Source organism: Bos javanicus, chromosome X (genome assembly GCF_032452875.1).
Source record: "Bos javanicus breed banteng chromosome X, ARS-OSU_banteng_1.0, whole genome shotgun sequence".
Taxonomy (NCBI): domain Eukaryota; kingdom Metazoa; phylum Chordata; class Mammalia; order Artiodactyla; family Bovidae; genus Bos; species Bos javanicus.
In genome coordinates, this window is record NC_083897.1 from 44229978 (window position 1) to 44302066 (window position 72089).

A 72089-nucleotide genomic window follows, 5' to 3' on the forward strand; every position below is an offset into this window, starting at 1 on the left:
TTAAATATCATTGTCAGGAGTTTGGATGTGATGTTGTATGCATGGAGGAACTACTGTTTTTGTTTTTGTTTTTGCTTTTTTAGAAGCAAGCAAAATGTTCAAAGGCATTATAGCAAGGATTGACAAACTATGTCTTATGTGCTAAATCCAGCCCACTGGTTTTTTAAAATAAACTTTTATTGGAGTACAGCTGTGGTCATATGTTTTGTATCATCTATCGCTGCTTTGGTACCTCAACAGCAGAAGTAATTAGTTGTAACTGAGGCTGTGACCCTCAAAGTCTAAAAAAATCTATCTTCTGGCCCTTTACAGGAAAAAAAATTGTCAACTTCTGGTTTGTAGATCATCCTTTACAAAACAAATAATTGGCAAGACAGGCACATATACTGAAGTATTGATCTTGCAACTTGATCTTAAAGTGAAATCTACTGGTCTTTAATATTTTTAAAAAATTATGTAAAGTTAAGCTATTGCAATCTGTAATTTCAATGATAGATATACCTGTCCGCTGATATTCAATATTCTAGAGTTTCCTCCAGTTCTTTTTTTATACTTCACTTTGGCTAAGTTCATATTTATATGCTGTGGGGTCCTGTTTGAGATTGTGATCTTTTATTTTCTATTGAACTTCCCTTTGTTTCTGGAAAGAAAACAGAAAGTTAAGGATTTTTGTACAGGAGTCATGTATCTGGCAAAAATGCTGAACTCTCTTATTAATTATAATAGATGTTAACGTTCTTGAACTTTTTAGGTAAATGATCAGATTGTCTACAAATAGTGACAGTTTAGTCCTTTCCTTCCCTATCTTTATACCTAGCTTCTATTTGTTCATGTATAGCCTTAAATTTATGATGAGAAGAAATGGTAAAAGTGAATTCTTGCAGTACAATAAGCTAGAAAATGTTAACAAATAATTAAAAAGCAACTATTAATAAGAATATTAAAAATTTAACTGTGACCTTTAAGTTTAGATATGATTTTTCATTCACTTTCAACTATATTGTTATTTCCTTCAAGATTTATTAACTCTTTAATTCTTTAGATGTGTATGTGTGTGCATATGCATACGTGTGTGTAATTTATCGATGAATAGCATTTTTACTAAAGTTTTGCTTTTGATATCCAAGTCTGTTTCATTATCATCAACAACTGTTATCATGTTTAACAGTGAAGTTCATTTTAAAAGTATGTATAGGTATGGGATTGATTTTAAATCTCAGTAATGCCTCCAATAAAGCATAGTTCTCAAAAAAATAAATATATGCAAATATTCTCAGTTAAATTCTGGAAACCCCTGGAAAATCATTGACCATTATTTCTTCAATGGTGAGTCATTTCCATTCTTGGTATTCTCCCCTCCTATTGCTGTTCAGTCACAGTCGTGTCTGACTCTTTGCCACCCCATGGACTGCAGCACACCAGGCTTCCCTATACTTCACTGTCTCCCTGAGTTTGCTCAAACTCATGTCCATTGAGTTGATGATGCTATCCAACCATCTCTTTCCCTCCCATTTTTCCTTTTATATAAATATTAAAACTTATGGAGTTGGTCTTCATGTCTCTTTGTTTTTATTACATATTTTCAATCTCTCCATTTCTTTCTGCCAAATTACAACAGAATTCTTCAATATGATATTGCTCCTAAATTTTATTTTTTTGTCCTTTAGATATTTCATGTTCATTTAGGGCATCTGGTGATGTTTTAATTCAATTTTACAAGTTCTTTAATTGTTTGTGTTTCATATCCATTTGTTTTTATATCGAATATTTACTCCAATTTTTGAGGATATTAAATTTACTAATATTAAGTTCATTATATATATATATGTATACATACACACACACACAAACATATATATCCTCAGGTTTAGTTTTCCATTTGTTGAGTTTAGTGAGTCCATTTCAAATAATCAGTTTTGCTTAGATCTTTGTTGTTAAATTCTGGATTCCTTTTTCTGTAACATAATCCTCTTGTACATGTTCTAGGTTACATTTGTCTTTTAGCAACTATGTTTGTTTCCCATATTAATTGTAGTGATGATACATATACATTATAGCACCCTTTATTTTTTCTTCTGTTAGGGAGGACATACAATGTCTACTCCACAGAAACTTTACTTTTTGTTTCAAAGTGTGGAAAGTTTTTTAATTTAATTTTTATGATACCTTATATTTTATTTGATTTTCAAGTGGGAGAGAGACAACAGATTTTAGTATGCCCCAATTTGTCATCCTGAAACTGGATGTCTCCAACTGTCCATTTGCTTTTTGATAATACCTCATATTCAACATAGATATTTTTTCTTTGTACAGACAATATTAATCACTGTCTTCAAACTCATGTGAGAAACATACCTTTATTTTTCTGTGATTAAACATACTGCATTTTTAAAGTTCTGTATTTCTGGATGATCATAATATAATGTCAATTTTTAAAATTCTCTGCACTTTTTTTTCCAGTTATGTGCAAGTTCTATGGGGCTTATATTTTGACAATATATGTGGAGAAAAGTCTTTGGCATCATCTTTATATGTTGGCATATGTTGAGACATTCAGTATCACTATCAGAACATGTAGATCACAGCTGCATTGTCTAAACTACCTCCCCACAAGGATTCTTCACATTTGTTAGCTCTCTGTACCATGTCTGTGCCGTTTTCAGGGTTGTTTCTTGTCACATATTGCTACCAGATATTTTAAGACCAATTTGTGCTATTATTCCTGAAATAGAGTGGATTATGAGTCACATCTCACCCATGGATATATTTGTTTGGCTTACATTGTGTTTTAAAAATTGAGATATTTGACATAAGAAATCAGATTTGTCTTCTTTTACAAAATTGCAACAGCAGGCAACACTGAGTATATATTTTTATCTGACAACAGCTGACTGAATTTGGGTAGCTACTTCTACTTTATATAGAACATATGCTTTAAATTTAGCATAGCTTTAACACACTTTAGTGTCTTAGACAAGCTCACCTTACATATTTTTGTTATCTAGCATATCACTGTATACATCTGATTTTGTGAACACAGGTCCAAACTCATAGTGCTGATGTACATTACTATTGTCATACAGTGTAAATGATATAAAACCTTGGGGTCTTGTTTCCTTTTCAAAATTTAACTGAATAGAGTTGCATATATTGCTTCTGCTCTTGATCACCACAAATCTACATTGATCACTTACTTCCCATCCTGATCCAAAATTAGTCTGGGAAATAACAAAAACAAAGCTTCATTCCCAGAACCACCTAGTGTTTTTCCCCTCTGATCTTTACCCGATTTCCCAATGTCTTTTCTGATATGGAAAGAAAAATAATAGATTAGCAACCAAACTTCTGTGACTCGAGTTTTATAAGAGTCCAAGATTTTCTAATTCTAAAAAATTGAATATTTCTTCTTTCTCTCTTTCTTCATTCTTGCTGTAACTCTCCCTTCCCAGAGGCAATGACAATAACATTCCCCACCTAAGAAGCAGCAGAATTAGAGAGAGGAAAACAATTATACAGTATTGCTACTTCAAGAATACTAGCATAACACAATTACACAAGGAACGAACAGACCTTCAAGACAATGATCATTTATTACCATAAAAACCTGATCTGCAGCATCTGAATAAAATGCAGAGGCAGCAAACAGATATAATCAAATCTAAATTGAATTCAACCACTAATATTGGACTTAGTACAAGCAATAAATCAAGTTATATGAACTCAAAGTGCACAAATGCAACTTGTTTTAAAGTCTTTTGACTTTATGTGATAAAGACTATTAGAGGACTACTTGGATTTCAAGAGGCAAGAAAATGATTATGTGTTCTGTGTTAGAAGAGTGATTTAAATAGGTACTAAACTTAGCTATCAATCTTTCACTTAGAAAGATTCTTGAACAATTGATTTAAAAAATCAATGTACAAACACCTAGAGGATTTCAAGTTGTTAAGCAGCAAACAAAATGGATTTATTTCCAAAGTCAAACCATTGTAAAGAGGATTGTTATTATTTGATCTTTATATAGGAAAACGCTGCAATTTTATTTCTGAAGTGCTTTCAACATACATGCATACAAGATGGTAGCAACAAGAATAGTTACCATGCTGAACACCTATAAGATAATTTCTTTGAAAGAATGCACATACAACTTTTTGATAAAAGGGAGAGAGGACTATTAACTCATTTCAGATAAATCAACAATGGTTAAGCTTTATAATACTTCATTCTTGTGTCATATTAAAGTAATGATGCACAAAAAAAAGTAATTTCCAGCAATGAGGGCTGTAAAATTATATGAAGTTCAAAATCAGACTACAATCAATCTATCAGATGACATTTCTATAGTGGGATTCTGATTTTTTTTTTTAATTGGGGAGTAGAATATAGAAGTGAATTTATTTAGTTTTAGTTTCACCCCTATTAGTCTCAAAAAGCAACAAGAGAAGTGTCATAATAAAGGTATAAGAAAAGAAAGATGAAAATGTGTAGGGTCTTTCACTGCTGGCATTAGGCAAATATTAAGACTAATAGTGCAGAGTAACCCCCTTCTCTCTTTAGCTTTCCCACACGGCCCTACTTGACTCCAAAAGGAACCAAATTATTTGTAGAAGGCTAATGAAGAGGGTCAATCTTGGTAAAATGTATAAAGTAAATAGTTTGCCTGACAGCCTCCCTGGGTCACTCTTTCTTCTGTTTCCATTTTTCCTACCCAAGTTGAAAAGGTATTCCAGGTTAATCTGTCTTGGAGAAAATCATATGCTTAAATTATTTGTGTGAAAATTTAGTGACTCAGTATATAAGGGCATATGTGTTTTTAAAAGGACCTTAAAAAGATGAAATCTGATTGGAGAGAAATTTATGGGCTAGGTTTCCTTTTATGTCTTATTATATGAGAAAACATATGACTGTTAATGGAAAAGAGTTTTGACATCATTCTCTTACATTTCTGTCATATCTCAAAATGCATATTAATCATTTTTAGTTATAATCTAAAGAAAAATAAAAGGCAGTTTAGGTTTCAAGACACATTTAACAAAACCACCTAAATATTTAAATTCAGTGATATAAATTCTATGCAGTCATGATAAATTAATCATTTTTCAGATATTTCAAGTCATGGGAAAATAATAATATTGTATATATAAATTTCTCCCAACCCAGGGATTGAACCTGGGTTTCCTGCATTGCAGGCAGATTCTTTACCATTTGAGCTAAAGGAAAGACCTATATATAAATTCAGTCTACAAAAGTATATTGAGTAACATTCTAATTTTGATAAAATTATAAAATTAGATACAATTAAATAAAATTAGAAAAATTAGTTTTGTATCAAAATTCCTTAAAATTAATTTGCATTTGAAAATATAAAGGCTGGAATGAAATATAGCAATATGCTAGTGATGTTTAACAGTAAAACTCTTGTGATTGCACCTAAAAAAGAGAGTGGAAAGCCGTAAGAGATACTACTCTTAATCATACTTCCTTTATTCATAGAGATGGCATTATGGGTTTTCTTTTATTCCATTTATTGATGAATTGTATCTTTTCTAGACACCAAGCTTATGTCATTTTACCAGAAACAGACTATTCTTTTGACTTCAAATAGTTGAATCCAAGAAATTACCAGTTTGCAATTGTTATTTTTCTTTAAAATTTTTCTAGCATATTTTTCTCATTTGAGAAATTTTGGAGAAAACAGAAAAGTACACAGAATATCACCTGTAAGTCTACCATCAGGGGATGACATTGTTAGTACTTACCACATCTGTATCCAGTCTAATCTATGCATAAGATGTATATTTGCATATATGTGTATATGTTTATATGTATATACTAAAAAGTGTATACTGTTTTGTATCCTGCTGTTTATCACTAAATATTGTATGTTGGGTCTTTTCAGGGATTAATACATGATTAATGGCTATAGTTTTCCAGAATATGGCTATATCAAATGGCTCCTATGGCTGACCAACTAGATTCTATACAGCTTTTCAATATTTTCCAAGTTTCCTTAATGAATATCCTTGTAAACAAATATTTTCATTTCTGATTAATTCTTTAGGCTTAATAAGTGAAATTGCTAGGAATATGGATATATTCATGTATAACACTTGTAAGACTGTTGTTGTTGTTCAGTCACTATGTTGTGTCTGTCTCTTTGTGACCTCATGAACTGCAGCATGACTGCTTTCTCTTTCCTTCACTATCTCCCAGAGTTTGCTCAAACTCATGTCAGTTGAGTTGGTGGTGCCATCCAACCATCACATCCTCTGTTGCCTTCTTCTCCTCCTGCACTCAATCTTTCCCAGCATCAGGGAAAGATGCTTTTGTGAAATTGCACTCTAATAGTACTATCACTATATTCCACTTAGCAGTTTATAAAAGGCCTACTTCATCAAATTCTTACTAAGTTTAAGCATTATCAATGTTTTCATCATCATGTATCTAATTGGAAAATAAGATTTTCTAATTATAATTTTATTTTGTATTTCTTTGGACAGTTTGTCATTTTTAGTAACCATTTGATTTATTTCTTTTAGAAATTTACTGTTTATTGCTGAGAAAATAATTTAATAGCACTCAGCTCTCCCTTCCATTTCTCATACATAAGAAAAAGATAATAACAGTAACTACCTCATAGTATTTTGTGAAGATTAAACATTTTATGTGAAACACCAAAACCAGTGAGTATTAAATAGTTTGTTGAATATTAGAATTTTTATTATTGTTAATGTTATTAGGTTATTTATCTTTTCCTTATTTGAAACAAGTTTTTTATATATTAAGAATACTCACATTTTATCTGAGTATTTGGTGTAAGTGTATTTTTCAATTTGTTTAATTTGGTTTTGTTATTTCTTTCCCGCTTCTATTAAATCCATAGAACTTTTAAATTTGATATATTCCATGTTAGTGGCTCAGTCGTGTCCGACTCTTTGCCACCCCATGGACTGTAGCCTGCCAGGCTCCTCTGTCCATGGAATTCTCCAGGCAAGAATACTGGAGTGGGTGGCAATTTCCTTCTCCAGGCAAAATTAGATGAATGCTTTTTAAATCTGATACTGCCCTCTTCTGGAGAAGATGTGAAAGTGACAGTCGCTCAGTCCTGTCTGACTCTCTGCGACTCCATGAACTATACAGTCCATGGAATTCTCCCGGCCAGAATACTAGGGTGGGTAACCTTTCCCTTCTCCAGGGGATCTTCCCCACCCAGGGATTGAACCTAGGTTTCCCCTCACTGCAGGCGGATTCTTTACCAACTGAGACACAAGAGAAACCCAAGAATACTGGAGTGGGTAGCCTATCCCTTTTCCAGAGGATCTTCCCGACCCAGAAATCTAACCAGAGTCTCCTGCATTGCAGGCAGATTCTTTACCAACTTAGGTATCAGGGAAGCCAAGTTTAAGCACCTCTTTGGAGATGGAAATGAACCAGTGGCCCAAGGATATGTATCTTAATCTATTGCCAATCAATTGCCAAATCTGTTACTCTATGTTTTCTTTTCTTTCATGTAGATATTCCATAAATGATTAACCATGGACAAAGGGAAATTTGTACAAAAGGAGGTTTGCACAAAGAGAGGTTTGGACTTTGCTCTTGAAAGTACTGGCTAAGTCTTTAGAATGTCCTGCCTGATAAGAGTGTCCTTGCTTATCTGAGAGCCTTAGGCCATACCAGATAGTTTATGCTAGTAATATGATTTTGGGGGTTGTAGGTGCTCAAGCCATGTGCTATCAACTCAACCTCTGGAAGGTATGAAGACTAAGGTCATCCATGCAAGCAGTCAACAATGTCAACCAGGGTCCTACTAAATTGAATATCAAGGCTTAGGTGAGCTTCCTTGATTGACAATACTCAATATATATTGCCACACGTCAATGCTAGGAGAATTTAGCAGTGCCCACAGGACTCCACTGGAGAGGACAAAGGGAAATCCATCCCTGGAATTCTCCTGTACCTTGTCCTATGTGTCTTTACTTATTGTTGATTTTAATCAATAATTTTTCACTATAATAGACTACATATAACCATGATCATATTAACTTTTCCAAGTTGTATGAGTCATTCTAGAGGGAGACTTGGGTTCGATCCCTGGGTTGGGAAGATCCCCTGGAGAAGGGAAAGTCTACCCACTCCAGTATTCTGGCCTGGAAAAATTCCATGGACTGTATAGTCCATGGGGTCTCAGAGTCAGACACAAATGAGCAATTTTCACTTTCACTTTCACTTTTTCTAGGGAATAATTGAATTGAGGGTAGTCATGACAATCCCCAAACTTTCAGTTGGTGCCAGAAGTAAGGATGGTCTTGAGGACTCCTGAATATTGGAGAAATACCTTGTGATATATAAAGAATTCCTCTAGGCATGTGAAAATACCATGAAAACGAAATAAAATCAAAATGCTGTTGTCCAGAATGTGCAGAAACATATAATTAGTCCCCTTTTCTCTCTCCCCTACTTAGAAAATGTTGACTGGACACACTTCTCATTAAACTAAAAACACCTAATACATGTCACAAGTGTAGGTGCCCTTTTGTGAGGCATAAGGTCCTTGGCTTGTGCTCCTTCATCAATAAATATTCCTATTTTTTTTTTTAATTTGACAGGCATTCATTCTATGGGATCTTTGCTTTAAGTTACATATCCAATTTTATTCCTCTTAAAATGGTCATTGATCTTTATCCTCTTGTGAAAATTTTGCATTTCGCAATGAAGTTAATGCCCTTGGTAACCTTCCTCTGTACGGGGTCTGTGTTTCCACTGGTACTAAATAACAATTTTGGCAAACTTTCTACAGAAATAGCCATTTTAATTAGCCCCTACTACAAACTAAAAGTTCATGAGACTACAGTAAATAGACTTAGAAATGGTTTCTAAATATTCCTTTATTTCTTCAAATCAATTTTCCATGTTTGCAGCCACAGTAATTTTTTTTTGGGGTTATTTTATGGTGGCTTCCCTTGTGGCTCACCTGGTAAAGAATCTGCCTGCAATGCAGGAGACCTGGGTTCAATCCCTGGGTTGAGAAGATCCCCTGGAGAAGGGAAAGGTTACACACTCCAGTATTCTAGCCTAGAGTATTTCATGGACTGTATAGTCCACGGGGTCTCAAAGAGTCAGACATGAATGAGCAACTTCCACTTTCACTTTACTGTGGTAAAATATACATAATACAAAAAATTACCATTTTAACGATTTTTAAGTATATGGTTTGTTGGCCTTAAGTGCATTCACCTTGTTGCATAACCACCATCCGTTACCAGAAATTTTTCATCTTCCTGAAACTGAAACTCTATACCTATAATTCCCAGCCCATGACAGTTACTATTCCACTTTGTGCCTCTATTAATTGCCTGTCCTAGGGAGCTCTAGAAAAGAGCCTCTTGATAAAAGTGAAACATGAGAGTGAAAAAATTGGCTTAAAACTCAACATTCAGAAAACTAACATCATGGCATCTCGTCCTACCACTTGATGGAAAATAGATAGGGAAACAATGTAAATAGTGAAAGACTTTATTTTTCAGGCTCCAAAGTCACTGCAGATGGTGCCTATAGCCATGAAATTAAAAGACACTTGCTTCTTGGAAGAAAAGCTATGATCAACCTAGACAGCATATTAAAAAGCAGAGACATTACTCTGCCAACAAAAGTCCATCTAATCAAAGCTATGGTTTTTCCAGTAGTTATGTATGGATGTGAGAATTGGACTATAATGAAATCTGAGCACAGAAGAATTGATGCTTTTGAACTGCAGTATTGAAGAAGACTCTTGATGGACTGCAAGGAGATCAAAACAAGTCAATCCTAAAGGAAATTAGTTTTGAATACTCATTGGAAGGACTGTTGCTGAAGCTGAAACTCCAATACTTTGGCCACCTGATGCAAAGTATTGACTCATTGGGAAAAACCCTGATGCTGGAAAAGATTGAAGGTGGGAGGAGAAGGGGACGACAGAGGATGAGATGGTTAGATGGCATCACTGACTCTATGAACATGAGTTTGAGAAAGCTCCAGGAATTAGTGATGGACAGGGAAGCCTGGCATGCTGCAGTCCATGGGGTTGAAAAGAGTTGGACATGACTGAGCGAGTGAACTGAACTGAACTGAACTGAGGGAGCTCATATAATTGGAATTGTGCAATATTTGTCCTTGTGTATCTGGCTTATTTCCTAAAGATTTATCCATGTTGTAGCAAGTGTCAAAATTTCATTATTTTCTTAGGTTTAAAATTATTGCATTGTATGTATATACCACATTTTGTTCATTTTTTTCTTTCACTGATGGACATTTGGGTTGACTCCATCTTTTTGCTATTATAATATTGCTATGAACATTGGTGTACAAATGTGTTTTCAACTCTCTGCTTTCAATTATGTTGAATATATACCTAGAAGTAGAATTGCTGGATCATATGATAATACTGCATTTAATTTTCAAAGAAATGTCATACTGTTTCAACAGAGAGTGTATGATTTTAAATTCCCATTAAAAATGCAGAAGGGTTTCAGTTTCTTGACATCAACACTAACACTTATTTTCTTCTTAATTTTTTCCTATGATAATTATCCTAAAATGTGTGAAGTGATATCTCATTGTCATTTTTTTATTTGCGTCTCATTAATCATTAGTGACTTTGAGCATCTTTTCATGTGCTTACTGGAAATTTGTATATTTTCTTTGGTGAAATGTCTATTAAAAATCTTTACCCATTTTAAAATTTGGTTGTATACTTGTTGTTGAGATGTGGAGATTCTTGGTATATTCTGGAAAGTAAACTATTATTGAATATACAATTTTCACATAGTTTTCCTCTATTTCATGAGTGACTTTGTACTCTGTTAATAATGTCCTTTGTTGTTCAAATCTAATTTCAATGAAGTCCAATATATCTATTTTTTGAATTTTTTGCCTGTATTTTGTTCTTACATCAAAGCTATCATTGATATATTTAATGTCATAAAGTTTCCCCTTATTTTTTCTTTTAAGAGTTTTTTAACTTTAACTCATATTTAATCTTTTCTCTATGTTCAGTTTAGATTAAATATGAATTAAAGTTAAAAAACACTTAAAAGAAAAAATTAGGGGAAACTTTATGACATTAAATATATCAATGATAGCTTCAATGTTGAGTTAATTTTTGTATAAAGTAAGAGTCCTTTTCAGTGGGTAGCCACTTTTCCCAAAACAGTTTTTTGAAAGGATTGTTCTTTCTGTTTTTAATGGTCTTGGCACTTTTGTTGAAAATCATTTGAACATGTATGTTGGGGGATTATTTCTGGGTCTATATTCTATTCCACTGGTTTATATGTCTCTCTTTATGCCAATACCACACTGTATTTTTGTAGAAAAGTTGAAATTAGAAATGTGAGAGCTCCAACCTTACTTTCACTTTCAAGATTATTTTGATTTGGAAGATCTTTTGAAATTCCATATAAAACTTAGGATAAAATTTTCTATTTCTGCTGATAACATTGATGGGATTTTGATAGGTATTGTAATGAATCTGTAGATTGCTGTGAGTGATATTGATATCTTCCCAAGTCTTCCAATTTATAAATTTGAGATATCTTTCCATTTATTTATCTGGTTTAATAATTTTCAGTACATATTCTAGTTTTTAGTTTTCAAGTCTTTTGCCTCCTTACTTAAGTTTATTCTTAAGTATTTCACTCCTTTTAATGCTATTGTAAATAGAATTGTTTTTTTAATTCCTTATTCAGAATACTCATTGTCATTACATAGACACAAAACTAATTTTTGCATTTGATTTTCTGTCCTGCAACTTCACTGTATTTGTTAGTCTTAATAGTTTTATGTATGGAAACTTTAAGGGTTTCTATATAAAAGCTTATGCCATCTGAAAACAAAGATATTCCCTTCAACAATAATTTCCTTGAAACCATATTTTTTTACGGTCTCTCATAAATTTTGGTACTTTATGTTTTCATTGTAATTTGTCTCAAAATATTTTATAACTTCCCCTGTAAAATTTACAAGGGAAATAGGGTATATATGTTGTTTCATTTTCACGTGTTTGTGGATTTTCCTCTTTCCTTTCTGTTACTGATTTCTAGATTAATTCTACTGTGATCAGAAAAGATAGGTGGTATCATTTCAATTTTCTAAAATTCATCAAGACTTGTTCTGTGGACTAACATATGATCTATCCTGGACAATGTTTTATGTGTTGTGCTTTTAAAAAAAATACATATTATGCTATCCTATACTCTCCAAGTCCTCTGGTTCCTTATGAGCCTGTTTTTATGCTCTACCAGCTGTTGAAAGTGGGGTATGGAAGTTGCTATGTTATGAATATTTGTGTGCTCCCTACGTTCAAATTTATATGCTGAAGTTCTAGTATCCAATCTGATGATATTAGAAGATGAAAACTTTAGAAGATGATTAGGTCATTGAGGCTGAGCCTTTAGGAATCAGTTTCTTGCCCTTATGAAAGAGACCTGAGAACTTCACTCCTTCCACCATGTGAGGTCACAGCAAAAGGTACAGATGTCTATAGACCTATCAACTTGCTACAGGTTCCATTTGTAATGGTTGCTGCTTCCTGCAGTTTTTACTAGCATGAGATTCAAGCTTTAAAGCCCATCCTTTTGTGAGATCTGAGTTATGTAAAATAGAGTTCTATCCATGAGGAAGCCTTCCAGACAGAAAAGAATATCATGAATAAGTTCAAACATACTCCTCGTGATTCAGTGGAGGGAACTGGAAACTAGACTGTCACTTCCCTGAGACTACACTGTACTATGCTGGGGACATGATGTGGCAAGGGTAAATAAAAGTACCATGAAGTTTTCTACTATTTTCATTTTGGCTTTTTCTTTACTGAGTGTTTATTTGAGGTGCTGTACACCTTTCATCACTTTCGACAATTGCTATCAAGCTATTTTTTAGCCAGTCTTTTTATTTTCTTCCTTCCTTTCTTCTCTTCTTCTTCCTCTTCCTCTTCTTTCTCTTCCTCCTCTTCCTCTTCTTCTTCTTCCTCTTCCTCCTCTTCTTCCTCTTCCTCTTCTTCTTCCTCTTCTTCCTCCTCTTCCTCTTCCTCTCCTTCTCCTTCCTCTTCCTCTTCCTCTCCTTCTTCTTCTCCTCCTTCTCCTCCTTCTCCTTCTCCTTCTCCTTCTCCTTCTTCTTCTTCTTCTTCTTCTTCTTCTTCTTCCTCTGTTTCCATGGGGAAGTTAAGGCCTGGAAGCTCCTAGTGTGCCATCTTTTAGAGATTCAAACTCTACAGTAACTTTTAAAACAAAAATCTGGTTGTGTATTTCCCCTTCTTTTTAATGCCTTCTGTTTTCACATGTAAAAAGTATATTTCTTATATATAAACTGTCTTTACCATATGTATCTAGGCCTGTAAAGATCTATGGAATCTGGCTGTTAAATATATCATCATCTCTAACACTCTCACTGAAAGTGATCTGATTCTATTCAAGCTGTTAAGTCCTTCTTGTAGTTCCACTATGGTACATCTCATATCACTTCATTCTAGTGTATTCTCTTTTTCTGGAACATTTCACCTCATCCATTAACTAACCAATTCATTCTACAATTTACCTTTCCAATACCAATTTAAATGTCATTTCTTTAACAAAGCATTTGAACCCTCTTTTCAGTCTAGGTCAGATACCCTCTCATGATGCTCTGTTTGCATTCTTCACTTGTCATTCAAAACATCCATAACAATTGTCATTAGTGTAATTAATTATTGAATATATTTCTTGCTTTAAAAAGCAAAGGCAAGAACCATGAATTCCTTACTACTGTATTTTTAGTGTTTAGTCCAGTGCCTGGCACATAGTAGGCATTCCATATGTTTTGGTTAAATGAAGGAATGAAATTCCTATTCTGTAATATGAGAACATCAATATTGATGCCAATCACAGAAGATGTCATTTTCTGTGAAACATCTCTTTTTGTGAAATTAGGCTATTTTTTCAAAGCTCCATTTTGGAATAATATTTCCACTAATGAGACAGCTTAGCAGCTTTTGAAACACATATGATTATTCTCTCCAGGTTTCATGTAAAAAGAAAAATAAGGTTTTTAAGATACAGAAACATAGCTATCAGTGTCAAACACTTAACCCTCCTTATTCCATAATTCTATCTTATAAATATGCATGTAAATAACATTTCAAATTGTTATATTATAAAGAATTACAATATGATGAATTATAGAAAGTAAACAAAACAATGTAAAACCCAATAACATTTGTCTCTCTGAATGATATTTCTGTTAGTAGGATGATTTAACTGAATGTCTATGTCAATGTGTTCACCAGTAACAAATAGCTATGTGATTGTTACTTAGCAATTACGTGGAACGAGTTGTTATTGCTGAAAGATGATAAATAACTTTATGGAGACATTACCCCATGTATATGACAGTTGATTTCATATAATAACCTCAGCATTTATTTACTGGGAATTTTAGATTAATTTGTATTTGTATTTAATTTGGTCACAACCTGAATACTTTAAAAACATAAATTAGAATACCTTTCTTTCAAAGTGTATTTGCAACAAATGAATTAAGCAATATCACATAAGTATAATTTTTAAAACCATTCTTGTTTTACTTCAATTTAGCAAAGCTATATGAGTGTTATGGAAGACTAAACTTTTTTTCATCTAAATACTTTTTGAGTATATTTATGTTACAAAATGCCTTCCTTTTAAAGTATCTATTTAAAATGATAAGACAATGCTCATTTCATTAAATTAAAAATCCTAGTATTCAGGAAAAAATATTTCATTAATTTTGAAAAGCAAGATAATAATGTGCCATTTCTGGAAAAATAGAATCTTTTCTTCTTTCCACATATTACTTTAAAAAATACTTTAATCTCTCTCCTGTTACATGGAAAATACTAATGACCACCTCCCTTTAGTCTTGCTTAGTGAAAAATCAATTGGTCATCTATGACTTCACTTCATTATTATTTATTTCAGAGAAAGTCAAGGGTAAAATAAATAAGGTTAAAAAATAATTGATTTTGTGTCCCAAATAATTCCAGACTCAAAGTCATACTCCCTGTTAAGAGCTCCTATCCACACTCTGTGTTCATATTTCAGGTACAGTCATCACTTTGTATCCATAGTGATTTTGGACAGAGACAACAGTAAGCGGCAGCTTGCAGCAAACAGCAATAAGCAGTAGTTGGAAGCATGATTTTAGTTCCTGGACTGGGAGTCCTAGCCAGCAGGGGCCACCTGTTAGGTCCTAAGTCCCAAGCTCTTGTCTGTCTTGTCAAGAAAGAATTCAGGGGAGGAGGTAGAAAGTAAAGAGAAAAATAAAAATTTTATTGGAAAAGAAAAGTTACATGTGGAAAAACACACGGGCATACTCATAGAAAGAGTTATGGCTTTGGGAAGTTTAAATCCTTTATAATGGGGGCCGTCTTCTGGGTCTTTGTCTTCTTTTTGACCAATCATATTGTTTTGACTCCATGGCTATTTTGACTCTGGACACTCCCCTGGGTGTGCAAACACTGCTCAGTTAAGATGGATCCCACAGGAAAGGTTTATGGGAGGGAGTGGCAAAGTACTATGGTCCTGGCATTTCCTGCCTTTTGGGGCCCATGTAGGCTTTTGTGCATGTGCAATCACATGTATAGTCACATACTCCCAAGGATGTGGAGTGAGTGACCTAATCTTTTAACAGGTTAACCCCACTCTGTCCCTGCCATAAAAATTTAGCCCAAAGTCCAGTTATTTACCCTTTTCCTGTAGATGGTTTTGATATGGAAGTGTAGATATCAAAATATAGATAGGAGTTCAGCCATAAATATGCAGTCTTGGAGCCCATTTTCCTCTTGCTTCAAGAAATGTAAATATGGAGCTGGTGATGAATGTCCAGCCTGGAGTGCATCTTCTTCTCCTCCCAGAAGGTATGAACACGAGGCCAGTTGTAAATGCCTAGCCTGGAGCCCAGCTATCTCTTTCCTCAATAGGGATTTGGTTCTAGGACATCACCACTCCACCACTGCCCTTGAATACAAAAATTTCTGGATGCTCACGTGACTTATAAATAATATTGTAGTATTTGCATATAACCTAAACATACCCTCTATATACTTTTAAACATCTCCAGATTACTTATATAATAAAATGTAAACACTGTATAAATAGCTCCTGGCCTGCAGCAAATTCCAAGTTTGTTTTCTGGAACTTTCTGGATTGAAAAATAAAATATATTTTTAATCAGTGGTAAGCTAAATCCTTGTATGCAGAAACCTTAGATACAGAGGGCTGACTATACTATTAAATTGAAGGGCAGGTTGGGTCATCTTTCTGCTTGAGTAGAAGGTAAGCGTGATGCAAATCAGGCAGAAAGTTCTAGAAAAGGAAATTTGTTAGGCCTTTTCAGCTTTTCTTTTCCCATCTTTTCATTCTGTTTTCTCCTTTTTACCATTATTATCTCACTATTTCTTTCCTTTTATCTGCATTTGAATGTTCTGTCTTAAAGATTGTTTGCATAGAATCTTTAGCTTTCAAAAATAATTTATTCATTATTTTTATATAGTCATAATAGCTTTGTTCTAATTTCTAGTTTGATTGACCTGCCTTCATTTGAAGTTCTTTTTAGTTTTCATTCCATGGATAAATACTAACAGAACTGTTTATATTCTCCCCCTAAATATGCATTTAATGCCAGTTGCAGCTAGTAATTGTTGCACACTTTTCTACCATTAATAAATATAGATTTGTTTATGACCAAACTCAAAGCAGAGTAAAAGAAAAATATGGAGTGGCACTGTTCAGAGAAAAATATGTTTACATATTAATATTGACAGAGGCTTGTCATGTATTAGTCTTTTTAAAGCTGTGGAAGAGATTTTAAAATCACTATTTTACATTGTTGAATGATAGTCAACATATTGAACAATTCCATTCCTTGAAGAGATATTTTACTCATTAGTATTTCTATTGGCTTAGCTAATGAAACTCTAAACTCTCTAATCCTCACATCAACAACAACAAAACCATTATTTAAAAACATGGATTACTTTTTTTTTATCAATTTGCATTATATCTACTATTTTTATTTTGTTTTAGAGGGAAGAAAATTAGTCAGTGATTTCCATGACATAAAGATTTTAAAAACCAAGTGTCTATTAAACTTTAGGGTTAATATATAATTTTTTTGGTTTTGAATTCAGAAATTGGGGCCCCAAGGAAATAGTCCATCTCTGCTATAAAAAACCTTGTATTCTGAAAGCCTTAGGCATATGGTTTATTATATAGGCTCCTGTACTAGGGTAAACAGTAGAAGGACTGCCTTCCAGTCTGTCAACCCTACAGGCAATGACCTCTCTGTTGCCCATAAGATAGCTGTTGTCAAGCTTCCCTGCAAAGAACACTGGACAACAAATGCAGTTACTGTCCCCCTGCCTTCTTTCTGACCCTGCTATACTTTTAAACCTTTTCTTTAAAAAAATATGTGCAAATAACTGGTTTATTATTGAATTAACACCTCCTGAGGTAGACTGAAATATCACCAACTAGAGGGTTTTGGGGGTCATTGACCTGAAAGACGCTACTTGTGTTACAATGAAATAGGAATGTCAATATCCTTCAAGGTCATTAAGAAAAAACTAGCTAAAATATTGCTAACACTGGTGTCTGTTGGCTTATATGTCACAGGCAGTTGTAATTGGTTTCATGTGTAATTTAATCAGTTATTTTAATATAGATTACCCTATCACTTTTACACGATGAAACAGAATTCTTTGTCATTCACATCACATTTATGTCATTTTAAAAATGATGAATCCTGTTTAAACCAATGTGGTTTACATTAATTGCTTGGCTAAATACTCTCTATTAACTTTCAGAAATTATTTTAGTGGAAAAAAAGAGTCACATGCTGAAACTATAAAGCTCAGAAATATTCTCAAGAAAAATTGTATTTCTAAGTGTTACAATATCTCCCCCATGAGATGAGAAAATCTGAAGATAGTGCCTGTCTGAGTATGAAAATGCTTTCATTATCTATAGGCTAAAATCTGATTTACTTAGTCTATAAGGCTTCCTTGATAGCTCAGTTTGTAAAGAATCCACCTGCAATGTAGGAGACCCCGGTTCAATTCCTGGGTAATGAAAATCTGCTGAAGAAGGGATAAGCTACGCACTCCAGTATTCTTGGGCTTTCCTTGTGGCTCAGCTGGTAAAAAAAAAAAAAAAAATCCACCTGAAATGCAAAAGACCAAGGTTGGGAAGACCCCCTGGAGAAGGGAAAGTCTACCGTCTCCAGTATTCTAGCCTGGAGAATTCCATGGACTACAGTCCATGGGGTCGCAAACAGTCAGACATGACTGATCAACTTTCACTTTAAGCATCAGAATACTTCACCACTTAATTCCTGCTATTATCTATCAGAACTCTATATTTATTTAGCTTTAAAAATGTTTATCAAACATACACTGTTTTACATTTGTGTTTTTTTGTCATGCTGTTCCCTCTGCATGGAATAACTTTGCCAAATCTGATTCACCTGGTGAAATCCCATCCAGTTAACAAAACTCTATTCAAACATAAAATTTCTATCATAGCTTCAAGTAGAATGTCTTAGTTTCAGTTCTTCCAAAAGAAGACCTGAGACAAGGATTCAAGGGCAAGTAGTTTATTTTGTTGGTGATCTTCATAAATTCTGGTAAGGAAGCAAACAAATGAGACAGAGAAAATAAAATGAATGAAAGAAGTCATTAAGATGTTGCATTTTCAAGCAAGTTATTTTGGATGGAAAAATATTACATGTCTCAATAAACACAGAATGTTGCACCCATCAAACCATTGCATTACAGCCATCCTTTTGGTGAGCCCTGAGGGAACTCAGGATGGAGGATCTCACCCTTCCTCATCTAGCAGTCAGCTGCTGCAGCCAACCCACTGGTTCTCCCTGAGGGGATTCAGGATGAGAAGAGATGGGTTACTGCCACCAGATAGCTGAAGTGATATCAAAGGAATGATTTCAATTATCAAGACTATTGCATCTTCCCATACATAGAAAAATGCTAAATTCCTTAACTTGAGATATCTAATTTTCTTTAATTAACAGTAATCTTTTGATGTTCTAGACTACCTGGTCTTTGTTGCAAAAATTCTTGAGTATCCTGGCTCCTTCTCTTGCCTCTTTGGAACACTGTGTCCCAAGCTTACCCCTCATTTTTGTCCCCTGAATAAAATACAACTCTCAACTTTTAGGTTGTGCTTTTTAAAATTTTCATTCAACATGATCAATGATCACAATTAGATCTCTGAGAGTCAGTGTAGAATTTCAGGATTACTCTATCCAAAGAGAGAGCAAGGTAGGGTTTTATTCATAAGCCAGTCATTGGTTGAGAACTACATGTGGGGGCTTTTATTGATAACTCTTTCAAATTTATTTCTTACTCTACATTTTCAGAAAGTGATTTGGAGAAGCCAGAGAAAACCCTCAGCAGTGAGTCACAGTTTCTAGTTGTTAGAAATCTGCCTGGTGTGCACATTAATGATAAGTATGTGATTGGGCATTGAGAGGGTATGCAGCAGTTTTTAGGGGTGCTTCTTTGGAATCAAAAATAATTATCAATTGATCTCTTTTAACTATTACATTACAGGAACCATCTGTGATGCTTATGTGGACGAAGAATGTCACCTGCCATGTCAGTAAACAAATGATATTGTAGCCACCAAGCCCTCAGTCACCACAGCTCACCCCATGGGGCAACCTTATGGATTCTAACTGGTCCCAGATAGCTGAGGTGGCTGTCAAAGGAATGATTTCAATGAGCCCAGACTCTTGAATCTTCACATATTTAGAAAAGTGTTAAATCCATTAGCTTGAGATGTCCAGCTCCCTTTAATTAACAGTAATCTTTCATGTTCCAACTACCTGATTTTTGTTGTAAAACTCTTATGTATCGGCTCCTCTCCTACCTCTTTGGAAGAGTCCCTCAGAGCTGAGAGGCTGCCTTCTGGGCTTAAGTCCTCAGAAACTCCATCAGATAAAATATACTTCTCAACTTACAGGTTGTGCATTTCTTTTTCCAGTTGACACTTATGAGGATATGTTTTTGTAGATTTTGAGAAAATATAATTTCCATGTGTATAAAGCATATTCTATGTTCTCCTCTATAGAAATCTGGGTCCTTTAAGTAATATCTCTGCCTTCTACATTACTGTTGTATGCTCTGTGAATTAACTGATACTTCCTTCTTTGCTAATACTCTCTTCTTTCTTCTCAATTCTTCTTAGTCTTTATTTTCTATTTAATGACTTACCAGAATTCAGAGTTCTTATGAGATAGGCAATGGACTAATTTTTCTAAAAACAGCAAGTATTTCCCAAGTAGTCATATATACCAAAAAAAATTCAAACCAAAGGGTTTATACATACAGATAAACACATTATTCCTGCTCTTAAGAAACATACTTTGGTCATGCTTTAGGATAGTTAAAATTTCTATAAACATTTCTTTGATTCATACATTCAATAAATATTTTCAAATGCTTATTAAGGGTCAGACTACACTAGTTGGTAAAGATATAATGATATGTAAAATACAATTCTTGCTTTCATAGAATGCATATTCCACAAAGGACACTAATTAAATATTCATACAAATGTTCTTGGAGAATTGTATTAGAAACCAAGATGTGGCATTAGGTGTTACTATGATAGTACTACTACTTCCTGGCTGTCTCACTTGACAGAGCAAGGAAATTTGTGTGTACATACTAATATATATATATACTTTTGTATCTAACCATACATAGCTATATTAAACTTATGAGTTCATAACTTATGCTTCAAAATCTAATTCATTACCACATAGAAAATTCTAGCCTTTTCCTTTCTTTTGCTTATTTGTAAACTTTCACTCCAATAGTGAGAAAAATGACTCCTGGCATTTGCATTGCAATTATGTACTTGTTCAATTCCAGTACACAGGTATATCAATATCAGAATTGATAACCCATTCTTTAGTGGGAAACAACATTATCTACATGCTAATGCTAATGCTAAGTCACTTCAGTCTTGTGCGACCCCATAGACGGCAGCCCACCAGGCTCCCCCATCCCTGGGATTCTCCAGGCAAGAACACTGGAGTGGGTTGTCATTGCCTTCTCCAATGCATGAAAGTGAAAAGTGAAAGTGACGTTGCTCAGTCGTGTCCAACTCTTAGCCTACCAGGCTCCTCTGTCCATGGGATTTTCCAGACAAGAGTACTGGAGTGGGGTGCCATTGCCTTCATGGTGCTAATATTCAGTTCTTTTATCTTTAGTTTTTCAGAATCCACTCATTCCCAAAGTTAGGTTAAAACTACCCCCCCCCCATACACACACACACTTGCTTCAATGAGGTTATTTCATGTTTTTGTTGGCAAAATGTTTTTGTTTTTTAATATTTTCTGTTTATTGATGTATAATTAATTTACAATGCTGTGTTAGTTTCCTTCTGAACAGCAAAGTGATTCTAGTATATATATGTTGTATATATATATATATATAATTTTTAAAATATTCTGTTCCATTATGTATTATCACAGAATATTGAATATAGCTCCCTGTGCTATACAGTAGGATTTTGCTATTTATCCATTCTATATATAGCAATTTTCATTTGCTAGTCCTAAACTCTCAGACCATCATTCCTCCACACCCTCTCCCCCATGGCAACCACAGGTCTGTTCTGTATGTCTATGAGTCTCTTTTAATTTTGCATAATATATATGTTTATTTGTGTCATATTTTAGATTCCACACATAAGTGATATCATATAGTATTTATCTTTTACTACACTTAGTATAATGATATCTGCTGCTGCTGCTAAGACACTTCAGTCGTGTCCAGCTGTGTGTGACCACATAGACAGCAGCCCACTAGGTTCCACCGTCCATGGGATTCTTCAGGCAAGAACACTGGAGTGGGTTGTCATTTTCCTTCTCCAATGCATGAAAGTGAAAAGTGAATGTGAAGTCGCTCAGTCATGTCCGACTCTTAGTGACCCCATGGACTGCAACCTACCATGCTCCTCCATCCATGGGATTTTCCAGGCAAGAGTACTGGAGTGGGTTGCCATTGCCTTCTCAGATAATGATCTCTAAGTCCATCCATATTGCTGCAAACAGCATTATTTCATTCTTCTTTATGGCTGAATAATATTCCATTGTATATATATATATACCATATTTTTAAAAATATTTATTGATTTATTTTTAATTGATGATTGGTTTACAATATTGATTTGATTTCTGTCACACATCAACTTGAATTAAGCGTTGGTGTACATATGTCCCCTCCCTCTTGATCTCCATTCCATCTCCCACCCATCATCACCCCTCTAGGTTATTACAGAGCCCCAGTACGATTTCCCTGAGTCATACATCAAATTCCTGTTTCCCATCTATTTACATTTGTTGGTGTGTATGCATCCATGCTACCCTCTTCATTTATCTCACCCTCACCTTCTTCTCCCCAACCCTTGTTCATAAGTCTGTTCTCTATGGGTCTTCATTGCTGCTCTGCAAACAATATATATGTATAATGTATATACTATATATTATTTCATTGTATATATTTATACACACACACACACACACACACACATATATATATATATCTCACATATTTTTTATCCATTCATCTTTTGATGAATATTTAGGATGTTCCATGGATGGAGAAGCCTGGTAGGCTGCAGTCCATGGGGTCGCTAGAGTCAGACACGAATGAGCGACTTCACTTTCACATTTCACTTTCATGCTTTGGAGAAGGCAATGGCAGCCCACTCCAGTGTTCTTGCCTGGAGAATCCCAGGGACGGGGTGCCGGGAGCCGGCATATTGCATATTGAGTGCATATTGCATATTGAGTGCAGCACTTTTCAGGATCTGGAATAGCTCAACTGGAATTCTATCACTGCCGGTAGCCAGCGTGAGGAACTCCGCCCATGACAAAGGTCATGAGGAAGGAGGCTTGGCATACGCAAAGGCGGGATCAAGCCTCAGGAGTCTCCCTGGAAATTCTCGAGCAATCTACCCCCAAAACCAGAGTCTGCCTACTTTCTGCTTTGTGCTTTCACCTACACCTCTGACTTTACGGGGGGCTGTCCCCCACTACCTCTCTGAAAAAGTTAGCTTACAGCTCCAGTTAATAATTCCTGGGTGTGACAGTGTTTAACCTACAAACTCCTTTGGAAATCCTCTAGCCTGCCTGAATAGGTTTTTCCGGCCTCGTGTGATTGTTCGGAGCCTCCCAACTGTGAGAGGCAGGAGATGTCCTAAACTGTCTAAACACAGATTCTTTTGAGTAGTTAAAAGATTGATTAGAAATTGTATTGGTGAAGGGATTTTCACTTGTTGGGCCAATGTTTGCTGCTAAGTTTCCATATCCCTTACCTGCTGTGTCCCTGGCAGTGTATTGGTTAATATAATTGGTGTAAATAGTAGCTTTAATGTTTGTAACCTGGGACCCTTGAGTTAATTCTTTTTCTTGTTGTAGCCCACCACACCTTTGCGCTGTAGGAATGCAACTTTATCTAATGCTTTTGGAGGGTGGCTCCTGACCAATCACCTTTAGAGAAAAATAAGTTTTCTGAAGAAAAGGTCTTAAAATGTTAACAGGCCTCTGGGCCAGAAGATGATGCAAATCACCTAAGCTTTTGCATATGATAAGTTTGCAGGAAGAAAGCCTGGCTTGCTGCCTGACTCTACCCCTTCCCCCATTATCCTCTATGCATAACTTAAGGTATAAAAACTACTTTGGAAAATAAAGTGCGGGCCTTGTTCACCGAAACTTGGTCTCACCATGTCGTTCTTTCTCTTACCTTCTGGCTGAATTATTTAGCCTCTTTTCTGCACTAAATTTCCTCACTGAGCTATCCTTTTTTCAGCCTCTTTTCTTCACTGAATTTTCCTACTGAGCTATCCTCATTCTATTACTCTTTATATCCTTAATTAACGTTTAATTAAGCAATTGTTTCCTGATCTTCGCCTACGCCGTCTCTCCTTCGAATACCCTGGTTCAGCCGGGGCTGGTCCCCGGCAGGTGGCGCCCGAAACAGGGACTTCCGAAGGTAAGCTCCCCAAAGCAATCAGAGCCATCAGCCCTATTGCTCCCCGTTCTCGGAACAACTGGGTGACCAGCCCTCTTGTTCCCCCACGGAGCAGTTTGGGTGACCAGCCCTACTGCTCCTCCCTTGGAACAGTTTGGGTCACCAGCCTACTGTTCCTCCCCCGGAACAATCTGGGTCACCAGCCCTATTGTTCTTCCAGTGTTCGGGACGGCTAGGACCCCACTCAAGGGTGCCGCGGACCCCCTGTAGGATAGACAGGGCGAGAGGAGTGGGAAGTGTTGAAAGTGTTAAAGAGTTAGACTTAGAGAAAGAAAACGGTTTCTAGAGTTAAAAGGCCAAAGAAAAGCCTGATCTTTTAAAAGCTAAAAGCTTTATCTTCTAGTACACTTAATTTTCTGACATGGGTAACACGAAACTAAGAATGGCAACTCTTTATACAAGTAATCTTGAAACTGTTAAAGAGGCTACTGTTAATTTAGATACTTGGGTGAAGGTAAAAAACAACTAAAAACGTATCCTATAAATATGATTAAAAATGTTCTGGACCCTCGTCATGAGGCTGTGGGATAGCCTATGGGAGAGGCTATAGCGGTGGATGGTAGTGCGTCTCCTCCTTCTGCGCAGATCATATTTTCTGCCATTGACGAAGAAAAGGAGGGAGACTGTGCTCTACCTCCGGAGGAAGGAGAGGGCTTACAGGACGCTGCGGCCGGGCGCCCTGACGAGCCCCCTCCCCCTCTACACAAACCTTTAAAAATTTATCCAACAATTTCTGATTTAAGGTGACTACTCCACCTCCACTTGCACCTCCCAGGGCCTAAGAATTCCCCAGTTTACATCCAAAGTCTCCCAGAGCATTGCCTAAAGCTGAAAAAGATAAAAAAGACTTCTTTTAAACAAAGGAGCTTTTAAAAAATACACAATATACAGAGCCTGCTCCTTGAAGAAAACCCCCTCAGGGGGGCCTCACCCAAGCAAAAATAAATAAATAAATAAAAATAGTAAAAAAAAAAAAATTAAAAAAAAAAAAAAAAGAAAAAATAGAGAAAGATCTAAAGATAGAGAAAAAGCTAAAGAGTGAAAAGGAGAGAGGAACAGAGAAGGAAGGAATCAGGGAATGCAGCAAGATTGAGAAAGGAAGAAAGGAAGTTAGAAAAAGAGATACAGAGAGAAAGAGAGGGAGGAGGGAAGAAAAAGAGAGAAAGAGGGTAAAGGGAAAGAAACGAAGGAAAGAGAAGGGTAGCGAAAAATGAAGGGGGAGAAAAAAGTGAGAAAAGCAGGAAGAGAGGAAGAGAGAGACTGTAAGAGACGCTGTGACCAGGTGCCCTGGCGAGCTCCCCCTGCGCAAACCTTAAAAAAAAAAAAAAAAAAAAACTTAACGACCACTTTCTGATTTAAGGCCATTGCTGCCGCCTCCGTTTGCGCCTTCCAGGGCCCAAGAGTTCCCCACTTTGCCCCCAAAGTTTCTCAAAGTGTTGCCTAAGCTTGAGGAAGATAAAAAGTTTTTTTAACAGTGGAGATTTTAAAACAGACTGCGTGCACAATATGCAGTGCTCCTTGGAGAAAACCCCTCAGGGGGGTCTCACCCAGGCTAAGAAAAAAGCGGACCGGTAAGGGGATTTAGCAACAATATTAACCCCTGATACGCCGGTTGCTCCAATTCCAATGGGAGTGGCTGGCCCCCTGCCTGAGGGCATTGTAGGACTTGTGCTAGGGTGTAGCTCGCTTTCTTTTCAAGAAATTTCAGTGGTGTATGGTGTGGTAGATTCTGATTATATTGGAGAAATTATAGTTTTGATCTCGCCGCTTACCAAAACTGTGCAAATTTATAAAGGTCAAAGAATAACACAGTGTTTGCTTTTACCTTATCAGGCAGGAAAAAACTTGACTTCTCAAGCTAAGAGCCACAGAGCGTTTAGATCTAGTGATCTAGCTTTTTGGGTGCAGGAAATTACAGCTCCAAGGCCTTTAAAAGATCTTTTAATTCAAGAAAGTAAAATGTCAGGGCTATTAGACACAGGAACAGACGTCTCTTAACATTGCTGGGAAAGACTGACCCAGCTCCTGGCCAACACATACTACTGAAAATGAGTTGAGATTAGAGAAACTGGTATGCGGGGTGGGAATGCTGTAGAGAAAAAGGTGAGGGAGAGTTTAAAACCTTGAAGAGTAGTGAGTTCCCCGTTGCTGGAAGTATTCAAGCAAATATTAGATGGTTGCTTGTCATCTAAAAAGCTATAGATCAGATTTAGGTTACAAAACGATAACTGAAGAAGCTTATAAACATGTTGTGCAACACCTCTTTACTTGCTTCTCATATTTAAGTCTGCCAAAAGTTTTAAAAACTGATAATGCCCCTTTGAAGCTGCGGAGAGATTGTTTACTAACTTTAAATGATTTCCAAAAATTATTAGGGGACATTAATTGGATATGCCCACATTTAAAACTGACTACTGCAGATTTAAAGCCTTTGTTTAATTGCTTAAAAAGCGACCCTAATTCCAGTTCTAAGTTGACTAGTGAGACAGAGTTGGCTCTTGTTAAAGTAGATGAGACTTTAAATGATCAGTTAATTAGGATTAATACTACCAAAAGATGAGATTAAATTATTCTTGCCATAAAACATACACCTACAGGGTGATTGTGACAAAAAGGCCCATTGGTTCCATCTACCAGTGACCCCAAGAAAAATAGTTTTATCTTATCCTAGCTCAGTGGCACAATTAATTATAAAAGGAGGAAAAAAGAAGTGTGAAACTTTTTAGAAAAAAAAAAAAAAAGAGTAGCAAATATAGTAATTCCATTCAATAAGGATCAACTGCAAGTCTTCTACAAAATAGTGATGATTGGCAAGTTGCCCTGATAGATTTCAGGGGTCAAATTTTGTTTCATTTGCCCTCAAGCCCCCACAGTAGTTAAAAGTTCAAAAATGTTAGATTGGCAGTTTGAGGATACCTGTGGAACTTTCTAACCCTATGTAGTTCCTACGCTCCCCTTTACCCTATGGGGGAGGGACGTGCTGTCTCAAATAAGAGATACTCAGAGAAGGGTTTTCTCAATTTCTTAGTTATCAACAGGCGGTACAATTAACAATACTTTATATATTGTTATAAATACGTAATATAAATATATTTGCCTAACTACAGTTTGCCTAATTAGGTATGGGTATAAATAAAACATAATAAAGGTATGCCTAATTATAGATCTATACTTACTTAATTTGTATATAAATCAATATATGTATTATATATATACTGTATAATTAAATGTATATTGCAGTAATATAATGTGTGTGGCTGATATTAATTGGTATGGATTGATGTGCTGTGATGATATATGTTCTGTATGCTGTATAATTATATATGTGTGACATGTATTATTGCAGTACATTGGTTTGTGTTGGTTGGTGCTGGCTGTGTGCGTGTTGTATTGCTGTAATATATATGAATTAATATATTAATTATAAGATTAATTCAAGTATATTGATTTATATATATTGTATGTCAATAAGTTTATACTTGTTGCCATATATAAATACATTTTGCATTTAGGTATATCTGTATACTAAAATGAGATAAGGAGGTTATACATTTATTATTTAAATTTATAGAGACCTAAACTAAACATTAGACCTAAATTAACATATCTCTAAATTTATGTTGTTAAAATGTAAATTTTAAAAAAATTTTAAAAATTAAATTGACAACTGCTTGACAATTCCTTTGCCATAAAACCCCCATAGGTGTAACTGGGGTGGCCAGACAAAAAATTGTGGTTTTATAGCAAAACGGCCCCCTAGAGTGGGTCCATCTTTCCGCTCAAACTAAAAAAGTAGTGGCTTCTTATCCAGGATTGATAGCTACTTTGATATTAAAGGAAAAAAGTGGAACATTGAATTATTTGGTAAAGAGCCATCAGAAATTGTAATTCCATATAATAAGGAACAACTTGATGCTCTTCTAATGTTTGAAAATTGGCAGATTGCTATAGGAAACTATTTTGGTCAAAATTTTTGCATCATTTACCCTCGCATGTTTTGCTGAATTTTATATCCAGACATCCAGTTATTTTTTCTGTCAGATGTAAACAATCTCCTATTCCAAATGCTCAAATAGTTTTTACTGATGGGTCAGCAAACGGTAAAGCCTCCATAGTTACTAAAAATCACCAAAAGGTTTTAAAAACACGGGAAACTTCATCTCAAAGAGCTGAAATAACAGCAGTCATAGAGGCTTTTGCTATGTTTGCAGATGAGGAATTTAACCTTTATTCTGATTCTCAGTATATTGTCAGGTTGTTTCCACACATTGAAACTGCGGTTTTGCCTGAAAATAAAACTACCATATTTAATTTGTTAACTAAATTACAGCAACAAATTTGGAAAAGAAATAAAATATTTTTCATTGGACACATTCGGGCTCATTCCGGATTGCCCGGCCCTTAAAATGCCTTTAATGATTTGGCTGACTTGTTAACCTGAAATACAGTGGCTACTGTGATTGAGGAGGCCAGAGCCTCTCACTTACTTTATCATCAATATGCTACTGCCTTAAGATATCAATTCCAAATTCCCAGAGAGGCTGCTCGAGAGATTGTGTGTTCTTGCTTATATTGCCCCACTGTTTATAATAGTCTACCTATGGGAGTTAATCCTCGCGGTCTCGAACCTAACGTACTCTGACAAATGGATGTAACTCATGTCTCTTCATTTGGAAAACTGTCCTTTGTTCTTTAACTGTAGACACCTTTTCTCATGTTATTATTGCAACTGCTCATACAGGGGAAGCAATTAAAGATGTAATACAACATCTCTTTACTTGTTTTTCATATTTGAGCCTGCTAAAAGCTCTGAAAACTGACAATGCTCCTGCGTCTAAGTCTTTTCAGGAATTTTGTATAAAGTTTCAAATTAAACATAATACAGGCATCCCTTATAATCCCCAGGGACAAGCCATTGTTGAAAGAGCGCATCAAACATTAAAAATCCAAATTCAAAAACTAAAAGAAGGGGAGTTTAAGTATAGTTCTCCCCATCAAATCTTGCAACATGCTCTTTTCGTAATAAATATTCTAAATACTGATCTGGCTGGAACTACTGCAATGCTTCGCCATTGATGCCTGGAGCAATTAAATGCAAAACCATTAGTTAAAGGGAAGGACCTCCTCTCAGGACAATGGAAGGGTCCTGACCCATTATTAACTAGCGGTCGAGGATGTGCTTGTATTTTTCCACAGGATGCAGATTCTCCAATTTAGATCCAGGACAGGTTGATTCGCCATGTTGCAGACCCCCAGACATCCAGTTCCCCCATTGCTTCGATCACAAAAGAGAAGCCCGCCAGAAGGGGAGGCAAGATAAACATTGAGATCCTGGCACGACCGATGGGGCTGCTGCAGCGCGAACTCCAACCAGAAAATAATTCTACTTACTCTGTTTTGGCTTGTCTACCCTCTCCTTATGTTTTTCTCTTTACCAATGATTCTGGAAAACTTAATGTACATGTGACTTTCACTGGTGGACCCAATGTAGTGACTTGTAAACAATGCATGCTCTCATCTTGTTTAAACCCTCAATATAATGTTTGCTCCTTTATAGTGTTACAATGTCCACCTTATCTTATGATGTAACCACTTATTGATATGTTAACTATAGTCTTGCTATGTTACAACAACTACAAGATTTAATGTGATCACGACGATTTGTGGGCTTTACTTATTTTAGGAATATCAGCTTTAATAGCAGCAATTACTTCTGTTACTGTGGCAGCAATATCATTGACTCAACAAGTGCATACTGCCCAATATGTTGATACCATGTCTAAAAATGTTTCTTTAACTCTAGCAACACAGAAAGTTATAGATAGAAAATTGGAGATGAGAGTAGAGGCCTTAGAAGAGGCAATAATGCATATTGGGACTGAGTTACAGGCTTTAAAAGTGAAAATGGCTCTGTCTTGCCACGCTGATTACCGGTGGATATGCGTGACATCTTTAAAGGTAAACGAGACAGATTATGAATGGGAAAAAATCAAAAATCATATCTCAGGTGTTTGGAACAGCTCTGACATTGGCCTGGACTTAGGGAAACTTCATAATCAAATACAGACCCTGGAACACTCTCGACTGGATTTTACCACCGCTGGAGCAGCTAATGACTTTTTTCTCACCTTCTCTAACTTTATTTCTGGAAAAAACATTCTGTCTAATATCTTTAGTTCTAGTTTTGCTTCTCATAATCATTCTTCCTTGTATTGTCAGGATTCTTCGGCAGAACATTCAAAAGCTCGCGACTGAGCTGCATCTGGCTGTTTTAAGAAATAAAAAGGGGGAGATGCCGGGAGCCGGCATATTGCATATTGAGTGCATATTGCATATTGAGTGCAGCACTTTTCAGGATCTGGAATAGCTCAACTGGAATTCTATCACTGCCGGTAGCCAGCGTGAGGAACTCCGCCCATGACAAAGGTCATGAGGAAGGAGGCTTGGCATACGCAAAGGCGGGATCAAGCCTCAGGAGTCTCCCTGGAAATTCTCGAGCAATCTACCCCCAAAACCAGAGTCTGCCTACTTTCTGCTTTGTGCTTTCACCTACACCTCTGACTTTACGGGGGGCTGTCCCCCACTACCTCTCTGAAAAAGTTAGCTTACAGCTCCAGTTAATAATTCCTGGGTGTGACAGTGTTTAACCTACAAACTCCTTTGGAAATCCTCTAGCCTGCCTGAATAGGTTTTTCCGGCCTCGTGTGATTGTTCGGAGCCTCCCAACTGTGAGAGGCAGGAGATGTCCTAAACTGTCTAAACACAGATTCTTTTGAGTAGTTAAAAGATTGATTAGAAATTGTATTGGTGAAGGGATTTTCACTTGTTGGGCCAATGTTTGCTGCTAAGTTTCCATATCCCTTACCTGCTGTGTCCCTGGCAGTGTATTGGTTAATATAATTGGTGTAAATAGTAGCTTTAATGTTTGTAACCTGGGACCCTTGAGTTAATTCTTTTTCTTGTTGTAGCCCACCACACCTTTGCGCTGTAGGAATGCAACTTTATCTAATGCTTTTGGAGGGTGGCTCCTGACCAATCACCTTTAGAGAAAAATAAGTTTTCTGAAGAAAAGGTCTTAAAATGTTAACAGGCCTCTGGGCCAGAAGATGATGCAAATCACCTAAGCTTTTGCATATGATAAGTTTGCAGGAAGAAAGCCTGGCTTGCTGCCTGACTCTACCCCTTCCCCCATTATCCTCTATGCATAACTTAAGGTATAAAAACTACTTTGGAAAATAAAGTGCGGGCCTTGTTCACCGAAACTTGGTCTCACCATGTCGTTCTTTCTCTTACCTTCTGGCTGAATTATTTAGCCTCTTTTCTGCACTAAATTTCCTCACTGAGCTATCCTTTTTTCAGCCTCTTTTCTTCACTGAATTTTCCTACTGAGCTATCCTCATTCTATTACTCTTTATATCCTTAATTAACGTTTAATTAAGCAATTGTTTCCTGATCTTCGCCTACGCCGTCTCTCCTTCGAATACCCTGGTTCAGCCGGGGCTGGTCCCCGGCAACGGGGGAGCCTGGTGAGCTGCCATCTATGGGGTCGCAAGCAGTCAGAAACAACTGCAGCGACTTAGCAGCAGCAGTAGCAGCATGTCTTGGGTATTGTGAATAGTGTTGCTATTAATATAGTGGTGCATGTACCTTTTTAAATTATATTTTTGTCCAGATATATGCCCACGAGTGGGGTTGCTGGATCATGTGTTAAGTCTATTTTTAGTTTCCTGAGGAACCCCCATATTGGTTTCCCTTGAAGCTGCACCAACTTGCATCTCCACCAATAGCATAGCAGGGTTCTCTTTTCTACAAACCCTCTCCAGTATTTTACTTTTTAATGATGGCTATTCTGATAGGTGTGAGCTGGTACCTCATTGCAGTTTTTATTTGCATTTTTCTAATAGTGATGTTAAGCATCATTCCATTTGAGTGCTGACCATCTCTTTGGAGAAATGTCTGTGTAGGTTTTCTGTGCATTCTTTTATTGCTGTTGTTGTTGCTGAGTTGTATAAGTTTGTTCATATATTTTGGAAATTAAGCCTTTGTCAGTTGCATCATTTACAAATATTTTCTTCCAGTCTGTAGCTTGTCTTTTTGTAGTTTTTATGGTTTTCTTTTCTATACAGACTTCTTACAGAAGTCTGTAAATTTGATTAGGTCACATTTGCTTATTTTCTCTCTTTCTCTCTCTCTCTTTTTGCCTCAGGACACTGACCTAAAAAACAATGTCATGATTTATGTCAGATAATGTTTTATCTGTTCTTTATTCTAGGTGTTTTGTGGTGTCATGTCTTATATTTAAGTCTTTAAGCCATTTTGAGTTTATTTTTGTGTGTGATGTGAGGGTGTGTTCTAATTTCATTAGTTTATATACAGCTGTCCAACCTTCCCACATCACTTGTTAAAGAGACTGACCTTTTGTCTATTTTATATTCCTGCCAAAATTATTTGATTGTAGGGTGTGTGTGTGTGTATGTGTTTGTGTGTTTTGTCTGTGTCACACAACTTGCAAGGTCTTATTTCCCTGACCAGGAATTGAACCCAGGCCTCTAGTAGTGGAAACATGGAGTCGTAACAACTGGGTGGCCAAGGAATTCCATGTGTGTGGGTATAGATTGTTTTATAAAACACTACATTCCACACTGGAATTCCCTGATCTCCTAAATTATTTTTAATTTTCAATTATTATTTTACTGTTTGTACTGTTGAATATCTAATTTTATTAAATTATGTTTCTTCAACTATTGAACTGATCATGTGATCTTTTCCCTTTTGCTTGATAATATGGTTAATTATATTATTTTTGAATATATTAAAGCTTGAATTCTGGGGTTAAGCTATAATGATATATTCGCTTTTTTATGGACTATAGAATTCATACACACACACACACACATATTTTTATTTTTGTTCACACAATGCAGCTTGGAGGATCTTAGTTCCCTGACCAGGGATAGAACCCAGGTTATGGCAGTGAAATTTCTGAATCCTAACCACTGGACCACTAGAGAATTCCTGTGTATGATTTTTCCATAACATTTTCTGTTTTCATAAGTGAGATTGGACAATAGTTTCTTAATACTGTCATTTTCATGTTTTTTATCTATGTAATTCTAGCTTTATAAAATGAGTTGGAGATTGTTCCTTCTGTTCCTACACCTTGCCAGAACTTGCAAAACACTGCATTCATTTGTTCTTCAATGTTTTACAGATTTCATTAGTGAAACAAAATGAGCTTCATGTTTTATTAGTCGGAAAATTAAACATATTTCAGATTCAAAAGTTTACTTCATGCTTGCAATTCTCTTTTTTTCTTGATTGAAACATAATCTATGTATTCTAAAATTTCATTTCAAAGTATGCAATAAAGTGATTTCAGTAGTATATTCACAAAATTATGTAACCATCACACAATAGAATAAAACTATTCTCTAATTTTGGTGCATATACATAATGGAGTATTACTCAGCCATTAAAAAGACTACATTTGAATCAGTTCTAATGAGGTGGATGAAACTGGAGCCTATTATACAGAGTGAAGTAAGCCAGAAAGACAAACACCAATACAGTATACTAACGCATATATATGGAATTTAGAAAGATGCTAACAATAACCCAGTGTACGAGACAGCAAAAGAGACACTGATGTATAGAACCGTCTTTTGGACTCTGTGGGAGAGGGCGAGGGTGGGATGATTTGGGAGAATGGCATTGAAACATGTATAATATCATATGTGAAACGAATCACCAGTCCAGGTGTGATGCATGACACAGGGTGCTTGTGGCTGGTGCACTGGGATGACCCAGAGGCATGGTATGGGGAGGGAGGGGGGGGGTTCAGGATACGGAACACGTGTACACCCGTGGTGGATTCATGTTGATGTGTGGCAAAACCCATACAATATTGTAAAGTAATTAGCCTCTAATTAAAACCAATAAATTTAAATTAAAAAAATAAAAATAAAATAAAGGCATCACTCCCCACAAAAAAATCTCATACACATTAGCAGTCATTCCAAATTCCTCTGCCCCTTGAAACCACTATAAACAGATTCTGCATCTATAAATTTGCTTAACCTAATCTGGATATTTCATATGAATAGAATTATTCATTAACTTGTGTCCAGCTTCTTTAACTTATTATGATTTGTAACATGTATCAGAATTTTATTTATTTTGAAGGCTGAAAAATATCCTATTGTATGTATATACCATATTTTGGTTACCCTTTCAGCAGCTGATGGCCATTCGGTTTGTTTCCACTGTGGGGGTGGTTATTTTGAATAATGTTATAATGGTCATCCATTTATGTTTCGTGTCATCATGTGTTTTCAATTTTGTTGGGTATATATCTAGGAGTGGAATTGTTGAGTTATAAGGTAATGTGTGTGTGTGTATACACATATATATGTTATAAGGTAATATATTATAAGGTTATACAAACACGCACACATATGTATATATATACATATAATATCTGCTTTCCAAAGCAGCTGCATCATTTTACATTACTACAAGAAGGATATGTTGTTTCAAAATTCTCCACATACTTGTTGACAATTGTTATTGTCTGCCTTCTTAGTTTAGGTATCCTATTTCACAGAACCTCTTGATGAAAGTGAGAGGAGAGTGAAAAAGCTGGCTTAAAATTCAACATTGAGAAAACTAAGATCATGGCATCCAGTCCCATCACTTCATGTAAATAGATGGGAAAACAAAGCAAACTGTGACAGACTTTATTTTCTTGGGCTCCAAAATCACTGAAAATGGTAACTGCAGCCATGAAATTAAGAGATGCTTGCTCCTGGGAAGAAAAGGTATAACAAACCTAGACACCATATTAAAAAGTGGAGACATTATTTTGCTGACAAAGGTCTGTCTAGTCAAAGCTATGATTTTTCCAGTAGTCATGTATGGATGTGAAAGTTGGACCTTAAAGAAGGCTAAGAATGAAAGAATTGATGCTTTTGAACTGTGGTGTTGGAGAAGCCTCTTGAGAGTCCCTTGGACAGCAAGGAGATCAAACCAGTCAATCCTGAAGGAAATCAGTCCTGAATATTTCCTGGAAGGACTGATACTGAAACTGAAGCTTCAGTACTTTGGCTACCTGATGCAAAGAACTGACTCTTGGAAAAGACCCTGAAACTGGGCAAGATTGAAGGCAGAAGGAGAAGGGGAGGACAGGAGATGAGATGATTGGACAGTGTCACCGACTTGATGGACATGAATTTGAGCAAGCTCCAGGAGTTGGTGATGGACAGGGAAGCCTCGATTGGTATAGTCCTTGGAATCTCAAAGAGTTGGACACCACTGAGTGACTGAACTAAACTGAACTTTCTTACAGCCTTCGTTGTCCAAGAGTCTTTCTGCCAGTGAACAGTTAGTTTTCAGTGAGCATTGTTGCACGTGTGGATGTATTTTTCATGCGTTCATGGGAAGAGGTGGATTCAACATCCTTTTACTCTGCTGTCTTGATTCACTTTCTTCTAGATTAATGTTTTCTTCCTAAATTTACTTTAAAACTTTCAAAATCCGTGTTTTAGAAGTGTCCTGTGTAAATTGAATATATAATCTGATCTGAATATTTCTTTTCTAGCTAATTATTCTTTTTAGTTTTTGTAATGACATATATATTTAGATTTATATCTACCACTATATTTTATGTTTTTCTCTTCTTTACAGTTTTTAAAATTTTTTATCATATTTCTGTTTTCCTCCTTTTAGTTTGAAAATTTTACTAATTCTATTCTTTAATAAATACCCTAGGATTATCAGTAATATATAAATTATTAATATAAAAATATTTCCTTTTATTCTTTTTATTTATTTATTTTAATTGCAGTCTAATTACTGTACAATATTGTAGTGGTTTTGCCATACATCAACATGAATCTGAAACAGGTATACACATGTTCCCCATCCTGAACCTCCCTCCCACCTCCCTCCCCATACCATCCCACTGGGTCATCCCAGTGCATCCCTGTGTCATGCATCAAACCTGGACTGGCGAGTCGTATCACATATGATATTATACATGTTTCAATGCCATTCTCCCAAATCATCCCACCCTCGCCCTCTCCCACAGAGTTCAAAAGACTGTTCTATACATCTGTGTCTCTTTTGCTGTCTCATATACAGGGTTATCGTTACCATATTTCTAAATTCTATATATATGCATTAGTATACTGTATTGGAGTTTTTCTTTCTGGCTTACTTCACTCTGTATAATAGGCTCCAGTTTCATCCACCTCATTAGAACTGATTCAAATGTATTCATTTTTATGGCTAATACTCCATTGTGTATATGTACCAAAGCTTTCTTATCCATTCATCTGCTGATGGATATTTAGGTTGCTTTCATTCCCTGGCTATTATAAACAGTGCTGTGATGAACATTGGGGTAAACATGTCTCTTTCAATTCTGGTTTCCTCAGTGTGTATGCCCAGCAGTGGGATTGCTGGGTCATATGGCAGTTCTATTTCCAGGTTTTAAGGAGTATCCACATTGTTCTCCGTAGTGGCTAGTTTGCATTCCCACCAACAGTGTAAGAAGGTTCCCTTTTCTCCACACCGTCTCCAGCATTTATTGCTTGTAGATTTTTGATAGCAGCCATTCTGACTGGCGTGAAATGGTACCTCATTGTAGTCTTGATTTGCATTTCTCTGATATTGAGGGATGTTGAGCATCTTTTCATGTGTTTGTTAGCCATCTGTATGTCTTCTTTGGAGAAATGTCTGTTTAGGTCTTTGGCCCTTTTTTTGGGGGGGGGTCACTTAATTTTCTGGAATTGAGCTGCAGGTGTTGCTTGTGTATTTTTGAGATGAATACTTTGTCAGTTGCTTCATTTGCTATTATTTTCTCCCATTCTGAAGGCTGTCTTGTCACCTTGTTTATAGTTTCCTTCGTTGTGCAGAAGCTTTTAATTTTAATTACGTCCCATTTGTTTATTTTTGCTTTTATTTCCAATATTTGGGGAGGTGGGCCATAGAGGATCCTGCTGTGATGTGTGTCGGAGAGTGTTTTGCCTATGTTCTCCTCTAGGAGTTTTATAGTTTCTGGTCTTATGTTTAGATCTTTAATCCATTTTGAGTTTATTTTTGTGTATGGTGTTAGAAAGTGTTCTAGTTTAATTCTTTTACAAGTGGTTGACCAGTTTTCTCAGCATCACTTGTTAAAGAGATTGTCTTTTCTCCATTGTATATTTTTGCCTCCTTTGTCAAACATAAGGTGTCCATAGGTCCGTGTATTTATCTCTGGGCTTTCTATTTTGTTCCATTGATCTATATTTCTGTCTTTGTACCAATACCATACTGTCTTGATGACTGTGGCTTTGTAGTAGAGCCTGAAGTCAGGCAGGCGGATTCCTCCAGTTCCATTCTTCTTTCTCAAGATTGCTTTGACTATTCGAGGTTTTTTGTATTTCCATAAAAATTGTAAAATTATTTGTTCTAGCTCTGTGAAGAATACTGTTGGTAGCTTGATAGGGATTGCATTGAATCTATAGATTGCTTTGGGTAGTATAGTCATTTTCACTATATTGATTATTCCAATCCATGAACACAGTATATTTCTCCATCTATTAGTGTCCTCTTTGATTTCTTTCACCTGTGTTTTATAGTTTTCTATATGTAGGTATTTAGTGTCTTTAGGTAGATATATTCCTAAGTGTGTTATTCTTTCATTGCAATGATGAATGGATTTGTTTCCTTAATTTCTCTTTCTATTTTCTCATTATTAGTGTATAGGAGTGCAAGGGATTTCTGTGTGTTGATTTTATATCCTGCAAATTTACTATATTCATTTATTAGCTCTTGTAATTTTCTGGTGAAGTCTTAGGGTTTTCTAGTAGAGGATCATGTCATCTGCAAACAGTGAGAGTTGTACTACTTCTTTTCCAATTTGGATTGTTTTATTTCTTTTTCTGCTCTGATTGCTGTGGCCAAAACTTCCAAAGCTATGTTGAATAGTAGTGGTGAGAGTGAGCACCCTTGTCCTTGTTCCTGAATTTAGAGGAAAAGCTTTCAATTTTTCACCATTGAGGATAATGTTTGCTCTGGGTTTGTCATATATAGCTTTTATTATGTTGCAGTATGTTTCTTCTATTTCTGCTTTCTGGAGATTTTTTATCATAAACGGATGTTGAATTTTGTCAAAGGCTTTCTCTGCATCTATTGAGATAATCATATGGCTTTTATTTTTCAATTTGTTAATGTGGTGTATTACATTGATTGATTTGTGGATATTGAAGAATCCTTGCATCCCTGGGATAAAGCTCACTTTGTCATGATGTATGATCTTTTTAATGTGTTGTTGGATTCTGATTGCTAGAATTTTGTTAAGGATTTTTGCATTTCTTTTTTTTTTTGGCATCTTTATTAGGTTTTGGTATTAGGGTGATGGTGGCCTCATAGAATGAGTTTGGAAGTTTACTTTCCTCTGCAATTTTCTGGAAGAGTTTGAGTAGGATAGGTGTTAGCCCTTCTCTACATTTTTGGTAGAATTCAGCTGTGAAGCCGTCTGCTGCTGCTGCTAAGTCACTTCAGTCATGTCTGACTCTGTTCGACCCCATAGATGGCAGCCCACCAGGTTCCCCCTTCCCTGGGATTCTCCAGGCAAGAAAAATGGAGTGGGTTGCCATTGCCTTCTCCAATGCATGAAAGTGAAAAGTGAAAGTGAAGTCGCTCAGTCGTGCTTGACTCTAAGCGACCCCATGGACTGCAACCTACCAGGTTCTTCCATCTGTGGGATTTTCCAGGCAAGAGTACTGGAGTAGGGTGCCATTGCCATCTCTGGTGAAGCCATCTGGACCTGGGCTTTTGTTTGCTGGAAAATTTCTGATTACAGTTTCAATTTCTGTGCTTGTGATGGGTCTGTTAAGATTTTCTATTTCTTCTTCATTCAGTTTTGGAAAGTTGTACTTTGCTAAGAATTTGCCCATTTCTTCCAAGCTGTCCATTTTATTGGCATATAATTGCTGATAGTAGTCTCTTATGATCCTTTGTATTTATATGTTGTCTGTTGTGATCTCTCCATTTTCATTTCTAATTTTATTGATTTGATTTTTCTCCCTTTGTTTCTTGATGAGTCTGGCTAATGGTTTGTCAATTTTATTTGTCCTCTCAAAGAACCAGCTTTTGGCTTTGTTGATTTTTGCTATGGTCTCTTTTGTTTCTTTTGCATTTATTCCTGCCCTAATTTTTAAGATTTATTTCCTTCTACTAACCCTGGGGTTCTTCATTTGTTGTTGTTGTTTTTTTCCTAGTTGCTTTAGGTGTAGAGTTAGAATATTTATTTTCCTTTTTTTCTTGTCTCTTGAAGTATACCTGTATTGCTATGAACCTTCCCCTTAGCACTGCTTTTACAGTGTCCCACAGGTTTTGGGTTGTTGTGTTTTCATTTTCATTCATTTATATGCATATTTTGATTTCTATTTTGGTTTCTTCTATGATTTGTTGGTTATTCAAGAGCATGTTGTTCAGCCTCCATATGTTGGAATTTTTAATAGTTTTTCTCCTGTAATTGAGATCTAATCTTACTGCATTGTGGTCAGAAAAGACGCTTGGAATGATTTCAGTTTTTTTGAATTTACCAAGGCTAGCATTTGTCTTACATATTGTGGTGCTCTTATGTTGGGCACATTTATGGCCCAGGATGTGATCTATCTTGGAGAAGGTTGTGTGTGTGCTTGAGAAAAAGGTGAAATTCATTGTTTTGGGGTGAAATGTCCTATAGATATCAATTACGTCTAACTGGTCTATTGTATCATTTAAAGTTTGTTTTTGCTTGTTAATTTTCTATTTAGTCGAACTATTCATAGGTGTAGGGCTTCCCTGGTGGCTCAGAGGTTAAAGCGTCTGCCTCCAATGTGGGAGACGCGGGTTTGATCCCTGGGTTGGGGAGATCCCCTGGAGAAGGAAATGGTAACCCACTCCACTATTCTTGCCTCGAGAATCCCATGTACGGAGAAGCCTGGTAGGCTACAGTCCATGGGGTCGCAAAGAGTTGGACATGACTGAGTGACTTCACTTTCACTTTCTTTCATTCATAGGTGCAAGTTGGGTATTAAAGTCTCCCACTATTATTGTGTTATTGTTAATTTCCCCTTTCATACTTGTTAGCATTTGTCTTACATATTGTGGTGCTCCTCTGTTGGGTGCACATATATTTATAATTGTTATATCTTCTTCTTCGATTGATCCTTTGATCATTATGTAGTGTCCTTCTTTGTCTCTTTTCACATCCTTTGTTTTTAAGTCTATTTTATCTGATATGAGTATTGCTACTCCTGCTTTCTTTTGGTCTCTGTTTGCATGGAATATCTTTTTACAGCCCTTCACTTTCAGTCTGTATGTGTCCTTGTTTTGAGGTGGGTCTCTTGTAGACAACACATATGGGGGTCTTGTTTTTGTGTCCATTCAGCCAGTATTGTCTTTTGATTGAGGCATTCAACCCATTTACCTTTAAGGTAATTATTGATAAGTATGATCCCATTGCCATTTACTTTATTGTTTTGGATTCGAGTTTACACACCCTTCTTGTGTTTCCTTTCTAGAGAAGATCCTTTAGCAGTTGTTGGGGAGCTGGTTTGGTGGTGCTGAATTCTCTCATCTTTTGCTTGTCTGTAAAGCTTTTGATTTCTCCTTCATATTTGAATGAGATCCTTGCTGGGTACAGCAATCTGGGCTGTAGATTATTTTATTTCATCACTTTAAGTGTGTCCTGCCATTCCCTCCTGGCTTGAAGAGTTTCCACTGAAAGATCAGCTGTTATCCTTATGGGAATCCCCTTGTGGGTTATTTGTTGTTTTTCCCCTGCTGATTTTAATCTTTGTTCTTTGTGTTTGATCTTTGTTAACTTGATTAATATGTGTCTTGGGGTGTTTTGCCTTGGGTTTATCCTGTTTGGGACTCTCTGGGTTTCTTGGACATGGGTGATTATTTCCTTCCCCATTTTAGGGAAGTTTTCAACTATTATCTCAAGTATTTTCTCATGGTCTTTCTTTTGGTCTTCTTCTTCTGGGACTCCTATGATTTGAACATTGGGGTGTTTAACATTGCCCCAGAGGTCTCTGAGATTGTCCTCATTTCTTTGATTCGTTTTTCTTTTTTCCCCTCTGATTCATTTATTTCTACCATTCTACCTTCTACGTCACTAACCCTATCTTCTCCCTCAGCTATCCTACTGTTGGTTCCCTCCAGAGTGTTTTTAATCTCATTTATTGCATTATTCTTTATATATCGACTTTTTTATATTTCTGCTAGGTCCTTATTAAACCATTCTTGCATCTTCTCAATCCTTGTCTCCAGGCTATTTATCTGTGATTACATATTGTTTTCAAGATTTCAATAAAATGGATCATTTTCACTATCATTATTCAGAATTCTTTATCAGGTAGATTCCCTATCTCTTCCTCTTTTGTTTGGTTTGGTGGGCATTTATCCTGTTCATTCACTTGCTGTGTATTCCTCTGTCTCTTCATCTTGTTTATATTGCTGTCTTTGGGTTGGCCTTTCTGTATTCTGGCAGTTTGTGGAGTTATCTTTATTGTGATGTTTTGTAGGTGTGGGTGGGGTTCTATGCGAGGCTTGTCAAGGTTTCCTGTTTAGGGAAGCTTGTGTCGGTGTTCTGGTGGGTAGAGCTGGATTTCTTCTCTCTAAAATGCAATGAAGTGTCCAGTAATGAGTTATGAGATGTCACTGGGTTTGGAGTGACTTTGGGCAGCCAGTATATTGAAGCTCAGGGTTATGTTCCTGTGTTGCTGGAGAATTTGTGTGGTATATCATGCTCTGGAACTTGTTCGCCCTTGGGTGGTGCTTTGTTTCAGTGTACGTATGGAGGCATTTGATGAGCTCCTGTCAATTAATGTTCCCTGGAGTCAGGAGTTCTCTGGTGTTCTCAGGATTTCAACTTAAGCCTCCTGGAGAAGGTTTTCAGTCTTATTTTTACAATAGCCTCAAGACTTCTGCTTCTCCTTTCGAAGACAATGGGCTGCTTTTCTAGGTGCCTGATGTCATCTGCTGGCATTCAGAAGTTTTTTTTTTTTTTTTTTGTAGAATTTAGTTAGTGTTCAAATGTTCTCTTGATGAATTCGTAGGGGAGAAAGTGGTCTTCCCGTCCTACTCCTCCGCCATCTTAGGACTGCCCCTCTATCCCTTTTATTTATTTATTTTTATTTTTATTGGAGGCTAATTACTTTACAATGTTCTGGTAGTTTTGCCATACTTTCACATGAATAATCCATGACAGTACATGTGTTCCCCATCCTGAACCCCCTCAGTCTCCCTCCCCATCCAATCTGTTAGGGTCATCCCAGAGCAACAGCCATGACAACCCAGCCATATGCATCAAATCTGGACTGGCGATATGTTTCAATGCTATACTTTCAAATCATCCCAACCCGCCTTTTCCCACAGGGTCCAATAGTCTGTTCTTTCCATCTGTCTTTTTTGATGTCTGCATATAGGGTCATCATTCAGTTCAGTTCAGTTCAGTTCAGTCGCTCAGTCATGTCCGACTCTTTGCGACCCCATGAATTGCAGCATGCCAGGCCTCCATGTCCATCACGAAATCACAGAGTTCACTCAGACTCATGTCCATCGAGTCAGTGATGCCATCCAGCCATCTCATCCTCTGTCGTCCCCATCTCCTCATGCCCCCAATCCCTCCTAGCATCAGAGTCTTTTCCAATGAGTCAATTCTTCGCATGAGGTGGCCAGAGTACTAGAGTTTTAGCTTTAGCATCATTCCTTTCAAAGAAATCCCAGGGCTGATATCCTTTAGAATGGACTGGTTGGATTTCCTTGCAGTCCAAGGGACTCTCAAGAGTCTTCTCCAACAGCACAGTTCAAAATCATCAGTTCTTCAGCGCTAAGCTTCCTTCAAGGTCCAACTGTCACATGCATACATGACAACTGGAAAAACCATATCCTTGACTAGATGGACCTTTGTTGGCAAAGTAACGTCTCTGCTTTTGAATATGCTATCTAGGTTGCTCATAACTTTCCTTCCAAGGAGTAAGTGGCTTTTAATTTCATGGCTGCAGTCGCCATCTGCAGTGATTTTGGAGCCCCAAAAATAAAGTCTGACACTCTTTCCACTATTTCCCCATCTATTTCCCATGAAGTGATGGGACCGGAAGCCGTGATCTTAATTTTATGAATGTTGAGTTTTAAGCCAACTTTTTCACTCTCCTCTTTCACCTTCATCAAGAGGCTTTTTAGTTCCTCTTCACTTTCTGCCATAAGGGTTGTGTCAACTGCATATCTGAAGTTATGTATATTTCCCCCAGCAATCTTGATTCCAGCTTGTGTTTCTTCCAGTCCAGCATTTCTCATGATGTACTCTGCATATAAGTTAAATAAACAGGGTGACAACATACAGCCTTGACATACTCCTTTTCCTATTTGGAACCAGTCTGTTGTTCCATGTCCAGTTCTAACTGTCGCTTCCTGACCTGCATATAGGTTTCTCAAGAGACAGTTAAGGTGGTCTGGTATGCCCATCTCTTGCAGAATTTTACACCGTTTATTGTGATCCACACAGTCAAAGGCCTTGGCATAGTCAATAATATGTTTTTGTGGAACTATCTTGCTTTTTCAATGATCCAGCGGATGTTGGCAATTTGGTCTCTGGTTCCTCTGGCTTTTCTAAAACCAGCTTGAACATCTGGAAGTTCATGGTTCACGTACTGCTGAAGCCTGGTTTGGAGAATTTTGAGTATTACTTTACTAGCATGTGAGATGAGTTCAATTGTGTGGTAGTTTTAGCATTCTTTGGCACTGCCTTTCTTTGGGATTGGAATGAAAACTGACCTTTTCCAGTCCTGTGGCCACTGCTGAGTTTTCCAAATTTGCTGGCATATTGAGGTCAGCACTTTCCCAGCATCATCTTTCAGGATTTGAAATAGCTCAACTGGAATTTCATCACCTCCACTAGCTTTGTTTGTAGTGACGCTTTCTTTTTTTTTTTTTTTTTTGGTTGTATTTATTTTACTTTTTACCTTTACAATATTATATTGGTTTTGCCATATATCAACATGAATCTGCCACAGTTATACACGTGTTCCCCATCCTGAACCCTCCTCCCTCCTCCCTCCCCTTACCATCTCTCTGGGTCGTCCCAGTGCACCAGCCCCAAGCATCCAGTATCGTGTATCAACCCTGGACTGGTGACTAGTTTCATATATGATATTTTACATGTTTCTATGCCATTCTTTCAAATCATCTCACCTTCTCCCTCTCCCACAGAGTCCAAAAGACTGTTCTATACTTCAGTATATCTTTTCCTGTCTCATATACAGGGTTATTTTTTTACCATCTTTTTCAGTTCTAATGAGGTGGATGAAACTGGAGCCTATTATAAAGAGTGAAGTAAGCCAGAAAGAAAAACACCAGTACAGTATACTAACGCATATATATGGAATTTAGAAAGGTAGTTTTGTTTTCTAAGGCCCACTTGACTTCACATTCCAGGATGTCTGGCTCTAGATGAGTGACCACACCATCGTGATGATCTGGGTTTTGAAGATCTTTTTTGTATAGTTCTTCTGTGTATTCTTGCCACGTCTTCTTAATATCTTCTGTTTCTGTTAGGTCCATACCATTTCTGTCTTTTATCGAGCCCATCTTTGCATGAAATATTCCCTTGGTATCTCTAATTTTCTTGAAGAGATCTTTAGTCTTTCCCATTCTGTTGTTTTCCTCTATTTCTTTGCATTGATCGCTGAGGAAGGCTTTCTTATCTCTTCTTTCTATTCTTTGGAACTCTGCACTCAGATGCTTATATATTTCCTTTTCTCCTTTGCTTTTTGCTTCTCTTCTTTTCACAGCTATTTGTAAGGCCTCCCCAGACAGCCATTTTGGTTTTTGGATTTCTTTTCCATGGGGATGGTCTTCATCCTTGTCTCCTGTACAATGTCACAAACCTCAGTCCATAGTTCTTCAGGCACTCTATCATCAGATCTAGTCCGTTAAATCTATTTTTCACTTCCACTGTATAATCATAGGGATTTGATTTAGGTCATACCTGAATGGTCTACTGGTTTTCCCTACTTTCTTCAATTTAAGTCTGAATTTGGCAATAAGGAGTTCATGATCTGAGCCACAGTCCCCTCCTTGTCTTGTTTTTGTTGACTGTATAGAGATTCTCCATCTTTGGCTGCAAAGAATATGTTATTTCAGTGTTGACCATCTAGTGATGCCCATGTGTAGAGTGTTCTCTTGTGTTGTTGGAAGAGGGTGTTTGCTATGACCAGTGAATTCTCTTGGCAATACTCTATTAGCCTTTGCCCTGCTTCATTCTGTATTCCAAGGCCAAATTTGCCTGTTACTCCAGGTGTTTCTTGACTTCCTACTTTTGCATTCCGGTCCCCTGTAATGAAAAGGACATCTTTTTTGGGTGTTCTAAAAGGTCTTGTAGGTCTTCATAGAACCATTCAACTTCAGCTTCTTCAGCGTTACTGGTTGGGGCATAGACTTGGATTATTGTGATATTGAATTGTTTGCCTTGGAAAGGAACAGAGATCACTCTGTCGTTTTTGAGATTTCATCCAAGTACTGCATATCAAACTCTTTTGTTGACCATGATGGCTACTCCATTTCTTCTGAGGGATTCCTGCCCACCGTAGTAGATATAATGGTCATCTGAGTTAAATGCACCCATTCTGGTCCATTTTAGTTTGCTGATTTGTAGAATGTTGAAGTTCACTCTTGCCATATCTTGTTTGACCACTTCCAATTTGCCTTGATTCATGGACCTGACATTCCAAGTTCCTATGCAATATTGCTCTTTACAGCATCAGACCTTGCTTCTGTCACCAGTCACATCCACAACTGGGTATTGTTTTGCTTTGGCTCCATCCCTTCATTCTTTCTGGAGTTATTTCTCCATTGATCTCCTACTGGGCACCTACTGATCTGGGAAGTTCCTCTTTCAGTATCCCATCATTTTGCTTTTTCATAATGTTCATGGGGTTCTCAAGGCAAGAATACTGAAGTGGTTTGCCATTCCCTTCTCCAGTGGACCACATTCTGTCAGACCTGTCCACCATTACCCGCCCATCTTGGGTGTCCCCAAAGGGCATGGCTTAGTTTCATTGATTTAGACAAGGCTGTGGTCCTAATGTGATTAGATTGACTAGTGTTGCGTGATTATGGTTTCAGTGTGTCTGCTCTCTGATGCCCTCTTACAATACCTACTGTCTTACTTGGGTTTCTCTTACCTTGCACGTGGGATATCTCTTCATGGCTGCTCCAGCAAAGCGTAGCTGCTGCTCCTAACCTTGGACGAGAGGTATCTCCTTACCACCACCCCTTCTGACCTTGAACGTGGAATAGCTCCTCTAGGCCCTCCTGTGCCTGCGCAGCCAGTGTTCCTTGAAGGTGGGGTTGCTCCTCCTGGAATGGTCATCATTACTATCTTTCTAAATTTCAAATATATGAATTAATATACTGTATTGATGTTTTTCTTTCTGACTTAATTCACCCACTATAATAGGCCCCAATTTCATCCACCTCATTAAAACTGATTCAAATGCATTCCTTTTAATAGCCAAGTAATATACCATTGTATATTGTACCATGGCTTTCTTATCCATTTATCTGCCAATGGACATCCAGGTTGCTTCCATGTCCTGGCTATTGTAAACATGGCTGGGATGAACATTGGGGTACATGTCTCCTTCAGTTCTCGTTTCCTTTGTGTGTATGCACAGCAGTGGGATTGCTAGGTCGTATGGAAGTTCTATTTCCAGATTTTTAAGGAATCTCCACACTGTTCTCCATGGTGGCTGTTCTAGTTTGCATTCCAACCAACAGTGTAAGAAGATACTTTTTTCTCCACACCTTCTCCAGAATTTATTGTTTGTAGACTTTTTGATAGCAGCCATTCTGACAGGCATGAGATGATACCTAATTGTAGTTTTGATTTGCATTTCTCTAATAATGAGTGATCTTGTGCATTTTTTCCCATGAGTTTGTTAGCCATTTGTATATCTTCTTTAGAGAAATGTCTGTTAGTTCCTTAGCCCATTTTTGTATCGGGTTGTGTATTTTTCTTGAATTGAGCTTCAGGAGTTTCTTGTATAATTTTGAGATTAATTCTTTGTCAGTTGCCCACTCCAGTATTCTTTCCTGGAGAATCCCATGGACAGAAGAGCCTGGTAGGCTATAGTTCACGGGGTTGCAAAGAGTCAGACACAACTGAAAGAAATCACTTTTTTTCCTTCTTTCTTTCATTTGCTATTTTTTCTTCCATTCTGAAGGCTGTCTTTTCACCTTGCTTATAGTTTCTTTTATTGTGCAAAAGCTTTTAAGTTTAATTAGGTCCCATTTCTTAATTTTTTCTTTATACCCATTACTCTGGGAGGGTGGTCTAGAGAATCCTGCTGTGATTTATGTCAGAGAGTGTTTTGCCTATGTTTTCCTCTAGGAGTTTTATAGTTTCTGGTCTTACATTTAGATCTTCAATCCATTTTGAGTTTATTTTTGTGTATGGTGTTAGATAGTGTTCTAGTTTCATTCTTTTACAAGTAGTTGACCGGTTTTCCCAGGACACTTGTTAAAGAGATTGTCTTTTCTCCGTTGTATATTCTTGCCTCCTTTGTCAAAGATAAGGTGTCAATAGGTGCTTGGATTTATTTCTGTGCTTTCTATTTTGTTCCACTGATCTGTGTTTCTGTCTTTGTGCTAGTACCATACTGTCTTGATGACTGTTGCTTTACACTATAGCCTGAAGTCAGGCAGGTTGATTCCTCCAGTTCCACTCTTCTTTCTCAAGATTGCTTTGGGTAGTTGAGGGTTTTTTTTTTTTTTTGTAATTCCATACAAATTGTGAAATTATTTGTTTCAATTCTCTGAAAAATACCGTTGGTAGCTTGATAGGGATGGCATTGAATCTATAGATTGCTTTGGGTAGTATACTCATTTTCACTATATTGATTCTTCCGATCCATGAGCATGGTATATTTCTCCATATATTAGTGTCCTCTTTGATTTCTTTCACCAGTGTTTTATAATTTTCTATATAGGTCTGATATTTCTTTAGGTAGATTTATTCCTGTTTTTTTTTTTTTTTTCCTCTCACGATGGTGAATGAAATTGTTTCCTTAATTTCTCATTTTGTTTTCTCATTGTTAGTGTATAGGAATGTAAGGGATTTCTGTGTGTTAATATTATATCCTGCAAGTTTATTATAGTCATTGATTAGCTGTAGTAATTTACTGGTGGAGTCATTAGGGTTTTCTATGTAAAGGATCATGTCATCTGCAAACAATGAGAATTTTACTTCTTCTTTTCCAGTCTGGGTTATTTTTCTTTCTTTTTCTGTTCTGATTGCTGTGGCCAAACCTTTCAAAACTAAGTTGAATAGCAGTGTTGAGAGTCGGCATCCTTGTCTTGTTCCTGATTTTAGGGCAAATGCTTTAAATTTTTCACCATTGAGGATAATGTTTGCTGTTGGTTTATTATATATAACTTTTATTATGTTGAGGTATGTTCCTTCTATGCTTGCTTTCTGGAGTTTTTTTTTTTTTTAATCATAAATGGATGTTGAATTTTGTCAAAGGCTTTCTCTGCATCTACTGAGATGGTATGTTCCTTCTATGCTTGCTTTCTGGAGTTTTTTTTTTTTTTTTAATCATAAATGGATGTTGAATTTTGTCAAAGGCTTTCTCTGCATCTACTGAGATAATAATGTGGGTTTTATCTTTCAATTGGTTAATGTGGTGTATCACATTGATTGATTTGAGAATGTTGTAGAATACTTGTATCCCTGGTATAAAGCCCACTTGGTCATGATGTTTGGTCTTTTTAACATATTGTTGGATTTTGTTTGCTAGCATTTTGTTAAGGATTTTTGCATCTATGTTTTTCAGTGATTTTGGCCTGTGGTTTTCTTTCTTTGTGGCATCTCTGTCTGGTTTTGGTATTAGGGTGATGGCGGCCTCGTAGAATGAATTTGGAACTTTACCTTCCTGTGCAATTTTCTGGAAGAGTTTGAGTAGGATAGGTGTTAACTCTTCTCTAAATTTTTGGTAGAATTCAGCTGTGCAGCCATCTAGTTCTGAGCTTTTGTTTGTTGGAAGAATTCTGATTATGGTTTTGATTTCTGTGCTTGTGATGGGTCTGTTAAGATTTTCTATTTCTTCCTGGTTCAGTTTTTGAAAGTTATACTTTTCTAAAAATTTGTCCATTTCTTCCAAGTTGTCCATTTTATTGGAATATCGTTGCTGATAGTAGTCTCTTATGATCCTTTGTATTTCTGTGTTGTCTCTTGCATTTTCTCCATTTTCATTTCTAATTTTGTTGATTTGATTGTTCTTCCTTTGTTTCTTGATGAGTATGGCTAATGGTTTGTGTATTTAGTTATCTTCTTGAAGAACAAGCTTTCAACTTTGTTGATTTTTGCTATGGTCTCTTTTGTTTCTTATTCACTTATTTCTGCCCTAATTTTTGTTATTTCTTGCCTTCTACTCACCCTGGGGTTCTCCATTTCTTCCTTTTTTAGTTGCTGTAGGTGTAGAGTTAGGTTATTTATTTGATTTATCTCCTGTTTCTTGAGCTAAGCTTCTACTGTTACGACCCTTCCCCTTAGCACTGCTTTTACTGAATCCCATAGGTTTTGGTTGTTGTGTTTTCATTTTCATTCATTTCTATGCATATTTTGATTTATTTTTTTATTTTTTCTGTGATTTTTTGGTTATTCAGGAGTGAGTTGTTTAGCTTCCATATACTTTTATATTAATATTTTTTCCTGTAGTTTACTTCTAATCTTACCTCATTGTGATCAGAAAAGATACTCAAGATGATTTCAATTTTTTTGAATTTATCAGGGCTAGATTTATGCCACAGGGTGTGATCTGTCCTGGAGAAGGTTCCATGTGCACTTGAGAAAAAGGTAAAATTCATTTCTTTGAGGTGATATGTCCTATAGCTATCAATTAGGGCTAACTGGTCCATTGTATCTTTTAAAGTTTGTGTTTCCTTGCTAATTTTCTATTTAGTTGATCTATCCATAGGTGAGAGTTGGGTATTAAAGTCTCCCACTATTATTGTGTTATTGTTACTTTCCCTTTTCATATTTGTAAGCATTTGCCTTACATATCACAGTGCTCCTATGATGAGTGCATATATATATATAATTGTTATATCTTCTTGGATTAATCTTTTGATCAATATGTAGTGTCCTTCTTTGTCTCTTTTCACAGCCTTTATTTCAAAGTCTATTTTACCTTATGTGAGTATTGCCCCTCCTGCTATCTTTTGGGCTCCATTTGCGTAAAATATCTTTTTCCAGCCCTTCACTTTCAGTCTGTATGTGTTCCTAGTTTTCACGAGGGTCTCTTGTAGACAACATATATAGGGGTCCTGTTTTTGTATTCATTCAGCTAGTATTTGTATTTTGGTTGGGGCATTCAACCCATTTACATTTAAGGTAATTATTGATAAGTATGATCCTGTTGCCATTTGCTTTGTTGTTTTGCGTTCAAATTTATAAACCTTTTCTGTGTTTCCTGTCTAGAGAAGATCCTTTATCATTTGTTGGAGAGCTGGTTTGGTGGTGCTGAATTCTCTCAGCTTTTGCTTGTCTGCATAGATTTGATTTCCCCTTCATATTTGAATGTGATCCTTGCTGGATACAGTAATATGGGTTGAAGGTTTTTCTCTTTCATCACTTTAAGTATGTCCTGCCATTCCCTTCTGGCTTGAAGAGTTTCTACTGAAAGATCAGCTGTTACCATTATGGGGATCCCCTTGTGTGTTGTTTGTTGTTTTTCCCTTGCTGCTTTTAATATTTATTCTTTGTGATTGATCTTTGCTAATTTGATTAATATGTGTTTTGGGTGTTTCACCTTGGGTTTAAGCCTCTTGGAACTCTCTGAGTTTCTTGAACTTGAGTGGCTATTTCCTTCCCCATTTTAGGGAAGTTTTCAACTATTATCTCCTCAAGTATAAAAGGAATCCAAATTGGAAAAGAAGAAATAAAACTCTCACTGCAGATGACATGATCCTCTACATAGAAAACCCTAAAGACTCCACCAGAAAATTACTAGAACTAATCAATGATTATAGTAAAGTTGCAGGATGTAAAATCAACACACAAAAATCCCTTGCATTCCTATACACTAATAATGAGAAAACGGAAAGAGAAATTAAGGAAACAATTCCATTCACCATTGCAACAGAAAAAATAAAATACTTAGGAATATATCTACCTAAAGAAACTAAAGACCTATATATAGAAAACTATAAAACACTGGTGAAAGAAATCAAAGAGGACACTAGTAGATGGAGAAATATATCATGTTCATGGATTGGAAGAATCAATATTGTGAAAATGAGCATACTACCCAAAGCAATCTATAGATTCAATGCAATCCGTATTAAGCTACCAATGGTATTCTTCACAGAGCTAAAACAAATAACTTCAAAATTTGTATGGAAATACAAAAAAAACTCAAATAGCCAAAGCTATCTTGAGAAAGAAGAATGGAACTGGAGGAATCAACCTACCCGACTTCAGGCTCTACTACAAAGCCACAGTCATCAAGACAGTATGGTACTGGCACAAAGACAGAAATGTGGATCAATGGAACAAAATAGAAAGCCAGGATATTAATCCACACTCCTATGGACACCTTATCTTTGACAAAGGAGGCAAGAATATACAATGGATTAAAGACAATCTCTTTAACAAGTGGTGCTGGGAAAACTGGTCAACCAATTGTGAAAGAATGAAACTAGAGCACTTTCTAACACCATACACAAAAATAAACTCCAAATGGATTAAAGATCTAAATGTAAGACCAGAAAGTATACAACTCCTAGAGGAGAACATAGGCAAAACACTCTCCGACATACATCACAGCAGGATCCTCTATGACCCACCTCCCAGAATACTGGAAATAAAAGCAAAAATAAACAAATGGGACCTAATTAAACTTAAAAGCTTCTGCACAACTAAGGAAACTATAAGCAAGGTGAAAAGACAGCCTTCAGAATGGGAGAAAATAATAGCAAATGAAGCAACTGACAAACAACTAATCTCAAAAATATATTAGCAACTTCTACAGCTCAATTCCAGAAAAATAAATGACCCAATCAAAAAATGGGCCAAAGAACTCAATAGACATTTCTCCAAAGAAGACTTACAGGTGGCTAACAAACACATTAAAATATGCTCAACATCACTCATTATCAGAGAAATGCAAATCAAAACCACTATGAGGTACCATTTCACGCCAGTCAGAATGGCTGTGATCCAAAAGTCTACAAGCAATAAATTCTGGAGAGGGTGTGGAGAAAAGGAAACACTCTTAAACTGTTGGTGAGAATGCAAACTAGTACAGCCACTATGGAGAACAGTGTGGAGATTCCTTAAAAAACTGGAAATAGAACTGCCTTATGATCCAGCAATCCCACTGCTGGGCATACATACTGAGGAAACCAGCATTGAAAGAGATACGTGTACCCCAATGTTCATCGCAGCACTGTTTATAATAGCCAGGACATGGAAGCAACCTAGATGTCCATCAACAGATGAATGGATAATAAAGCAGTGGTACATATACACAGTGGAGTATTACTCAGCCATTAAAAAGTATACATTTGAATCAGTTCTAATGAGGTGGATGAAACTGGAGCCTATTATACAGAGTGAAGTAAGCCAGAAAGAAAAACACCAATACAGTATACTAAAGCATATATATGGTATTTAAAAAGATGGTAACAATAACCCTGTGTACAAGACAGCAAAAGAGACACTAATGTATAGAACAGTCTTTTGGACTCTGTCGGAGAGGGAGAAGGTGGGATGATTTGGGAGAATGGCATTGAAACGTCTAAAATACCATGTATGAAATGACTCGCCAGTCCAGGTTCGATGCATGATACTGGATGCTTGGGGCTGGTGCACTGGGACGACCTAGAGGGATGGTACGGGGAGGGAGGAGGGCGGAAGTTTCAGGATGGGGAACACACGTATACCTGTGCAGATTCGATATTAACAAAAGCAATACACTATTGTAAAGTTTAAAAATAAAATAAAATTATAAAAAAATAACCCCTAACAATTAAAAAATATTTTCTCATGGCCTTTCTTTTTGTCTTCTTCTGGGACTCCTATGACTAGAATGTTGTGGCATTTAACATTGTCTCAGAGGCCTCTGAGGTGGTCCTCATTTCTTTTAATTCTTTTTTTCTCTCTGTTTTATTCATTTCCACAATTCTATCTTCCTCCTCACTTATTCTTTTTTTTTTTTTCAACAGGTGGAAACATTTTTTATTTTTTTTCTTTTTTTTTTCAATTTTAATTTAAAAAAATTATACATGTGTTCCCCATCCTGAACCCTCCTCCCTCCTCCCTCTGCATACCATCCCTCTGGGTCGTCCCAGTGCACCAGCCCCAAGCATCCAGCATCGTGCATTGAACCTGGACTGGCATCTCGTTTCATACATGACATTTCACATGTTTCAATGCCATATACTACCTAAAGAAATTTATAGATTCAATGCAATCCCTATCAAGCTACCAACAGTATTCTTCACAGAGCTAGAACAAATAATTTCACAGTTTGTATGGAAATACAAAAAACCTCGAATATCCAAAGCGATCTTGAGAAAGAAAAATGGAACTGGAGGAATCAACCTACCTGATTTCAGCCTCTACTACAAAGCCACAGTTATCAAGACAGTATGGTACTGGCACAAAGACAGAAATATAGATCAATGGAACAAAATAGAAAGCCCAGAGATAAATCCACGCACATATGGACACCTTATCTTTGACAAAGGAGGCAAGAATATACAATGGATTAAAGGCAATCTCTTTAACAAGTGGTGCTGGGAAATCTGGTCAACCACTTGTAAAAGAATGAAACTAGAACACTTTCTAACACCATATACAAAAATAAACTCAAAATGGATTAAAGATCTCAACGTAAGACCAGAAACTATAAAACTCCTAGAGGAGAACATAGGCAAAACACTCTCTGACATACATCACAGCAGAATCCTCTATGACCCACCTCCCAGAATATTGGAAATAAAAGCAAAAATAAACAAATGGGAGCTAATTAAACTTAAAAGCTTCTGCACATCAAAGGAAACTATTAGCAAGGTGAAAAGACAGCCTTCAGAATGGGAGAAAATAATAGCAAATGAAGTAATTGACAAACAACTAATCTCGAAAATATACAAGCAACTCCTACAGCTCAACTCCAGAAAAATAAATGACCCAATCAAAAAATGGGCCAAAGATCTAAATAGACATTTCTCCAAAGAAGACATACACATGGCTAACAAACATATGAAAAGATGCTCAACATCACTCCTTATCAGAGAAATGCAAATCAAAACCACTGTGAGATACCATTTCACACCAGTCAGAATGGCTGAGATCCAAAAGTCTACAAATAATAAATGCTGGAGAGGGTGTGGAGAAAAGGAACCCTCCTTCACTGTTGGTGGAAATGCAAACTAGTACAGCCACTATGGAGAACAGTGTGAAGATTCCTCCTCACTTATTCTGTCTTCTGCCTTAGTTATTCTACTTTTGCTTCCCTCCAGAGTGTTTTTGATCTCAATTATTGCACTATTCATTATTGCTTTACTATTCTTTGTTTCTTCTAGGTCCTGTTTAAACTTTTCTTGCATCTTCTCAATCCTTGTCTCCACACTATCTGTAACTCCATTTTATTTTCAAAAATTTGGATCATGTTTCTATCATTATTCTGAATTCTTTTTCAGGTAGACTCCCTATCTCCTCCTCTTGTTTGATTTGGTGTACTTTCATCATGTTCCTTTCAGTTCAGTCACACAGTCATGTCCAAGTCTTTGCGACCCCATGAATCACAGCACCCCAGGCCTCTCTGTCCATCACCAACTCCCGCAGTTTACCCAAACTCATGTCCATCGAGTCAGTGATGCCATCCAACCATTTCATCCTCTGCCGTCCCCTTCTCCTCCTACCCCCAATCCCTCCCAGCATCAGGGTCTTTTCCAATAAGTCAACTCTTCGCATAACAAAGTATTGGAGCTTCACCTTCAACATCAGTCCTTCCAATGAACACCCAGGGCTGATCTCCTTCAGAATGGTCTGGTTGGATCTCCTTTCAGTCCAAGGGACTCTCAAGAATCTTCTCCAACACCACAGTTTGAAAGCATCAATTCTTCAGTGCTCAGCTTTCTTCACAGTCCAACTCTCACATCCATACAGGACCACTGGGAAAACCATAGCCTTGACTAGATGAACCTTTGTTGGCAAAGTAATGTCTCTGTTTTTTAATATGCTGTCTAGGTTGATCATAAATTTCCCTCCAAAGAGTAAGCATCTTTTAATTCCCTGGCTGCAGTCACCATATACAGTGATTTTGAAGCCCCCCAAAATCAAGTCTGACACTCTTTCCCCATCTATTTCCCATGAACTGATGGGATCAGAGGCCATGATCTTAGTTTTCTGAATGTTGAGCTTTAAGTCAACTTTTTCACTCTCCTCTTTACGTGCTGAATATTTCTGTCTTTTCACCTTTTTTATGTTGCTGTGTTTGGGGTGGTCTTTCTGTATGCTGTAAGTTTTTTGTTCCTCTTTATGGTGGAGGTTCCTCCTTGTGGGTAGGGTTGGAAAAGTGCCTTGTCAAGGTTTCCTGGTTAGAGAAGCTAGCATCAATATTCTGGTGGGTGGAGCTGTATCTCTTCTCTCTGGAGTGCAACGAAGTGTCCATTAGTGAGTTTTGAGGTGTCTATGGATTTGGTGTGACTTTTGCCTGCCTGTATTTTTGTGCTCAGGGCTTTGTTCCTGCGTTGTTGTAGAATTATGTTGATGTGTCTTGTTCTTAAACATTTTGGCCCTTGGATGGAGCTTGGTTTCAGTGTAGGTATGGAGGCTTTTGGATGAACTTTTGTTGATTAATGGTTCCTGGAGTCAGGAGTTTTCTGGTGTTCTCAAGTTTTGGATTTAAGCCTCCTGCCTCTGGCTTTCAGTCTTATTCATACAGTCTCCATCCATACAACACCAATGATAAAACATCTAGGTTAATGGTGAAAAGACTCTCCAGAATAAGCGACACCCAGAGAGGTTCACAGAGTTACATGAAAAAGAGAAGAGGGAGGAGGGAGATAGAGGTGGCCAGGTGGAGAAGGGGGGGAATCAAAAGGGACAAGAGCAATCAAGCCAGTAATCACACTCCCTAAGTAAAAATGGATACCGAAGATTGGATTCTGAAAGGTACCAGATTGATAAAAATACCAAAAAGCAAAGATTAATAATCTAGAGTAGAGGTTATACTCTCAAAAATTCAACAGTAAAAAAAAAACAAACAAAATTGCAAAAATTATATGAAAAAAATGAAATTTTCTTTAAAAAGAGTGTCTTTTTTCAAGGAAACAGTATGTTTGAAAAATTAAATTGAAGTAATAAAGTATTCTTAAAATTAAAAAATTATAATAGTAAAGTATATCTAAGAATTTCTTTTTATTTTATTTTTAAACTTTACATAATTGTATTAGTATATCTAAGAATTTCTGTGGAGCTGTTGAGGAAAGTGTGTGGTCAATTCAGTTTCAGATAATTCCTTGTTCCACCTTATACTTATTCTCAAGTTCTGTAGGTCAATTCCAGTGTAGCCATTGCTAACTACAGGGTTTTAATGTGTTGCACCTGTCACTTCCAAAGCCATTCCCTCTTCTTTGTTTATTTTGGCTTCCTCTTTTTGCAAGTCTCTTCAGTATCTAACGTTCACCTTGACACAAGGCGGTGAAGGTGATCATTTATTTAGGCTCACTTGTTCAATTGTGCTGCGAGGAGGGATGAACACTGCAAACAAATATCACTGGTGAGTCTGGGTGTGCTCACTGTCTGGGCCACACTGGGTTTGTCCCACTCATGGTGTGTGTGCTTTCTTGGTCTACATTGCTCAGGCTCCAGGTTGGTATGCTGGAGAATTGTCTAAGGTGGGCCCTGGGTTGCGCGCACTTTCAAGATCTATGCCACTCAGGTTCAGGTTCTCGGTTACTCCACCAAGGCACAGACTTAGTTGGGCCTGCGAAAAATATTTCATTTTAAAAGTTTCCTCCATGTCAGTAGTAGAATCTTAGAGAACTTTAATTGTGATAATACCCTAATTTATATGATTTGATCTCTTGTACTTAAATTATACATTGTTCTCCCTTCTCGTATACCTGTGGCGGATTCATTTCGATATATGGCAAAACCAATACAATATTGTAAAGTTAGAAAATAAAATTAAAAAAAATCATAGATGATATTTTCATTTTATGCCATCAGTTTTCATATTCACATAGATTATCTTCATATTTGTCATATTGTATTTGGGATCATTCCTTTTTTTGCCTAATTGAATCACTTAGAGTTTTCAATCGGAGAAGGCGATGGAACCCCACTCCAGTACTCTTGCCTGCAAAATCCCATGGATGGAGGAGCCTGGCAGGCTGCAGTCTATGGGGACGCTCAGAGTTGGACACAACTGAGCGACTTCACTTTCACTTTTCACCTTCATGCACTGGAGAAGGAAATGGAAACCCACTCCAGTATTCTTGCCTAGAGAATACCAGGGACAAGGGAGCCTGGTGGGCTGCCGTCTATGGGGTCGCACAGAGTCAGACACGACTGAAGCGACTTAGCAGGAACAGCAGCAGCAGAGTTTCCAATAGAGCCTCTTTTTTGAAAAAACCTTCTGTAAATATATTCAATTTACCCCTTGCTTCTGAAAGACTTTCACTTAACATGTAAATTTAATTTATAATTATATTCTCTCAGAATTTTGATATTATTCTTCAATATTCTGGCTTTCATATTTGCTCTTGAGAAATCAGCTATACATCCTTTCTTTAAAAAAAAATGATATTCTATGTTTTTTATGGCTGCCTTTAAGTGTGGGAGAGGTGGTTTTTCTTCAGTTTCATTCTCCTATGTCCAGTTTTACAATTATGTTTAATTTTTTTTATTTTGCATAATTTCCTAAAATATGAAAAGCAGAGAAAATGGTTTAATTAACCTTTATGTATAAACATCATCCCCCGTCAATATATCTCAACTTATGTCTAATCTTGCTTCACCTAGACCTGTAACAACCACCATCACCATTCAACACTATTATTTTGAAGCAAGTTCAAATTATCATTTTATAAAATAAAGTTAGCATATGTAGGTAAGTGCTCTTTTATAAAATCATAGTAATTTTTTCACAGATGCAAATTATAATAATATTTTCTCAGTATTTTTCTCAGTGAGTGCAAGAGCTTGGAGTTTCTCAGGTTGTCTTTGAAATGTGTTTTTCTTCTCTTAAACAATTTGAATCAGCATCAAACAACAACCATATATATAGCTGGTTGATAGTGTTTCTTAAGTCCATTTTAATATGTAGTTCTTTGAATCCTTTTTCCTACAATTCGCTTGTTGAATTAACCATGTTCTTTGTACTTACATTTTTTTTAATAGCCTGAATTGTATATTTCCTTTAATTATCATCTTTGGGACTCATTAGGCTGTCTGAATCTGTAGATGATTTTCTTTCATCAGTTTAGTGGATGTATCAGTCATATTCCCTTTAAGTATTTCCTTTGCCACATCCTCTCTTTTCTCAGCTTCTAAAACTCTGACATTTTTGTAGTAATATTTGTGTCTTTTAGCCTCTCATTCTTCCAAGGAAGATTTGGACTTGATTCTGCCAAGCACCAGAATGAAAACATTACCCAGTCAGAAAAAAAAAAAATTAAATTCCAAATTTTATTTTTTGAACCACCCAGGTAGTTCAAAATTTAGGTTACAAGGCCACATGATGATGGGCTTGCTGTTATAAATCATTAGAAGAAGCATAATTTTTCATTTCAGTTAGCATGCTGGTTCAAGACATGCAAGTTTCCTTTGTATTCCCTGGAAAGTAGAGGTTTATTTCTAGTATATATTTTATACTAAGGATGGAACATTTAGGAATCTCAATTTATTTAGAGTGGGAATGATTACTGTGTCAGACACAGTAATCTTGTTCTGGTGGTTCTAGGCTTTATTCCTGTACGCTTTTCCCCTTATAAGTCAGTAAAAATAGAAGTACAAGTTCTTCTGGTATAGCAAATATCCTGATAGCAGGCTTATTTCTATTATTTTAATTATTTTCTAGAATTCGAAAATTCCTAGTTATCAGCTTATGGATGATTTTAGGTTTTTTTTATAAGTGTATTTCATCTACTCTAGTTATTTGCAAAGAAAGGTAAGTCAGGTTGCACACATGTACAAAATGAATGATGAATGGTGAATCGTGGTCTTGCATACCAGCCTTGGCTTTGAATGTGTTTTTTTTTTTCCCTAAGGGATTGACATTTTCTTCTCCTTTCAGTTGCTGGCTTGGCCTTTAATAGGAATCTTGGATACAAAATGTCACACAACTTTATCTATAGGGTTTTTAAAAAAATGTTAAAGTGTATTATCCCAATGGAAAAAAGAAAATCACTTCACTAATGTCAATTTACTCCCTACTGCTTTATTTTTGTGCCTGCTTTAATGCTGAATCATAAATATATATATATATATGTATATATATACATATATATATTTTTTCCTTTGGTGATGGCTTTTAAAATCATACAGGTGCAAAACCTAGCTCTCCAATTCTTCATGCTTTCTTGCTATCATCGTTAGTGACTGTTCATTTGGTTTGTCTATATTATCAAATCTGCCCAAAGGGATGTATAACTCTTTAAAAGAATACGTATTTTAAAATTCTCACATTGCTTCATTAAACTTCTCATATTAATCAGTTACGTGATCTTGTAAGTAACATAACCACTGTGCTTTATTTTTCTTTTGTGAAAAAGTGGAAACATTAATCTTAGCAGACAGCAGCACATCAGGCTTACCTGTCCTTCACCATCTCCCGGAGCTTGCTCAGACTCATGTCTTTTGAGTTATTGGTGCCATCCAACCATCTCATCCTCCATCATCCCCTTCTCCTCCTGATGTCAATATTTGCCAGCATCGGGGTCTTTTCTAATGAGTCAGCTCTTCGCATTAGGTGACCAAAATACTGGAGCTTCTGCTTCAGCATCCGTCCTTCAACGAATATTCACAACTGATTTCCTTAAGGATTGACTGGTTTGATCTCCTTGCAGTCCAAGGGACTCTCAAGAGTCTTCTCCAACATCACAGTTCAAAAGCATCAATCCTTTGGTGCTTAGCCTTCTTTATGCTCCAACTCTCTCATCCATACATGACAATTGGAAAAACCATAGCTTTGACTAGACGGACGTTTGTCAGTAAAGTAATGAAATGCCTCTGCTTTTTAATATGGTGTCTAGGTTTGTCATAGCTTTTCTTCCATGGCTGCAGTCACCATCTGCAGTGATTTTGAAACCCAAGAAAATAAAGTCTGTCACTGTCTGCATTGTTTCCCAAACTATTTTCCATGAAGTGATGGAACTGGAAACCATGAGTTTTAAAAAGCTGAGCCAACTTTTACACTCTCCTCTTTCACCTTCAGTAAGAGGCTTTTTATACAGAAATATCTCTAAGTCATGAAAGGTTAAAATGAATACAACAATAGAGATATAAAATGCCATGGGAGTATGGTGGAAAGAAAAATCAGTTCTGATTGAAATTAACTAGTTCTGACTGATATCAGCAGGGACTAATAATGCTACTTGTAAGCAATATAAATATTCTTAATAAAACAATAAAAATATATTTCAACCTGGAGATACAATTAACACTCTTGCAAATTATTTTTTCATATTTAGTTGCTACATATATGTTATAAACATTTTACATTATCTATAATACTTTTATATATCTCTGTGGGTAAAAAGTATAAAATAATGCTTGATCTCAGTAGTGAAATGCTAGATAAGAGCAACAAATATTTTTGACTATAGAAATTCAAGCATGTTGTCATTTCAAACAATAATATTCATATTTCTAGAAAATTAGGCATTGAAAGGCACTTAGAGGTCATTATTACATGAGAAACCAAGACCCAGAAAAGTGTACTGATTTAGTCAAATCTCACAATGGATTATTTGGCAAGAATTAGATTTAATATTTCCATCTGAGTGCTGTCCATCAAGCTGTTTTACATGAGGAAGGCAAGTTTGTTTAACGAACCATATTTCACAGCTAATGTTAAAAATCAATTATAAAATTTAAAAAGTTATTTTATATAAATGGATTGTCAACATTTAAGTCATAATAAGGTTTGTGGAACTCAACACTGAAACTCTGAGACAGTATCAAAAAATTATCTGGATGTTCTTTTGACAAGTTATTTGTTAGAAAGCATTTTTGAAAAAAAAATTAGTAGCATTTTGTAATATGTGCTGGCAGCTTTCTGATTAAACTGTCAAAGTTGGTCAGGTGAAGAAGGTATATAGAACTTGAGTTTTGAAAAACTTTAAAAGGAATCCACACCTTTAAATTCATTTATCTTCACATTATCTCTGCAATTTAAAAACATATATTGATTTAAAAATCTAGGCATTCATAGTTTCTAAATAAGATTAGCTACTGCCTAGTAAAGTAGAAGAAAATATCATGTCTAAGGTCAGATTTGCAAAAGAAGATACTCTTGTGACTAAATTACTCAGAAGTAGTTATCAAAATAGCTAAGATCCATTTTCTTTGTGTATACATAGAATTAAAACAGGTTGGTTAAAAGTGTGGGTATGTTACTCTAGACGGTCAGATTATTTCTTTAAGAGTACTATTTGTATTGAGTTTTTAATGACAAGAAGGATATATATTGGCAAAAAATAAAGAAAAAATAATTAGCAAAGATAGAGGATATAGTTTTAGGAAATTTCTTGATAAGCTTCAAATAGAAAATGAATACAAATAGTGCAATATGGCTACAAATATAAATCTTAATATACATTATCTAATAATATGCTCTTTCTCTTCAAGCAGAATGTAATATAATGTGTCAACTGATGAATATTTGTAAAGTATCATCATTGGTCAACATGCCTTTTTGACTAAAAAATTATAATATATGAAATAACATTTAGTGGAAGCAAGAGAAATTATTTGAAACTGGGACTTAGTTTTTTCAGAAAAAGTTTTAAAATATTTACTATACATATTCCTATACAATACTCATCCATTTTTATAATGGAAAATAATTATAGAAAGAGAAAATGCAATTTTCTTGTCCTGAATATCTCCATATTGAATTCATATTGGTTTGTATGTGTGCTAAAGATATTAAAATACTCATGGATAAAAATGAAGTTGTTTTTAAAAAAGGAAGGACTGTTCAGAATCTTTTGTTATGATAGCTGCTGCTGCTGCTAAGTCACTTCAGTAGTGTCTGACTCTGTGTGACCCCATAGCAGCCCACCAGGCTCCCCGTCCCTGGGATTCTCCAGGCAAGAACACTGGAGTGGGTTGCCACTTCCTTCTCCAATGCATGAAAGTGAAAATGGAAAGTGAAGTCACTCAGTCGTGTCCGACTCTTAGCGACCCAATGGACTGCAGCCTACCAGGCTCCTCCATCCATGGAATTCAGGCAAGAGTACTGGAATGGGGTGCCATCGCCTTCTCCGTTGTTATGATAGAGTTGCTAAATTTATTTGACCATTAGACACATATGGGTCTACCTTGGTGACTCAGTGGTAAAGAGCATGTCTACAATTCAGGAGATATAAGAGATGCTGGTTTGATCCCTGGGTCATGTAGATCCCGTACAGGAGGACACAGCAACCCACTCTGGTATTCTTGCCTGGAGAATCTCATGGACAGAGGAGCCTGGCAGACAAAGTCCATAGAGTCACAAAGGACATGACTGAAGTGACTGAGCACACATGCACAAACATATACATTTTCAAATTTGAGTCATTAACATCTCCCAGAATATTATTTCATGAAACACCTGATTAGCTGATAAAAATGCAGTCCAAGTAGTTCACCTAACAGGAGTGGAAATGGAGATCCACACACCTTAACTCACTTCACCTCTCAGCAGCTATATTAGATTTCTTCTGTAGCTATAACACATGTATAAGCTTAAAATAGCACCCATTTATTATATCACAGTTTCTGTATATCAGAATTGGAGTCTCTCCTTAGGGTCTTACAAGACTAAAATCAATATGCAGGCAGGTCTAGTCTCCTATCTAAAGCCTTAGGGGGGAAATATGCTTCCAAGTTTATTCAGGTCAATAATAGAATTCATTCTCTGTGATTGTAGAACTGAGGTCCTTGTTTCCTTCCTGACTGCCAACTGAGACTGGCTCTCCACTCAACAGGCTACACACCTTATTTCTAATATCTCCATCTTCAAAGCAGAAGCAGAACATCAAGTTCTGTTTTTCCAACCTCTTCTTCTGTTAGAGAAAACTGTTTTAAAGTATGCATGTGATTACATTGGGCCTACCTAAACAATTAAAGATATTCCGCCTATCTTCAGGTCAACTGTGCCATGAGTTCATGCCTGTTAAGTTGCTTTAGTCATGTCTGACTCTTTGTGACCCTATAGACTATAGCCCACCAGGCTCCTCTGTCCATGTGATTCTCCAAGCAAGAATACTGGAGTGGGTGGCTGTGCCCTTCTCCAGGGGATCTTCCTGATACAGGGAATGAAACCATATCTCTTATGTCTCCTTCATTGGCAGGCAGCTACTATTACCATTAGCACCACCTGGAAAAAGCAGCTGTGCCATATAGCAAAATAATAACAAGGTTGAGCTCTCATAATATCAAAATGCTTCAGGGATTAGAGAGAGGGAAAATCAGGCCATTTTAGAACCCTGCCTATCTAGAGCTAAAACTAGAACCAAAATCTCTTTACTGTGAACCCACTATTTTCTCTTATCTTGTTTGAAATCAGTAAATGGATTTTATAAATATTTGATTCATTGAATTAAATTATAGTTTATGTTATACTTAGGATTTGCATGTTTAATCTGAAGGATTGTGATCAACATTTTCTCTCAGAGTCTTGCTCTTTCATTATAAATAGATTTCTAAACAGATTATCTATTTGTTATTTTTAATAATCATATTTTGTTTTCTTTCTCATTTCAAAGAAAATGAAGTGGCATACTATTTGCATTATTGTAAGGAAAATAAATGTCAATAATAGCCACAATGCAATTCATTCATTTGTAGGCATGAAAATTTAAAGTAATTAGTTTCTTTAACTGCTCCAGTAGAATGACTAATGAATTAATTATAAAAAAAGAAGTAACATAAGTGTTAATTAAGCAGCCAAATGCTGTTTCTATGATCATTTACATGACTGCAGTAATTTTTATAATTTTTTTAATTACTAGTATCATTTTTGGATATAGTATTACAGTTGTGACTTATTTCTTCTATTAAAATAATAATAATAAAGTTTTTATTATCAGTGTAACAATTTTCTAAAGTGGAAAATGTCTTCTACAAAGGAAACTGAAGGATAATTTTGCTAATACACAAGCATAATTCTCAATCTTAAAACAAGTTATAGTGAATGTCTCATAATTTTTAATCTGTTCAGCATTTCTTCCACTTTTTCTAGTAACCTCAACTTCATTCTGTGGGTAACTAGCCCTTACCCATGCTGTGGTTTTAACTGTGTTGACAAAATAGAACCTAATATCTTGATGATAATGATGACCATCTGACTTAGTCCTGATAATTTATAATAACCTATTTCCTTGGTCTCAATAATTTCCCCAAAGAAAGGCACCCAGAACAATCAAGTATTTTCCTCAAAGTTTTATGTAAATACAGGAAAATAATATTTTCTACTTTATCTGGGTTTGCAGGCTAGAAACACATAATCCCAGATCTATGTGCAGATATATTATCTCCCAACTTCCATTACCACACAGAGAAACCTTGTTTTAATAAAAGAAGTGGGTTAACACAAAATGTAGAGCTATGAGGTAGAAATAAAAAATGAGCAAGTGGTAGACTGAGACAGTTGACAGCATGGTTTTATATCTGAAAATTTTATTCTTTGACTTCTCAGTTGCATGAGCCAATGAATTACTTTTTGTTTCTCTTACAGGTTTGCAATATGTAACCAAGAGATCACTGACTATCACCATTGGGTGCGTTTATCTTAGCAAATTGAATTGGATGACCAGTTTGACTTGAAACCAAGAAGGACAATACAATTACTGTCGTGTCCTTTGTCCAATCCACCATCATTTCTCACTTTGATTACTACAGTAGGTTCCACATTGGTCTCTTTGCTTCTACACTTGCTCCTACAGACTATTTTCAACATGGAGACCATAAACCTTATTATGTCATTCCTCTGCTCAAACCTTGTTGATCGATGGTCATCACTATTGAAATCTAAATTAAGTATATTAAGGAAATATAGGTAAGTGTTGTTTCTTAAACTTTAGTATGTGTCAGAATCTTGAGAATTATTGGAATGCATATTCCTGGACCCTTACCAAGAAATTTTAAATCAAGAGATTTAACATGCTTTCCATATTCCATCCTTTATGTAACACTGAGCTATATGGATGGAGAGGCTAAAAAGTATTCTACCAGCAAAAGTGTGGTGACTTTACAAAAGCATTTGCTAGGTTTTGGAAATGATTTATTCCTTTCTAATAATTTATTCTTCATAACTCAATCTTTATTGTACACAGAAAAATATCCATTTTTAATTTTTATTTGTGATAGGTTACCTTGCAGTCAATGACCTTCCCAGATGGCTCAGTGGTAAAGAATCCACCTGCAATGCAGAAGACTCAGGTTTGATTCCTGGGTTGGGAAGATACCCTGGAGGAAGAAATGGCAACCCACTCCAGTATTCTTGCCATGATAATCCCATGGATAGACCAGCCTGGAGGGCTACAGTCCATGCGGTTGCAAAGACTCAGTCAAAACTGAGTGACTAAGCATGATATTCTTTCATCCTCACCTTCAGTATTTTTCAGTTTTATATGTAACTCTGTTATGTATCCTTTTAGCTTATCCTCATTAACTTGATCTTCTAAGTTAATTACATTTCTAATTAGTTTTGTCCTTAACTCTATCGTGATTTTGTATGTTCAAGACTGAATTGAACCAATTTGTTGACCAACTGTCCTCTTACAAGACTTTGTTTAAGGTATTCAGCTTCTACATTTGGGTTTCTTAGTCGCACTGCTTACTTTTTAATATATCTACTTATTTAACTAATTTTCTTGGCTTTTGACCCACTGATGCTCCATTTGTATCTAGATTCTGCACTAATAATTCTTCTTTTATTCTTGACTCTAAAAAAGCAATGCTTAAAAGTTAGGTTCTTTAGTCTCTTCAAAAACACATAAAAAAGTGACTTCTCTGGTGGTCCAGTAGTTAAGACTCTGGGCTTCCACTTAGGGGCATGGTTTCAATTTCTGGTAATGGATCTAAGATCCCACATGCTGCATGGCCCAAAGAAAACACACACACACACACACACAAAATAATCGCTAACTTGCATCTTTAGTTTTATTTCATTGTTGATTTTATATAAATTTAAAACACAAATCTAGCTTTTTAGTGAATTTTAACTCATTTTCAGCTGAGTCATTTGAACAATTTATTTTTTGGTTGTAACCAAGATCATTCTGTTTTAGAATGCAAATAGCACACATAATTTTATTTAAACAATTTTATAATTACTGTATTTAAAAATATAAAATTACACACCCCATGACTTTTGTGAAGTTTAGCCTCCAGTACACAAATAGGATATAAACCATTATACAACTAAATCATATGTATATGATGAAATTTACTAAAAGTGAAGCTGCATCTTAATTATTCATTCTTATTCCCCAAAAGTCATTCCAACAATTTTTGCTGAAATATGTTATAAGAGAGAATCCTTAATATAAAATACTGAAAAGAATTTGGTATATATAAACATAGTTCTGAGGAGAGTTTTTCCAAATACCTTCTTACCTGGGCATTGTATGGAAAAGTTGCTAAAGATAAGGCAATATGGGGATAAGACTTATTGAAAACAAGTAAGGAGACTTATTCTGTGAGTAGATAAACACAAGGCATATGTCATTATCAGTTTATTATAATTCATAAAAATTTCCAGATATTAAAAACGGATCTGATCAAAGCTTGAAGATGTTGCTTTTCCAGGCAAAGAATTATATTGTTGGCAGAACTCTATTTAGAGTAGGGGATACTGTAAAATGAGTGTTTGTTTCTTTATAAACATTTAAACAATGTAAATTTTAGCATCTTTCACTGCTGAAGATAGTTTAGAGAAACAGGCAAGTTAGCGCAAAGAAATTAGAACATGACCCAATACTGTGTAGTAGATGTAAGCATAAGTTCATAGATCACTGATGCTATGAATGTGACCCCAATTTCTGTGCTTTAATATTGCACATTTCCATTTGGAGGATAGACCCATCAAACTGTAGAATCTCGTTTTTGAGTGGTGGGAACAATGATACTGATAGATTAATGCCAGGGACCATACTAACTGCTTGCATTAGCTCTAAGAGTGTACCATAAAAGTCTTGAAATATTTTTATTTCCTACCTTTAAAATGGAGATTTTTTGTGAGTTTTGTGTTTAATGATGGGCACAGAACAAGATGGCAGTGATCAATGTTATTCCAAAGAAAAAGTCTTTTGGACTCTGTGGGAGAGGGAGGGGGGGTGATTTGGGAGAATGGCATTGAAACATGTATATCATATCAGAAACGAATCGCCAGTCCAGGTTCGATGCAGGATACAGTCAGCTTGGGGCTGGTGCACTGGGATAATGCAGACGGATGGTATGTGGAGGGAGGTGGGAGGGGGGTTAAGGATTGGGAACACGTGTACACCCATGGTGGATTCATGTTGATGTATGGCAAAACCAGTACAATATTGTAAAGTAATTAGCATCTAACTAAAATAAATAAATTTAAATTAAAAAAAAAAGAAAAACAAATGCAAAAAGGCAAAATGGTTATCTGAGTAGGCCTTACAAATAGCTGAGAAAAGAAGAGAAGTTAAGGCAAAGGAGAAAAGAAAAGATATACCCATCTGGATGCAGAGTTCCAAAGAATAGTAAGGAGAGACGAGAAAGCCTTCCTCAGTGATCAATGCAAAGAGATAGAGGAAAACAATAAATGGGAAAGACTACAGATCTCTTCAAAGAAACTAGAGATACCAAGGGAATATTTCATGCAAAGATAGGCACAATAAAGGACAGAAATAGCAAGGACCTAACAGAAGCAGAAGATATTTTTATTTTTATAATTTATTTATTTTTATTGGAGGCTAATTACTTTACAATATTGTATTGGTTTTGCCATACATCATCATGAATGCATCACGGGTGTACATGTGTTCCCAATCCTGAACCCCCTCACACCTCCCTCCCTATACCATCCCTCTGGGTCATCCCAGTCACCAGCCCCAAGTATCCTGTATCCTGCATCTAACCTGGACTGGCAATTCCTTTCTTATATGATATTAAACATGCATCAATGCCATTCTCCCAAATCATCCCACCCTCTACCTCTCCCACAGAGTCCATAAGACTGTTCTACACATCTGTGTCTCTTTTGCTGTCTCACATACAGGGTTATCCTTACCATCTTACTAAATTCCATATATATGCGTTAGTATACTGTATTGGTGTTTTTCTTTCTGGCTTACTTCACTCTGTATAATTGGCTTCAGTTTCATCCACCTCATTAGAACTGATTCAAATGTATTCTTTTTAATGGCTGAGTAATACTCCATTGTGTATATGTACCACAGCTTTCTTATCCATTCGTCTGCTGATGGACATCTAGGATGCCTCCGTGTCCTGGCTATTATAAATAGTGCTTGTAATGAACACTGGGGTACACGTATCTCTTTCAGTTCTGGTTTCCTCGGTGTGTATGCACAGCAGTGGGATTGCTGGGTCATAAGCAGAAGATATTTTTAAAAGGTGGCAAGAATACACAGAAGAACTATACAAAAACGATCTTAATGACCCAGATAACTACAATTGTATGATCATTCACCTAGAGCCAGACATGCTTGAGTCTGAAGTCAAATGGGCTCTAGGATGGATGACTAGAGACAAAGTTAGCAGAGGTGATGGAATTACAGCTGAGTTATTTTGAGTCCTGAAAGATGATGCCATTAAACTATTGTACTAGATATGCCAGCAAATTTGGAAAACTCAGCAGTGGCCACAGGACAGGAAAAGGTTAGTTTTCATTCCAACCTCAAAGAAAGGCCATGCCAAACTATGTTCAAACCACTGCATTCATCTCACACACTAACTAAGTAGTGCTCAAAATTGTCCAGGTGAGTCTTCAACAGTATATGAACCGAAAACCTCCAAATGTTCAGACTGGTTTTAGAAAAGGCAGAGGAACCAGAGATTAAATTGCCAACATCTGTTGGATCATGGAAAAATCAAGAGAGTTCCAAAAAAAAACATATGCTTCTGCTTTACTGACTATGCCAGATAGCTCAGTTGGTAAAGAACCAGCCCTCATTGCAGGACATCCTGGCTAGATTCCTGGGTCGGGAAGATCTGCTGACCGAGGGATAGGCTGCCCACTCCAGTATTCTTGGGCTTCCTCTTTTGGCTTAGCTAGTAAAGAATCGGGAGAAGGCAACGGCAACCCACTCCAGTACTCTTGCCTGGCAAATCCCATGGACCGAGGAGCCTGGTAGGCTGCAGTCCATTGGGTCGCTAAGAGTTGGACACGACTGAGTGCCTTCAGTTTCACTTTTCACTTTCATGCATTGGAGAAGGAAATGGCAACCCACTCCAGTGTTCTTGTCTGGAGAATCCCAGGGACAGCGGAGCCTGGTGGGCTGCTGTCTATGGGGTTGCACAGTCAGAGACAACTGAAGCGACTTAGCAGTAAAGAATCCACCTGCAATGTGGGAGACCTGGGTTTGATCCTGAGTTGGGAAGATCCCCTGGAGAAGGGAAACACTACCCACTGCAGTATTCTTCCCTGGAGAAATCCATGGACTGTATGGGGTTGCAAACAGTCAGACACAACTGAGAGACTTTCACTTTCACTTGCTTTCAACGCTATTGTTTGTGTGGATCACAAGAAATGGTGGAAAATTCTTCATGAGATGGAAATACCAGACCGCTTTCCTGTCTCCTGAGCAATCTGTATGCAGGACAAGAAGCAAAAGTTAGAACCGGCCATGGAACAATGGACTGGTTCCAAACTAGGAAAGGAGTACATCAAGACTCTATATTGTCACCCTGCTTATTTAACTTATATGCAGAGTACATCATGAGAAACGCTGGGCTGGAAGAAGCACACACTGCAATCAAGATTGCCGGGAGAAATACCAATAACCTCAGATAGGCAGATGACACCACCCTGATGGCAGTAAGTGAAGAACTAAAGAACCCCTTGATGAAAGTGAAAGAGGAGAGTGAAAAAGTTGGCTTAAAGCTCAACATTCAGAAAACTAAGAGCATGGCATCTGGTCCCATCACTTCATGGCAAATAGATGGGGAAACAGTGGAAACAGTGGCTGAATTTATTTTCTGGGATCCAAAATCACTGCAGATGGTGATTGCAGCCATGAAATTAAAAGACTTACTCCTTGGAAGGAAAGTTATTGCCGGGGTCCAGCCCTGGTGGATCCAGGGAATTCGAAGCGGGGATGGCGTCATCGAGGATCAGGAAACAATTGCTTAATTAAACGTTAATTAAGGATATAAAGAGTAATAGAATGAGGATAGCTCAGTGAGGAAATTCAGTGGAGAAAAGAGGCTGAAATAAGGATAGCTCAGTGAGGAAATTCAGTGTAGAAAAGAGGCTGAATAATTCAGCCAGAAGGTAAGAGAAAGAACGACATGGTGAGACCAAGTTTCGGTGAACAAGGCCCACACTTTATTTTCCAAAGTAGTTTTTATACCTTAAGTTATGCATAGAGGATAATGGGGGAAGGGGTAGAGTCAGGCAGTAAGCCAGGCTTTCTTCCTGCAAACTTATCATATGCAAAAGCTTAGGTGATTTGCATCATCTTCTGGCCTGGAGGCCTTTTTCTCTAAAGGTGATTATTCTAAAGTGAGGTGCCAGCCTCCAAAAAGCATTAGATAAAGTTGCATTCCTACAGAGCAAAGGTGTGGTGGGCTATAACAAGAAAAAGAATTAATTCAAGGGTCCCAGGTTACAAACATTAAAGCTACTATTTACACCAATTATATTAATCAATACACTGCCAGGGACACAGCAGGTAAGGGATATGGAGACTTAGCAGCAAACATTGGCCCAACAAGTGAAAATCCCTTCACCAATACAATTTCTATCAATCTTTTAACTGCTCAAAGGAATCTGTATTTAGACAGTTTAGAACATCTCATGCCTCTCACAGTTGGGAGGCTCTGAGCAATCACATGTGGCCGGAAAAACCTATTCAGGCAGGCTAGAGGATTTCCAAGGGAGTTTGTAGGTTGAAACACTGTCACACCCAGGAATTATTAACTGGAGCTGTAAGCTAACTCTTTTTCAGAGAGGTAGTGGGGGACAGCCCCCCGTAAAGTCAGAGGTGTAGGTGAAAGCAGAAAGTAGGCAGACTCTGGTTTTGGGGGTATATGCTGGAAAATTTCCAGAGGGATTCCTGAAGCTCGATCCCGCCTTTGCGTATGCCAAGCCTCCTTCCTCATGACCTTTGTCATGGGCGGAGTTCCTCACGCTGGCTACCGGCAGTGATAGAATTCCAGTTGAGCTATTCCAGATCCTGAAAAGTGCTGCACTCAATATGCAATATGCACTCAATATGCAATATGCCGGCTCCTGGCAAGGATCAACATTTTTTTCAAAGGAAATTGAATAGACTAAAATATATCAGATTGCCTTGTTCATAGCAAGTGTAAGAAATTTTTGGTATTTTTTTTACATATGTATATGTACACTGCTTGACATGTGTGATACGTTTTTCAATGAGAATTTAGGTCAACTAAGTTTAAAAGCTAGTTCTTGATGATATTCTTCGATCACAGGATAGATATAAGTCCAAATGATGAGTACATATCATGTTCTCAGTTCAGTTCAGACGCTCAGTCGTGTCCGAC